Source organism: Glycine soja, chromosome 10 (assembly GCF_004193775.1).
Source record: "Glycine soja cultivar W05 chromosome 10, ASM419377v2, whole genome shotgun sequence".
Classification (NCBI taxonomy): Eukaryota; Viridiplantae; Streptophyta; class Magnoliopsida; order Fabales; family Fabaceae; genus Glycine; species Glycine soja.
The window spans coordinates 48,486,777-48,558,865 of record NC_041011.1 but is presented as its reverse complement, the minus strand read 5'-3'; the positions used below and the strand labels follow the sequence as shown (position 1 = coordinate 48,558,865).

Genomic DNA, 72,089 nt, shown 5'->3' with positions numbered 1-72,089 from the left:
AGACAAAATATATCGGTGGTCTAAAACTATAACTAACGAAAAACACTACCGTATCCCAATTTATTTTTATGAGAAAATGTTGAATATTTCGTTTCAAAATTTTAAGGGTTAATAATAATTTTAAACTAATTTCATCTCGTATCTTTTTAGCATTTTTTCAAGAAAATTAATTGTTAATATATATTTACTTATTTTTTTAAAAAAAATATACCAACAAATTATAATTATCTTAAAATACATTCAAAGTGTAATAAATAGATTTCTGTTAGCAACCATCTTTGAGCTATCATAAAGAAAAAATAAATTTCAATCAAATTTGTTAACTTACACTAACTTATATTTTTAGTAGTTTAAAATTTTGATTTTCTAAAATATATATACCAAACTCAAACTAAAAATCTTACTTAAAAAAGATTGAATTTAATTTTAATTATTGAGACCAATTATTTATTGATATATTAAGATGGACTTACATTAATCTCAATATGTTTACATTAAAACGTGTTATATTGTGTGAAATTGATATGATATTAAGGCACACATATTCTAAATTGTCTCTTTTATCTATAATTACTAAATTATAGTTATTGACAACCATTTTAAAATAAACTTGAAGGTAAAATAATAATAATAATTATAATTACTTTTCAGATTTTATTTTAAGTAGTATACTCATAATATAAAATACTTTTATATTATCATATAATTATAAATAGTCATGTATAATACGTTTATTGAATTTTTATAATAGTTATATTAAAAATTATTTTAATAATTATTTCTGATTTATGGATAGTATAAAATTTTATATCCTACATGACAATTAAATTATATTTTCAATATTGTAAATCAACACTTCAAATTAATGTCTTCCATTCCTTTTAATTGGTTTCACTATTTTTACTTTGCTTTTATATATATTCACATTACATGTGTCTCTTACATTTCTTTTAACAGCTGGGATGATAAATCTGTAAATCAATCGTATTTGGGGGGTGGGGGGATAATTAATAGCAATTTTAAATCTTACATACTAAAAAATATAACTATAAGAAGGTCTTTTTTAACTATAATAGTACGTGCAAAGATAATTTTACAGTAATACCCACAAGAATATTTTATTTAGAAAGGGGAAAAGAAAGAGTTTCTTGCTAATTTCTATGCAGGACGGACATATGTATATAATGCATATATATTGTTGTTTCATAGTAACCAATGACAAGAAACTTTAAATATATTTAATCTTAATTTATTTTGTTAATTATTTTATCATTTAATCATGTACTATCAGATCATATCATATTATAAACAAATTTTATTTGTGCAGAGACCACGGATATGTTAGTTGTTACCCCGTAATTGAGCTCAGGCCCATCTTGCTTAGTTTATTTCCCAAAGTTTTAAAGTTTGGACTTTACATTCGTGGTTATTGCTTCCTGCACTCCTATTATTGTTTCCTTCATTTTTCATTGTATTATGGAAAGTTTATATTCTGGGCTGCAATTTACATTTAGGAATGGATTTTCCATTATGCAAAAGGAAATGCACGAAACAATAGTGGGAAACATTCATGTATAGGTTCAATACTAAAGCACATTCATGAACAAGAAACCAGATTTTCAGGCACACCAGATCACCTCGTCCAACAAACAGCTAGCTGGTCACTACGGAAATGAACTTAATTAGACAGATATGGGTTGTTGAAGATTATTTGAAGACTTGTGCATCAATTATCATCATCATCAGTTAAATTAGTTAGCCTTTGTTTTCCCTTCAAGATTAACTTAGCAGTAGATTGCCTCAGTTGAGTTTGAACATTATTTCTTATAATTTCATAGAGGACAAAATAGTATCATAGCAGGAAACACAAAAACGATACTTTGTGTAATTATGCAGATCGATGGCTTTTTGGATGCACCAACAGTTTCTCTAACAGGTTTTAATTGGCATCAAAGACCTCGATTGTTGCTTAAATAAATTCCATAGTCTCCCTACTATATTATGTAAAATAAATAAATTCACAACTATATATCATATCATAAAAAAAATAGTCACCGTAAATTTGGAACTTCATATGTTCCTAGTGAGGCCTTAGAATTGGTTGGGCCTAACACCTATATAAAAGAAGCATTGTGACTTTTTTTTTTGTTCATACAGACCATAGTGCTTTAAGGGTGTTGCTAGGTGCACCCAGAATTATTGCTAGTGCACCCAACACATTTTTAAAATGGTATAATTGCCTCTGCCTGATTTTCTTTAAAATGGGACTGGTAGTGCTGTTTTATTTGTGTTAAAGGCTTGGTTTTGTGATTGTGGTACGATTTCTGTGGTTGGTGATCGTTTTGCAATTGTTGAGAGAGGTAGCAGTTCCATGAAGGTGAAAGTATTACCGGTGTTGTGTTTTTTCAACGGAGGTACACATTTTTTGGCTTTGTTGGGTAATTGGTGTTGTAGTAGATATGTTATTTTGTACATACGGACGTAGTTCATTCGCATGAGTTCTACAGATGAATTACATCCGTAAGTTTAAATTTATACCTACGAATGTAGTTCATTCGTATGTTTTATACAGATGAAGTACTCCGTATAAAAGCATATGGATGAACTACATCCGTATAAAGCTTACGGATGTACTTCATCCATAAAGGTTTGAATTTATTTTATATTTATTTTTAAATTGCCAAAAATTTATATTTAGTTTAATTATTAATATGTTATAGTTTTTGATTGTTTATTTTTTAGTACCTGTAGTGTTTTTTTTTTATTTTGAATTATTTATTTATTAGAAATTATATATAATGTAAGTAAAAAATTAAATTATTTAGGTGCAAAATTTGTATTTATTTGAAGTATTAATATGTTAAATTAGTTGTTTGGTATAGTTTTTGATAGTTTTTTTTGTAGTCCTTATAGTGAATTTTTTTTTGGAAATTATGAATTATTTATTTATTACATATTAAATATAGTATAAGTAAAAAATGAAATTATTTAGGTGTAAAATTTGTATTTATTTGAAGTATTAATAAGTTAAATTAGTTGTTCCCTAAAGTTTGCTATAATTTTTTTGTAGTCCATATCGTTCAACCCTAAACCCTAAGCCATAAACTGAACCCTAAGCCATAAACTAACTCCTAGCCACTAACACTAACCATTACATATCTATACTTCGTACCACTAAGCCATAAACCCTAAACTAAATCCTAGCCACTCACACTAACCAATACATATCTACGACTTGTAACACTAAACCCTACACTAAACCATAACCTAAATCATAAGCCCTAAACTAAACCCTAACCACTAACCATAACCACTACATATATACACTTTGTAACACTAAACCCTAACATAAACCCTAGCCACTAAAAACAACCACTACATATCAACAATTTGTAACGCTAAACCCTACACTAAACCCTAAGCCCTCAACTACACCCTAGCCACTAACCATAACCACTACATATCTACAATTTGTAACACCAAACCCTAACCTAAACCCAAAGCCATAAACTGAACCCTAGCCACTAACCCTAACCATCACAATTCTACAATTTGATAAACTACCAATAACATACCACCATATATAAGCTCTAAACTAAACCCTAAGGTCAACCCTAGGCACTAAACTAACCCCTAGCCACTAAACACTAACCTATACATATCTACAATTTGTAATAAACTAAAACCTAGCTACTAACCCTAATCACTATTTTTGAAAAAAAAAATTAAACATATCTTACAAAAAAACATACATATTTATTTACTATTAAAGTTTATAATTTATTTCATACCACCATGCAATCATACATTTTTTTTAATAAACATACCTATTTTTAATATAAAAAAATGAAATACAACTAATTTTTTTTAAATAAAAAATACACAATTTGCCAAAAAAAAAAATCTTCATACAAATGAACTTCATGCGTATGAACGTCACAAATTCAATAACACATATGGATGAAGTACATTTGTATGTGTCAAACGCAATCATATTCCTAAGTTTCAATCTATGGATGAAGTTTCTAACCTTAGTCCTCTAACCTAAGTCCTCTACCCTACAACAATAACAATGTTAGAGGCCATTAACGGGGAGGAAAGTGAAACTAACCTCGACGGTGAAGAAGAAGCACAAAAATACAGGTCGAAATGGCCACCAGAACGGAAGAAGAAGATGCACGAAGGAGAGAACACCAACCAACACAAAGAAGAAGAAGAAGCATAAGGCTGTGTTGGGTGCGCCTTTTTTTTATTTAAATTAAAGCTAAGAGTATTTTTGTCCATTCAGTTTAAATGTTAGGTGCACCAACAATTGTGCTGGGTGCACCTAGCAACACACTTGAAATCCTTGCTTCAAGTGTGTTTGTCAAGCCCTAAAATATGTCTCACTGAAAAAAAATAAAAAAGTATGTTACTAATATGCAAGAGACTGAGTTTAATGTTTATGTGAGTGTACAACCATTGCATTTGCATAGTGTAATGAAGGTAACCGTACGTAGGTTAAAAAATAAAAGAAACAAGAGTGAACATAACTAATATATTCAGTCATATCTATACGCTCCACGTTTAACATGTGATAGACTTTCAAGTTTCATCATTGAACAACAGTAAATTGCCAATTGTCTAGTAAAATCAGAACAACATATGAGACAAAAATAAATGAGAGAATATATTTGCAAGCTCACCCAAATGATGTATATATCTTTTGAGACATATTTTTATAATGTCATCATTGCCTTGAGTTACGTGAAAAACCCTTAATCTCATGTTTGAATGAAAGTCCTAAGCAACACATTCAATAGCTCTTTATTTAAGAAGTCTAGAAAAGACCATATATATATCAGGCCATGAGTCATGCTCTCATGCAGTTGGAAGTGAATATATGTTAAGCTTTGTCGTTTCTATCACCAAGACACTTCACTATCTGCCCTCACATAATTTAAAAAATAGAAATGACAAGACCATAGAAGAAATTAGATTTCGCGCATTTGATTAAACCGTTTGTGTTTGTTGGACATCCTGGCACGTAATTATGGAATGAGATTTGAAGTAAAAGAGATATCTTGCATTAAACAATTATATTTTAGTGAGGAAAAGAACACGAGGTATTATTACCGTTTACCAACTCGATCTGATCATGGATTTTTGTCGTTTCATGACCCTAATAGTTCTGAAAGGGCCATCTTAGTTATAGCTAGAGTGAGCTAATCTTGTATGTATTCAAGAGTCGTTAAACTATATTATCATTTTTCAGCAAAACTGTATACTTATTTTCAGTTTATCAAATTAAGAAATAATTACCAATTAATCAATACGGGGAGGGAGGTGGGGCTCACTCCCATTCGTATACTCACTAGTGTATTTAACTAGCTGCAAATGAAAAATTATTGAGCTTTTTTTGTCTTTTGTTGCAATGAAAATTATCAGATAAGACAAAAACGTATGTTTCAATCAACAGCTGCAGCTACGAGAGTGCGGTATCTCTTGAATTATAGCTAGCAGATAGACTTGATCAAGATAATTTCTTTGAGATTCGATGAGATTGGTGTTATTAATATATTATCATTGCCTGATAAAGAACGGGTAAAATATTTTATTAGCGTCTTTGGTTTTATTTGGAATTCCAAAAATTAATACAAGTATTAAATTATGTTTCCAAGTTATTTTATTTAGTTTTTACTTTTTTTATTAGTTAAAAAAATATTTGACTGTTTGATAAATAATTTTTTGCTTTTTTTGAAACTACTAAAAAAATTTGTATATAAAAAAAGTGATTGAAATTTGTAGTCGGTTTAATTTTTTTAATTTCTCAAAATAAGGTTTTAAATTTAAATTTTATGAATAAAAATTATAATTACAAATGAAGTCTTTGTTAAAGATAGTCACTAATATTCCAATAAATATTTATTAAAAACCTATCAAATTAGTTAAAGAAGTCTATTTATTCACAATAAAATATATATATATATATATATATATATATATAATAGATATTTAAGATGTATAATTTGAAAGTGATTTTATGTTGTATATATGTCCATGAATATACAATTAATAAAACCCTATCAAATGTTTTAAATTCTTAAAAACGTATCAACTAATTTTTATATTTTTAATAAAAAAATATTATTATCATCTTGTTATCATATATTAATGACAACCATTGAATGTTTAAATCAATTAATACAATTGTTATAACTTTTCCTGTTATCTTGAGTATGCAGTTACCTACATTAAATATATAATAATACAAATGGAGAACTTTAAAAAAATAGTTCTATTTAGTTTGAAGAATATTAATTTTCTCCTATAAAGTATATTTGTGATCTACATAAAAAATACCACTGGCCACACCTTAAAATACCCCTTAAAGGGAGAATTTTTTTAATTTATTAACAATATTTTAAGGAATATATTTAATCTCTCTTAATTTATATATGCATAATTCATGGGATAGAAAATTCATTTTTCTTAATCACAATATCTTCTTCCAATTATTAAGAACAATTATCTATTCTTTCTTAAAAATAATAAGGACTTACTAATTATTCTCTTAATTTTAAAATAATGTTCGCTTTATGGTATTGTATAAGAATTGAAAAAATATTTTTTTTAAATAATATAAAATTAAGTTATTCTTTTCTTGGAAATATGTTCCATTAATACTTTATCTCATAAAAAAAAGCTAATTTTCTAATTATCAAGACAAGATTGTTCATGGTTATTAAGCATTTAGTTTAGAGTGAGAAGAGTAAAATTAGAAAAAGTAATAAATATATTTTGATGTTGTAAAATTACAAATAATTTAAAACAAAATAAATTTATGAAGACCATACTCTTGATTATTTAAAATAAAAACTAAATGACTTTATATTTTTAATAAATAATTTTGTTTTATTTTCTTGAGCATTGTTAATAATAACGTTTGGAAAATAATAAAATATGAACTGTAGATAGCCATTGTTGAGTGGAAGCAAAATGGAGGCAAAAGCACAAGATAATACGCGTTACCATTTACGTGCCACTTCTATGGTTACCAATTTTATTCAGATCGGAAGCATAAGCTGTACTGCTACTGCGTGCCCCACTCTTTTCCCAAATAGTGTTAAAACCAAAACATGGAATACTTGCTCATGTTATCTCAGGTTCTTTTGGTGTATATATATTTACGATACACGAATTAACAACATGGCTACTTTTACCTGTTTTGAACTAATTTATTTATAAAAATGTGAAAGGAGAAAGATGTCGAAGCTAGCGGAGTATCAATTGAAACCAGTTATTTTATTTTCTGCTTTTCTACGACACACAACATGCTTTGTTTATATCTAGTGCTTTCTCTTTTGTTTGGATTCATGATAAAGATTGGAAAAGGAGTGAAATGAAATGAGATGAGATGATAAGATGGTCACTCATATGAAAAGTAGCCATGACTGTTGGACTGGGAAATAAAATGGTTTCCACAATTTATTGGTTAAGAAATTATATTAAAAGTTACATAAAAAATTGTATTAAAATGATGAAAAAACATAATACTTTTAATAAAAATTTAATTTGAATTTTTTTTAGACTAATTAGCATTTACTTGAAAAATGGGGCTGGAGAGTAAAACAAATTAATACAATGAAAGATGCTAGGAAACAAAAAATAGTATACAAAGGAGAGGGTGTCTGTAAGAAAATACTGAGAAATGTCGTTTTACGCAAGAGCTTAGTGTAATGTTTGGTCTTTTACTTTTTTTTTTAGTTTCTGGTATAGTTATTATTTTTACATTAATGATACGTAATACCCTTATATATTGTCCTTACTCCGTACTAGTGGTGGTGGCTGGCGGCTCTGCCTTTCCTGTAACAAAAAAACAGTAATGCACCGCCAAAAGAAAATAACAGTAGTGAGAGAAAAGAGAAAAATCAGAGCCACTTTTTTATATTATTTTCAGATTATTAGGGAAGGTATTAAAATCAACTAACATAATTGATAAATAATTTTAATTTTTAACATGTGATGATAAGTTTAATTTAATATAAAAATATCTTATGACAGAAGAATATTTTGGCTCGAAAAAAAAATTGTTAGTGAAGAGATTATTATTTACTTATTAGTTATTATATGTATTCACTTTTTTTTTCTTTTCTATTTTATCCGATTTAAATTTAATTATTTTACTTTTAAATTTCTCTGATGAAATTCAACCTAACATGTGTGCAGCCCGAACACCCACGATTTATTTTGCTCACGTAATGCAGAAGTGGTAACAGAAATATGATGAGGCTTACATTATGTTTGTTTCTAAGGAAAGATTAGGAAGAAGCGAAACACCAAGTGAGATAACCTAAGTAACTGATTGGAAGTCAACTCTAACACCTAATTATATACTATCTATCATCTTTCTTTTACATTTTCATTTTTTTATCTTTAAAGGAAAATGATTAAAACATCATGAGAATTGAGAAGAAAGTTGCAGCATCTAAGGGACGACTTTAGTGAAAATGGCTTTGCATGATCTAAATTACACAAGCCTCCAATTTCTTACGCAAATGATGATTTAACACTTTCAACGAATGTATGTACACTTTAATTATGAGGAAAAACATATAAGAAAAAATAATAATTAAATATGATAATTAATAATGTAAAAAAAATATAAAAAAGGCAAAAAAGGGTGTTAGAAGATTATAAAAATTAAGATTAAAATTTTAAGTGTATGATTAAAAATTAGGAAAAAAAAATGGGAAGCGAAGACAGACAATAGCCGATAAGGGTTATATTTTAATTCAGAAAAAAAGGCTCGCTTATATTTATTTGATATAAGAAGAAAAAATAGAGAGCTAATTTATTTAAAACAAGTAATAATAATTTTTTTTTTGCTGAATACAAGTAATAATAATAATAAACTGAACTTATAATTTTACCTCATTTATTAAAATTTAATATAATTAAATTAATATATTTTTCAACTTAAAAAATTTCAATTTGGGAGAACTTATAAAATCTAAACATTCAACACGAGAAAGCAGTTGCGCAGTTCTATTCAAGGGATCTTAGATCCGAATAGTATAGTCGCAGCTTAATTAGTGTTACTGAAGAGTTACGAGGAAATATTCCACCAATATTTATATAGCAGTTGATACAATAAAGATATCAATATATATATCTAGCAAAATAATTGGCAGAGGTTTTTTTTTTTTTAACACTTGGCAGAGGGTTTGACGTCTCGTTGTCACCCATTTTGGGAGAAAATAATAGAAATAAGTTGGATGCAGGGAGTAGAAAGATTATAGGTTGTGAAAAAAAAAATATTATAGGTGGGGTTAATTATGTGATAAAAAAAACTGATCATTAGATTAAATCAAATTGAATTAAATTGAAATTGTTATTTTTTCAACCAGAATTTATCTACAATGTTAATTTGTTAATTAGAATGTATTCAACGTGTTTAATAAATTTTTATACATTATTATCCAATTAAAAATCATTATATATAATACATTTATTAATTTTTATAAATCATTACTATAAAATCAATTGACAGTATTTAATTGGATATATATAAAATTTCTATAAATAAAATATTTATAAAAAATAAAAAATAATATGTTTAAAAATTTAACCTTTTGTATTATATATTTATATATGTTATTTAAATTATTTTAAAAATTAATTTAAAAGAAGTTTGAGTTACGTCGGGTATAATCTAGATAGATAATGTGTAATTCAATAATGGTTGAATTATAATCTTTATTAATCTATTTAATCCAAAAAAATTTAACATTCCACACTTTTTAATTTGGATCAAGTTAAATTGATCGTATTATAAGTTAAATCAGAATGATTATCAACTCAACCCTAAAACATTTACCAAACAATGTACTATTTTAATGATGATATTTTATATTATTTTCATTACATTTTTATATCCCTTATTTTTTATTAATAAAATAAGAAGAAAAAGTATATTTTATTTATACACATTCTCTTTATTTTTACTTTCATAAAAAAGGGTGTCAAAATCATTCGTTATGTGCAAATACCAAAGTTCATTTTTATTAATAACAAACTTATTTGTACACTACTTTCCATTTCGCTTAATTTAATCAATTTGAATTAATTTATTCCTAATTCGATCTGACAACTAGTGAGGACTATTATTGTCGTTATAGGCCACAAGTTCATTCATTTTAAAAGGTTAGATTTCCCCGAAGAAAAGTTGCTTCAATTATCATATCAATATGCACATTACATGAACAACTCTTCTTCTATATCATCAAATTAATGAAGATTGCAGAATGACCCGAAGAATTTTGTTTATTGATTCCTTTTGAACTATTTTATGTTCCCTGTTTGGTTCATCATCACTCAATGCTAGTGTACCATTGCCCTACTCAAAACATGAAGAAACTCCTATTCAGTGTCACACCTCTTCTCTTTTTTCCTTTATCTGCCTTTGCCAAATAATATTCCACGTGTCACTTTTTTTTTTTTTCTGTTTTGTTTTGGGTAGATCAAGGGCCCTTGATGTGCTTCTTGAAATTTCAGTTACTTTTCCGGAGCCAGTTGGCAAATGCCTCAAGGGTTTTCATGTCAGCTCTGTAATGCTTTTGAGTGAACTCCAGCAGCATGGGCCATGTAAAATCTGGGTATAGCCTTGGGCTCAAATTGTCCACTAATTCACATGGTGGACTTACCACCTTGTCACTTCTTGGACACAAAAAGAAAGCAAGAGATTTTCTTGTTGTCTGGCTATTCACCACTGCCCTATGCAAGCAACTCTTGTATCTCCCATTCGAAAGAGCCTAATCAATACGAAAAAAATAAAACATGTTTTACATCAACACATGGAATCATCATTATGAATCCAAATTCAAGCTCACTGTTTGGTTTGGTTTGGTAAGAAAAACAAATGAATGAAAGTCAAGAGTAATTAACATAGTAACATACCATGAAGGTATCACCAACATTGACAACAAAAGCATTGAGATCCGGCTTAATGGAATGCCACTCATTGTCAACACAAACTTGCAAGCCTCCCACTTGGTCCTGGTGAAGAATGGTCAAAGATGTTGGATCACAATGAGGTCCAGTGCCTAAAGTGAGGTCAGGCTTTTGACACGGAGGGTAGTAATTCAGCCTCATTATTGAACTATTCTCTTCAAAGAACTCCCTAAAGCAGGCTCTACCAACTCCAAGGCTCATTCCTAGAAGCTCCATTATACCTAAAGAAAGATTGCTCATGGCATCACAGTAGTCCTGGTAAACCTTCCTGTATTAATATGCAAAAAAAAACATGAGTCAAACCAAATGAAACATAACCCGTCAGGTCAGCCTACTAATGGGGTTTGAATAGTTTGCATGAGATCCTAAATTCAAAATTTTAGTGTTGTTATTGTAAAAAAAAAAAAAAAAAAAAACATAACCAACTTGGACGGTCTATTGACGAGATTTTGAGTATTTGCATGAAGTTTTAAGTTAAAATCACATTGTCATTATTGTAAAAAACATGACCAGGTAGGTCGATCTGTTGATGAGATTTTGAGTAATTTGCATGAGGTCATAAGTTCAAACCTCATTGTCGTTACTGTAAAATCTAAAAGAAAAAATGAAGCATGGGTTAATGATGTATGAACAAAAAATGAAAAAAAAGAAGAAGAAAAAGGTGAGACATATTTTGATTACCCAAATTGCTCAAACTCTTTGCCCATTTTACTGCACAAGTAATCTTTGACAAGGGCTGGTGATGAGTTTTTGTCAGCTGAGTACTGAAAGGAAAGTGTCTCTTTCCAAGGGAGCTTAGAGGAGAACCTTCCAGTGAAGCTACTAGCATAGCCACAGTGCTCCCCTGGCTTCCTCTGAGCCCTCTGTTTCTGAGACAGGGGAAGCCCAAAGAAGTGCTCCATGTAAAGATGAGCATCACATATCAACCGTTGATCAATCCCATGATTCACAACCAGAAAAAAACCATGCTTTTGGCATGCTTCACCAGCAAGCCTCGAGGCTTCCGTTGCAGCAACTGGGTCACCAGAGAGGAACCCTCCCAAGTCAATGAATGGGACAAACAACTCGGGTTCGTCCAAGCATGCTTTTTCTTCATCGGGCCAGATGAATTGTGAGGGTATGTGAAGTTGGTGTCTGAGGACTGAGGCATCAAACACCAGTGGCTGCTGCTGTTCTTGTTCTTTGGTTGTTTCTTGGGTTGGTGGTTGAGGCATCATGGGTATGCTTGTTATGCAGTCTATTGCCATTGCATTAATTATATATTAATAATAATACAAGGTTGTTTGTTGGTTAAGAGAGTGGAGAGAAGAGGCAGAGAATGAAGTTGTTGTTGTTGTTGTTGTAACGAGGAAGAGAGGGAGAGTGAAATAATAATAAGAATAGGTTGGTAGAAGAGATGAAAGAAAAGCCAAGGCCGCTTGTTGGGGAAATCGTGGAACAAATATCGGAATCTTATATAAGCTCAGAGTCTCACTCCAGGACACACTTACACGCGCGCATACTTCTTGTGCCACGCCACTTTGATGCACTCACCAACGACTTTCTCTAATTCAAAATTACTTTAGATTATAACTTTATTAGATCGCCCCTTAAAAACACATCTAATATTTATTTAAAATTACAATATTATACTAATAATTTATATACATTATAAATAAATTTATCCAATTATTCGTAGATCAATTTAATTTTTGAATTTATAATCAATAATGATTTAATGTTATTTTTTGTCCATTGAATTTTATTATAATTTTTTTAATATATTAAATTTAAAAAGTTTAACTCCTTTAGTTTTTTAAATTTTGAAATGATTAGTTTAAAATAAGAATAATTAAAAATCGTTATTATTTTAAAATAATATAAACCAAAAATAAGTTCAGCTAAGTAACCCTTTTGGGTTTTGGCCGTGGAGAACCAAACCAACGGAATCTGCATTCGATTTTGCACATACATTCTTTCTAGACTCTAGTCTATTTAACTTCTACAATGATTTTGCTGTGGTGAGTATAAGGGGTTAGGGTGGCTGTTGTGTTTAGGGGAGGAGAGACGGGTTAGGAATTAGGATGTTTTTAATTTTTTAATAAAATAAAAATAATGACGTTTTTTTAAGTAGTTATTATATTAAATTAATTATTTTAAAATTTAAAACATAAAAAAGTTAAATATTTTAAGGAAAAACTGAAAAAGTACTAAAATCATATAATTTAAAAAATAAATAATAAAAATACAAAATTTTAAATTTAATATATCAAAATAAAACTAAAATACAACTGAATCAAAAGTGACATTAAGTCATCTATAATTTATTTGTAATATTAAATTTAAGAATTCATAAATATTAAAATAATTTATTGATCATTAAAAACCATATTTCATTAAACTGTTTTTTATAATTTAAATTATATTTAAAAAATTATAAATCTAATTTATTCTTAAAAAAAATAAGCAACGCTATTTTGCACGAAATTGGACTTGCAGGAAACACACGAATAGACACGTGTATGGCCAACTGTTTTTAAAACAAATTCTTAAAATAATATATGTAATTTGAGAAAAATCATCGTTTGTTCGGTATTTACGAAAATCAATTTCGTACAGAACAACATTTCTAAAAAAATATAATATTTTTAGTATATTTTTAGATATTAATTTTGTTATAGTTAAATTTACAAAAAAAAATATTTCAGATATAAATTAAAATTAAAAATATTTATTTTTCTGATAAAAATGTTGGCGCTTTGTTAATATGAAAATTAATGTCATTTGTAAAATACTAATGCAGTTTCCATTTTGAATACTTTGGTCCACACTGACACTACTTTTAACATATTTTTTTAAGCTCTATTAAAAGAATGATGAGAATTGCGCATTAGAAGATTCAAAAAATTGAAAATATATTGTTTTCAATTTGAATATTTATTTCCGTAAAATGTTAATCGTTGCAATTAAAATACTGTCCTAATTATTCATAAATAAATCCAATGTCGAATAGATGTGCGGTAAAAATATTTTGTTATAATGCGCTGGATGTGCGGTTATGCTATAATCCGGTAAAATAGAATATTCATTACTTTGAAAAGCATATTGTAATTAATTAATGCAATATTGAATAATTGAGCGGTATCCACGTAACAAGTATTCATTTTTAATTATTTTCAATCAAGTATAATTTTTTTCAAAACAACTGTGAATATTTAAATCACATATTCAGTATATTTTATAACTTAAGATAACTGTATTTTTTTTATAATTTAAATCATTTTTAAATTTTAAATTTATTTAAAAATATATTTATAAATTTAATTCACTCTAAACAATAAAAATAAAATATTTTTAGAATATTCTTAGATATTAATTTTGCTATAATTAAATTTACAGTAAGAATTTTTTTAATATGTTTTTCAGATATAAATTTATTATTATGAATATATTTATTATTATGAAAATTCATTAATTTCAACAAATAATAATCCAAATTAATTATAAATATTCAAATCAATTAAACATTTACGTCATTGAATATTCATAAATAGTAATTCCAATCAATTATAATTATCCAACTTTAAAATTTGTAAAAATATTATTTCCATTTTAAATATTTATTTTCGTGAAATGTTAATTATTGTAATTAAATTACTGTCATTTAATTCAATGACGACATTTAATTTGCGATGCTTATTATGAAAAATAACTAATTTCATTTGATTCAATGATGATTTTTTATCTTATATTTTTCTGCTTATAATAATTTGATATAATGTATTCATTTCTTTTAATTTTTGTTGAGTTTCAGGTTTACTCACAAAATGGTTTTTTAGGTTTCGCACTTATATTCACAAAGTTTTTGCAATGAGAGTAAGAAATATTATTGAGTGATGATTATTTGATTTATTTTAATATTTTTATTAATGTGATTTTTTATATTTTTTCAAAAACTTAATTATTTAATATGTCGTTTTTGTTGCCTTTTCAACATTTTTTTATGACCTATGCACTCACATTAATAGATGTAACACATGAGATTCTGTGTTCTCTCTTTAAAAAAAAAAAAGCATAGTGAAAAATCAATATGTACTACTTTAACAATTAATCATTTTTGTCACTCTTTTCTTGAGAAGGAAGATTAATATGCACGTGTTCTCTATCAAAAGAAAGTTATAACTCAAAGTATTAGAAAGCTATGAGATCAAGTGAAAGTTTGAATCAAGAGCTTCTTTAAACGAATGTAAATGGATAAATTTTCCGGATGCTTTTATAATGAAAAACAAGAGATATATGTTTTCTACAAATTGATTTTGTGATAATTTCATTAGGATAATATTTAAGATAAAATATATATTTTTGTTATTGAAGTTGTAAAAACTAATTGTTTTATATCATAATATTATTAATAAACTATTAAATTATACGTTTTAATCAATTAGTTCTAATTTTATATTACTTTTTGCGTTGCTTATGTTAACTAATATATAAGTTGACTAAAATGAGTGAATAATGATTAAATTTTTTGGTTTTTTTCATTATTTTTATTATTTATTGGAAAATATACTTATTTTTTTATCACCTTTAAACTAATATATATATATATATATATATATATATATATATATATATATATATATATATATATATATATATATATATATATATATCTTGTTCTAGGTAAAAAATTATGAGTGTTAGCAAATTCATTAGATTATAGGTTAATTTTGTTTGTGATGCATAATTGTTATTATTCCAAGAGAATTTTATATAATATGAGAATGGAATACAAATTCTCTCACTAAATAAATCATTTTCATTTATGTAAATAACATTGTATCAATCATTTGGATTTAAACTTAAACTAAGATATCTTAGTGACACACATTGTAATTCTAATCTAATTATATTTTAAATTTTCCTAAAATTCTTTTACTAGATTTACATGTGTTGGAATTTTATTTGACAATTAAAATTTTTAAAAAAAAAGTATTTTAACATATTTGTTTTATTGAATGAGAAACATGATTGTTTCCGGGCAAGTCTAATAAAAGCTCTGGTTTTTTAAACTAAAAAGGAACGTAAATAAATATGAAAACATCAATTAAAAATATCAATTCATAAATTGAAAATAAAAACTAGTATTTGAAACAAAAGTAAAAAAAATTGTCAATATGTATTATTTACAATAAAATTAAAATTAAATTAAGTACTGCAAAATATAGAAAAAACATTAAATTATCATTTAAGGGGTTAATAAAAATTTATGGCAATTAATGGGTGTGATTCTTAACTGTTTGTTTGTTGATGTATACGTACCTTATTAAAATAAAGTAAGTTGGTGTTTTTAAAAAAATTCAGTAACTATTTGATGATATTTTTATAGGTTTAATTGTATTTTTTATATCCTCAAATTTTTTTTGACAAATTTTACCTTCAACTGATTAATTTAGTATATTTTATTTCAACTTTTAAGAAATTTGTGTATTTTATTCCTATTTTAATAATTGTTTCACGTTACTTATCTTTACACCATTACTTACAGCTACATTAACAACAAAAAAGTGGCTCTTTTTATTGGATATGTGACCTTAATTTCATATAGATAGAAAGAAAAACAATAATATATATATATATATATACACACATGAAAAGACAATTATTTTTGGGGAGGTCCTGCAATCGACCTTTTTAGAGGAAACAACTGTAGGAACTTGATGCAAATTGTGAAAGGCAAAAGCACAAGTAACTACTACAAGTGACTACTCCACTATGGCATGTCATTAACAAAAAATCTAGGAAATTGGATGAATTCAAGATCATCTTGTAAGTGATTCATGAAAACAATGAAAAAAGTTGGGAAAAAAAAGTGTTGGCAATAAAGAACACACATACAAGTACATTATCAACTAGTGTGACAAGTCCTCTCAAAAAGCACCTCTATGTGGAAGCAGTTGGTAACTGGTAACTAAACGATGGAAAGAGAGTGATATACAGACAACTCTGTTGATTTCAGCTATATATTGAGAGAGACTACAGATGAAGGAAGTGCAAACATGGCGAAAGGTTTCCACGTCATGAAAGCACCACTACAACGAGTAAATGACTTGATTAGTAGTATAAATTACTTGGTATAAAAACTTATTTTTTTAATTATGATGTAGTGCTAGTAAATGCATAAGGTTGGGATCCCGAACGGTATTGTCTAAATACTTACTGTGTTAATAGGGAAGGAGAAAGAAGGTGGAGCATTAGTGTTTTTTACTTTTCTCCTCTTCTTATTATTGTATAGCAAGCAATATAGGGTCAGAAAAATCTCAATAGAGATGATCATCCTCGCAAGAATTACCTTATTCGGACTGTGTTTTTTTTTTGTGATGATTATTTGGAGTCTTAATTAAATTCAGAATTTTCTTTTTTGCATAGGAGTGGAGATGAGAAAAAACTAAAATACCCCGAACTAGATTTAGGAATAGTTACGACGAAAACATAGTAAAATTTTATGCACATATAAATGATTTTTAATTATTTTCTTTAATAATTAATATATCAATATTTTTAGTTGTTAATACAAATTAGAGATGTATTTAATTAGGATTTTAAAATATATATTTTTTAAAACTCTTGAGGTATTCAATTAAAATTTTTAAATAATAGAAATAAGTATTATGATATTCAATCAAGACTATTAGGATATTAAAAAATATATAAATTTTAATAATTTTTTTAAAAAATAAATTTTAATAAATTTGATGAGACTTTTTAATATCATACTATGTTGAACTTGTCTCTTGAGCAGTCGGGTTAATTACAAAAAACATATACTATTATAAATGCTTATACAGTCTCGAAATGGGTAAGCTAATTTGCCACTGAATAAGACAGATACAGAGAAAGAAATAAAGTTTAATTTTTATACACTCTCAAAAGAAAAGTGCACTTCACCTTGTAAAAGATATCAAAATATAGATTGGGGACAAGAGAGAACAGAGATAAGAAATTAAATACAAATATGATATGAAAATTTCCGCTGGCTAACTATTATTCCTAGACTACAATGCATTCATCGGAATATAAAAGAATTTGAACAACTTAAGAATCATTACGGAAATCTCACAACCATAAAGCTCATCGAAATCTCAAGTTAGAAAATCACATGCATTATTCTATTCAGGGGATCGAGTAGTTTGCTTTTAATTAAATTTTCTTAGTTAAAATGTTCTAATTGAGTTGGTTAAATAAGAAAATTATTTTTGATTTTCACGAATCGCAGTTGGTGTGGAAAATGGGGGTGGCGAAGGCGATGATGAATCTGACACTTTTGCTTGCAATTATAGAGGAACAGAAGCTGGATTAGTTCTGTCCAAGATAAACAATGCAAGTTGCCCAACAAGCAGAACCGATCATGTTGGGCCTAACTATTACAAGTAGAAAGTGGGTTCCATTTAATTTTGAAGACAACAGTGTTCATATATATATATATATATATATATATATTCTTTCATTTTTCACTAAAAGATGGCTTCCTTCCTTTACTACCATCACACACGTACTATCACTTTGGTGGTGGGTCATATGGTGTTTTTGGATTTTTATATAAGAACTTAGCAATAGTACCATACCATCATATCCCAAATGGAGTTTAGTCTCCGATCTTGAAGTGAAGTAGAGTTGATTTTATGGTAGAAGTGACCACAACAAAAAAATAAAGTCATCGACAATGATGATGTCATTAAACACTCGATACATATATGTGCTCAAGTTGTTGGATTTCGGACTCAAAAGAATTTGACCTAATAGAAATGTATAGATCCGTAAGACTTGAAGGTGTTTGTGCAAGCCACATGGAGGTTTCTAGCTCAATTCCTGTGAGAATCATTCCCTTGGATAGGGAGAATACCATGTCCTTCCATCCCTTGGGACTAGAAAGTTTCCTTCCACAATTTTTAAATTATACCAAAAGTTGTTGGATTCCGAACATCTTATATAATTTTATTATTATTATTTTATTTTAGAATGATTATAATCAAATACTTGTATGACATTATCAATAAAAATAACTTTTATTCCGCACATTAATGTAATTTTTAAGATAATTATTATATAAAAAGAAGTGTGATATGATTAATTTTAATTGGTACAAATGTTAGCCATTATCATGTATTATTTATTCTCTATGAAGGTGCTAAGTTATGGGTATCTTTAACTTACTAGTTTAGTAGCAAAAAACAAACTAACTTGCTATTTTAAGTAGAAACAACCGAAGTACTTGTAACACTTTTTTATTCCGAAAAAAGATTACTTGAGCACTGATATGACAATCTACAGATGAGCATATAACTGGCCCACTCTACTAGTAGTAGTTATGACTCCAAAAGTCCAGTTAATCAACTTCATATATGATGTTCGCAAAGAAACAGTACTATTTGAAGTTTGAGGTTTGAGCATTGCTTAACAAATATTAAGTTCTTAACAAAAAATAAAATTATATTTAATTATTTTATATATAATATTGTATAACTTTAATGTATATTATTTGTATGACAAATTGTAATAAAATAAATAAATTTAAATTTCAGATAAATAAAAATATAAGGCATTATATAAATATTTATTACATATTGATGCTCTTATCCTGAATGAAATAAGAGAAGCATTTTCTGGTAAAAATAAAATAAAATTTCATATATGTCTAATGTTCTATTTAATGTTAATATCTTTATAGAGTTGTTCTCCTAAGTTGAGAGGTATAATTTTAAGTGTTAAAGATAAAATATGAGTTAATTGATTATTAGAAATTGACTGATTCATTTTAATTAAGTTAACCGTTAATAAGAGAATTCACGCTATTAAAAAAATAACACGAGGTTAAGGATTAAATAATAGATATAATTTAAAAATTTAAATTGATTATTCAAAACGAAAACAAAACTTTCCCTATCTCTCGTTCTGTTAGTCACAGTCTTTCTCACTTTTGAGTTCCTCCACCAATGTTCCAAAGCTACTTTAGGCTTTTCAATTATATCAATGGGCAAAATCTTACAATTGTAGAATATTATCATTATTATTATAGATTTCTCTTTGAATTGTATAATATAACACAAATCATGATCGTATCAAATACCTATTGCGTCAATTGCTTGAACATTCTAGTATTTGACATGTTGGATCAATTGCAAATTGAATTGTAAAATATCACAATTGCTTGTCAATTCCGCAGTTTATCAATTTCTTTAAAAAAAAATGGCAGCCTGCATTAACAAACACATGTCATGCAAAATAATAATCAACACAAATGATTTTTTTGATAACGGAAAATGATTTTTTTTATAAACCCATACATTATTATTATTAAAAAACTAGCTAAACACGAAAGTAATTATTTGAAAAAGTTCCAAATTAGTGAAATTACATACTCCCCCCACCCTTTTTCCCACGTGGATGCACGACTCATGTCCTTAACTTTAACTTTTTGGATAAAAAAAAGCTCATCTGTAGTGCCTTCGGAGCAAAATTACTCAGTCAATGCCATTAGTAGTGGTATCTCAATCTATTCATATCTTAATTCATACTTTAAGCAATGAACTGCATATCACGCCAGTGTTTCTTAGTGTTTTTTTTTTTTTTTGGTCTGAAAGACTAAATTTCTCGGATCAACTTGATCCACGGTTAAATTTTTTAATTGCAAAGATCTAGACCATTTTAAATACTCCATTTTACATTAAAAAAAAACCGGATTTTTTTCTTCTTCTAAAAATATGTATGCCATCTGATTACAAATGTACCACATGCAGATGCAGTTCAAATTTGATCTGTAGGGGACCGGCTCAAATTCTTCAGCAATCTGACAAATCACCACAATTTTATTGTGCTTCCCCACTTTCACATGTTCAAATTTATCTCACTTAATCTTTTTGTCCATAAAATATAATATTTTTTATGTTTTTATTTACTTAAAACCATTGCTATTTATTACGGAACACATGGATTAAATCCAATTTAAATATATATAAATGAGACTGTTTTTATAGATTCATCATAAAAAATTATAAACGTACTTCAAAAAAGAGAATTTTGTTGATTCTTTTTTTATCTAATTCTTAGACACCACACTTATCAAATGTCTTGGACACATGTCAAATACTCATCTACTGTGTTGCAACTAAAAAAATATATTTTCTTTTACTTAGACACCTTTCTAACATGGCTAAGAGCCTAAGACACATGCTAAGTAACACCTATTTTTGACTAAATACTTCTCAAACAAAGTTATCATAATTTTTTTTTTTAAAGAAAATGTCAACTTATATTATAATTAATGTGAAGCTCATAACATTTTTTTGGGGAGACTCGTTATCTTAGAAATTATTAGTTGTCTTTGCTTTAAAGAGATATGATTCATCTTCTTGGGATTTTTTTGATAAAAATTACATTGTGGAATAATTCCTTTTGGCATTCTTTTTGTAAAAAAATTGTAAGGCTTAACTTTCTTTCATTAGGAATATATATGATTTTTGTCATATTAATTATATATAGAGGTGATGTTCCGATATCATATATTTTAGACATTATTATATTCTGATTTCTTTTGTTTTATTCAATTTATTCCGGTTTCTATGTTTATATCCGGTATTCATGTCAATGTCAGTGGCAACATTTGTCCCCCAAATTATAAAATTTCCTAAATTCCTAACTGGCTTAAATCTCACATTGGTGACCACAGGACAATGGATATTGGGTGGAGAAGAGGGCCAGAGGAAAGACAGCAGTCAGGTCCATTTGTAGAGGCAACTAACATGATGGTGTAGTTATCAGTGTCATGCAGATAGCAGGTAAGACCAATGAGCATTTCCTGATGAGAAAATCACAAGAAATTGACATACCCAACAAGATTGGATCTTAGCTGCAACAACAACAACAACTACATTTTTCTATAGACACTGTGGTGTGTCACAATTAGGACAAACACAGTTACATCCTCTTATTATCTCCATTATAAGATTGGTGTCACAATTGCTTCTTTCATGTCTGTGCCATTATTTTGTTGGTGGGGCTAGTGGGAGATTCAGCCATCAGATATTGGGGGGCAGAGACAATCCCATTTTGATTTTGGTTTTGGAGTTTAGAAGAAAAAGGCATGCTTGATTGTGATGACATCCAAAGTATGTTTACTTATATACTTGGAAATGTGATCATGACCCAGTTGCTTTTCAACCTCGATAAGGTTCATTAGTAGCAATTTAAAAAGGAAAATCCTACGTACAGATGATAATGCAAACATTTTAGGAACCTTTGACTAAGAACTCATCCAATCCAACATGTGAACATGATACTCACCAAGTATTATTGTACACAAACGCACTTTGGGAGCGCTTATCTTTTTATAAAACATATTTTACCTTACTGAAGTAGCATTTAAGTTAAAAATCAAGGGTTTGCTTATAAGATATATAGTTTTTTTTATTTATAAATTTGATGATAATTATTATAAATATAAATTTATTAAATTATAAACAAGCTTATAGTTTAATCAGTGCTATTGGATTAAGTCATGAAAATACAAATGCTTTGGGAGGTACAGCCGCCTCAAAACTGTAGCAAGCTCTAATGGAATGCAGCAAAGCAAACCATTGGTGAATTTTAGTGCAATTACTTTAGTCATCATGAATGTATATAATTTTATTTTATTTTGTTCGAAATGTCAATAGAGCAAGATAGGGCTGACTCAAGATAGACCACTAAGGCCTATGCTTAGGATCCTATATTCGTGACAATCTAAATGAAAATTTTAATGTAGAAATGAGAAATTACTTGAAATATTAAATTTTATATAAAGGTAAATGTATAATTTATAAAATATTATCAACTATTTTATACTATAAATTTAGTGAAAAAACTTTTCAAAATTAAAATTAATAAAATCTTTAATTTTATACAAATAAAGTTATATAATAAATAAATATTTTAATATAAAGTTATATTATAATTCAAATTTATAATAAATAAACATCTTTGATTATATTAATCATATTATAAGTTTTAATGAACAATTTGAATTGTGATATAAAGTTATTTTTAACTTATAACTTTTTTTAAAAAAATATTAAAATTCAATTTAAAAATAGTGATACAAGAGGATAAATTGAAACGAATAAAAGATTAAGAAGATTAAATATATAAATAAAGATAAAAGAAGGTAAATTAATATGATTAAGAGAGAAATTTCTTGGTTAGTTATACTAATGGTGTGTAAAATGCACATCTAAATGAGATAAGAGAAATAATATCGAAAATATCTAATTAAGAAAATAGGTCATTCTCCCAGTTATATATTCTAATTTATAATATGAAAAGAGTTAGAAATACTTTTTTAATATATTTTTTAGTATTGACTAAAATTTATTTAAAATCACTAAATATTTTGAGTCTTACTTACATTCTCCTAGTTGTATATTCTAATTTATAATATGAAAAGAGTTAGAAATACTTTTTTAATATATTTTTTAGTATTGACTAAAATTTATTTAAAATCACTAAATATTTTGAGTCTTACTTCTTATTTAGGGAGTCTCTCACGTAATTTTATAAAAAATATATTAGAAAAATATACTAAAAAGTGTGTTGAGAATATTTAAATATAAAATATGCTAGCTACATACTTTTTAACATATTCTTTTTTATATATGCTATTTATTAATGAAATTTTTTTTTATTAAAAATCACTAATTTATGTTATAAGATAAGAGTAGATTATACAACTTTAATTATTAATTTTACATCACAAAAAAAATAGTTTTTAGTTAATTTTTTATAATATAATTTTAACCTAAAGTTTTAAATACCATTGAGCCAGCCTCGAGAAAATGACCATATATGAAACAGATATAACGTCTACATGCTTTATGTTTTGTTACCCTGCTAGAAAGATTCTTTCTTAAAAATTAATGACCATATGAAACAGAAGCATTTCCCAGCCGAAAATAGAAATTAAAGGAGCATCTATATAATCTGAAAATATTTGAAAAATGTAAGTCTCAAAAGCATGTACGTATATATGAATATTTTAATATATGCAAATAATTAAAAAGAAAAAAGCTAAAGAGGGTGGAGAGCAAGAACATGATCCCTGTCTCGTCCCATTCGTAAATGGAGAGAAGAAACTATTTGTCCTTTTTCTCAGATCTTAGCAGATAATCGATAATCGCCCATGCCCATTGCCTGTTCCATCAAGAATATGCCACGGTCCTTATCTAATATGTTTCGAGAATTTTGCTTTGCATGATAATTGATATCATGCAACTTCCAACTTCAAATTCGTATTTGCTTTATCGTTTAAAGGACTTACCCTTGGTAGTTGGTTCAATTCCTTTTAACTTTTAAGCCACCCTCATTAATTCCAAGTCTTCTTTGATATTTTTCTTATTTTATAAAAAGTAAAAGTTTTAAGTTAAAATGTAAAATATTTATAAAATAGGAGGAGCTTTATGAATATTTTAAAACTATAAAAAAAGTTGTGTAAGAAATACAAAATAAAAGGAGGTTAAACTAATTTACATTTTCTTACTTATTTTTCTTTCCTATGTCCCAAAATCATGATCAAAACTTTAATGTATGACAATCTTAAGGTCTTATTACATGTTTGGACAGTCGTTTTAAAAAGAAATTATCAATTATGATTAAAAACGTAAAAGCTATAATTATTATAGCTATTTAAAGCCTGTTTGGATAAAAGACTTTTGCCAATTTTTGAGAATTTTCTTACTGAAAAAATCTTACATTTTCGGCAGAGAAACTTTTAAAAAAGACTTATACCTTATATCCAAACATGTTTTTAGTGCATTTTTAGTTTCACATCTTCAATGTGCATATACAAAATTTTTCATGAAACGAAGTTCTACTCAGTTGCTTCTGAATTGAGATGGATTCAATTTGACGTGACTAATTCAAATAAGCACCTATTTATGACTAATGCGAAGAACCACATCCCCATGATAGGACCAAACATGTTATTAGTCACCCCAACTATCTAGCCTATACCGGGTTACTATATGTCGAAAATCTTTTTATTACAGCCCGAATCTGTATTCAGTTAACTCAACATGTTTTACTCTGATTGGCTTGACTGTAAACTCTAAACAGTTTGACTGTAAAAGGTAAATGTAAACTGGATACATAGAATTTCTTAATATAGTTACTACCTTTGGCTTTGAAGGTATGCTGATATGAAGCTCTTATGCGTACACTCAGTTCCCACATAAGCTCTCATAGGCTAATTTTATGTTATGGAACGCTGACCAGATCATCAAATCAAGGATGACCAATGGGATTGCTATGTTCACGTGAGAACCTTGTCTCATCACATGGCACCACCTCATCATGTCTTTCAAAGGCATAACCACTATATAATATGTGCTCAATGTAATGTAACCAATCCTATAGGCTTAAACCAAAGACAACTTACTAGAATGATGATAGGTTGTTGTCGTTCATTGTCTTTATTAATGAGACAAAACTTAGATACAGTTACACAAGCATTTTTTATGTTGTTTTTTTTTATAATATAATTAGAATTGAAGTTTTATTTTCGTAAATTATTTTCCATTAAATATCAACATAGATTTATCAAAACAAAACTTCAATTCTAATTGAAAACCAACACCAAAAACTCCTATAAAACTTAATCTAAATTTTGTCCTTATTTGTATACCAACAAAATTCAAAAGGCTCCTCCAACAAGTGGTCTTACGGAATCAGCTTTGCATTTGACTTTCGCTAGAAAGTAACGTACTTCAGAGCTCACCATAGTTAATCTGTTCATAAGCATGTTGTCCAAAAATGCATAGTTTTATTTTTCCTTTTGCTGGGATCAACTATGTGAAAATCAGTGAATTGTCATTGTCACAAACCACTGAGAATACGAAGCAAATTCATCACACCGAGAAAACAGTAATGGACATCAATATCGCTATGGACAACCTTCAAATCTAAAGGGACCTTGTCTCTGCTTTCATCTCAAGTGCTAAAAAATAGATTCTTGACAATAACATTCATACTTTTGGCATCCTAGAGACATCAGGAATCAAAGAGGACTACTAATCATAACAGAGAAAGAAGTTTTGGAACATACGTGAAATTGGTATTCTGCTTGATGAGAAGTAACTCCAGTTTCTAAACTTAGAAAAAATTGGACAAAACTTTGAAAGGCCTAGCTCCTTAGAGCAGCAAACTATTCTTTTTTATTATTATTTTGTTGCACGTCGGTGCTTCATACTTTGCACATAAATATATAAGTAGCATATTTTACAGGGGACCTATCGCTCCAAAATTCTTGAACAACCAAAAGTGACCGAACTCGAGCGAGCTCAGATATGGATAGGCATGCAATAAACAACCTGCGTATGCACTCAACTTAGAGCACACCTTGGAACATATAACAACTTGATCAAGTGGTTGTGGAATTGTCCATTATGTGATGACTGTAGGCTTCTCCCTCCCTGTGAAGTCTTTGAGCTTTGACACGGATATTGCCAAATCTGCACAATAGTAAGAGCAATCAATCGCGCATAGAAAATAAGCAAAGTCATTTTATGTTATTACATTCTATCTTGGTAAATGAAAATAACCTATTAATGGTTTTAAGGCAATTTGAGCATCAACATCATGTTTAGAGACATCTGGTTCAAACTGTTCAATGTACACTCTAACCGTAGCCCCTGCAGAACCAGTTCCCTGTAAAAAAGAAAAAGAAAAAAGATAGCAATGAATTTAATTTTACGCCTAGATTTCCAAGATGGATTCAACTTCTTTGAAAGCGACAAGGTGGACAAACAAACAAATGCCACATACTGATAAACGATATATAATCCTTGAACCGTCTGTAAAAACAAACCGAACACCTTGTTTTGATACCACACTTCCATCTACCTGCACATATAAATTGGATCAGAACCAAGCAATTGCAATGAAAATGTGAATTATGATTGCTGGATCTTGAATTAAAAAATACAAAATGGAGATGATAAAATTGTACACGATGTAAAAACTCACAGGATCGGTGTATGTAAAATCATCTGCAAACTGGAGAACATAACTTCCTGTAGATGAATACTTTCCACACTTCAAAAATACTCAGGAGAGGATCAAAAAGATTGAAAGAAAGTGTCTGTAATAACTTACCATACTGATCACCAGGCTTGCTCTTAGACAAAATATCTCGTAGGTATTCTATCATCTTATTGGCACCTTCAGATTCACATTCCTATATAACGACTTGATTTGTTAAAATAAAGAAACATTACACTTAACCTAGTATCTCAGAATAGGTTACAAAACTAAACTTCAATTGCAGCAATGATACCTACCTCGTAGTCATATCTAGAGAAGAAATTCCTTCCATAAGTTGCCCAGTGCTCCATCACAACGTCAGATACGGAGATCAATTTCTCCCCGGGATTCTTGTCTTTGTTGCGATGTGCAATAATAGAAAGCCAAGCTAAGACAGCCCTGTAATTGGAAACCACTCAAATCAAACAGACAATTAAACAACACAGAACTAAGATAAGTTTCTTCAATGCTTGTGGTGCTGCTTCTCAATAAAAATATAACGTGTGTTACTTTTTATGTGATCTTCCTTATTGAGGTTGTCCCAGTGGAGGCATAAAATGTAATGCATGTTTTATATGGCAACAACATTACAAACGTCTAAGGAGATTTATTCAAGTTCTCTCCTTGGCAATAATATGGGCAGAATGCTGACGTTGCTGATCTCAAATTTTAACGTCTTTGAGAATTCTAATAATTTCAAGATACATCAAAGTGGCTAGCTTAGAAAATATAATTGAAAAAATTAATTTAAATTTAAAAAACATATAGAAATCTACCAGATGCCATCTTTCTCACGAATGTGATCAGAACCTGTTCCAAAACTCTCTTCCCCGCAAACGGACAAATTCCCAGCATCCATAAGATTCCCAAAAAATTTCCAACCAGTGGGGACCTGAATCCAGGGCCCATCTCTTGTTATTTGAGAACTATGTCTAAAAATATGTGAAGCCTATTTCATTTATATTAATATTTTAAGAAGAAAGAATTGTAAAAAAAATAAAGCATGCCTCAAAGAAAGGGAGGTTCAATTTTTTAGCAACACGGTCCAGAGCACCGCTTGTTGGCATTGATCGAGCAAGACCCTGCAATTAAAATACAGAATAATGGCACTTCACTTCTATTTTACAATGATGAATACCTAAATGTGTGCACAAATTTCAACCTTAACACCGTTCTTGAAGTATGGAATCGCTTCTCTTGCATTGGCTGCAATAACTGCTACAGAGTCTGAAGGAGTTACAAAGAAACTTCTTCCTAAAATCATATTTCTATCACCATCCCCTGAACAAAGATTGAAATACATGAACATCATCAAATAAACAAACACAGACTAACAAAACATTGTTACACTGGCATACATCAACCACATCTTCTGCAATAAAATGCTTAAAAATGACGGTGTAATATTACATGGATGCAGAGTTTCAAGATAGAATGCAATATCAACATGTTATATCATGTCAACACTTGAACTACAAATACAACATAACTGTTCAATTTTAATTGTTGGTTACATTCAACAAAAATTGGAAAGAGAGATAAAAAAAAATGAAATAAATGTAGACTGATATTTTCATTAAGACATTGCTTATTTACACATTCATTCCATTTATATTTCCCAAACAAAGACTAGAATTAGGTAGTAAATTTCAGTACTGGTTTATCACAATCTGTCAGAAACATAATTGAAAACATTTTTAAAGCTTTTAATTCTTAGAAAATATTAGGAATTAAAATAGATAATATTACTTTTTCAGGTTATTTTGATTTTCTTTAGAGCACTATTTCAGTCTGTCATACATAAACTAAATCATAGGACCTACCTGAACTCTTTGACTTATTTCATTGTGTAGTAAGTTGTTTGTATTTTTTTTTTTTATCGTGATGAATGCTACAAGATCTAACTTTAACAAACAACTTTCCAATTCTGTTAAATAAGCTGATCAGATATCAACTTTGTCTTTGACTTCTTACTTCATTGTGTAGTAAGTTGTTTATATATATATATATATATATATATATATATATATATATATATATATTAGGCTTAATTGCAAATTTAATCCCCCTATTTGTCAATTTGGCTCTCCTATAATTTAATTCACCAATTGAATCCCCTATTTTTTTGCAATGTTACAAGTTTCTGATGAACAATGCAGCAAATTGTCATCTTCTAGGTTGTGTTGTGCAATCAAACCCTTGGTGGTGATGCAACGAACCATAGGCAAGCCTAGGTAAACCTTCAATTTCTTCTTCTCAATCTATGTTTTCTTCAGTTTTCAATCCTTACCAGATTTGATAGACAGAATTAAGCATACTTTTTTTTTTAAATCCCATCGTTTCATGAATTTTCCTATGAATCCATCTAACCTAAAATTACAAATTCACATGTCCTGTTCACAACAGCCAAGTGACCCTTAAAAACCTGTCAACAAAAACACCTAAAGTAAACCTATTAAAGCCTAAATAAAGAGAGATTATTTTTCCAAAATAAACTGAACCAAACACGTATAAATCCTAAGCATTCCACTGTCCTATGTTATGTTGCTTGCCCCACATTGACAAAAATACTGATCGAGATGATTTTCTTAAAAAATATAAAACGTATCATGAATATATGTGTGTGTGTGTATATATATATATATATACACACACACATATATTCATGATGAATCAAAACAGAAGCATCTTAAAACAGAAGAGCTGAACACAAAATGAAATAATTGAATTACTACTTCAGAACAGGGAAAAAGAATGACATCAAATTTTTTTTTTAAAAAAATTAATGACATTAAGACATTGAGTCACTTTCTCTATCTTGCTAATCAACAATCAATCTAATAAAATCAAGGTAAGTACCAAAAACATACAGCTGGATCATACCTATGTCAGTAAACTAAGCTTTAATAGCTATACATATAAAAGGACAACCTAGCGTTTCCAAGATGTGGACCCATGACCTCTGGGTCACAAGGCAGGAACAATACTGTTGTGCCAAGGAGCACTATATATATGTGTGTGTAAAAAAAATAGCTAAAATATTAACAAAAAGCTGGCTACTGCATTGGTCTCACATACCATCACTGGCAGCTCCAAAATCAGGTCCATTTTCAGCATACAGAATGTTGACAAGATCCTTCGCATATCTGTTCAGTAAACATTACTATCAAAAATAATTTTCTTATGGAAGAAAACAAAATGTTAACAATAAAGTACTAAACTCACGTTAGATTAGGATCAGGATGGCCATGTCCAAAATCTTCCAAAGGGATTCCATTTGAAATTGAATCCTATATTACATAATTAACATCCAACAATATCAGTAACTTCACACAAATTTGTATCCAGTCCCTAAAGTAGCTGTTGGAAATCAATTAATCAAGGCATCCCATTCATTGGAAGGAAGATTTCAGTCAACTATTATACTTTTATTTCATTCCTGTTATTTTCTATGTAATGTATTTCTTCTCATGAAATAATAAGAGATGAGGTAATTTTTTCAGTTTGCTTATAAGAGTTTAAAGGAGGAGGACCATACCAGACTAGCACCGAGTTTATCAACGAAGATGGGTTTAGCATAAGCACCAGTAACTGCATGCATGGCATCAAATATAAACCTGACATAATAAAAAAAATACAGTAAATTTAGAGACTGTGGGATTCTCATAGAACCTTAAATGTTATAACTAGCCATGACCCTTGAGTTGGGATAGCCCTACTCTCTGTTAAGAAAAATAACATGCATAATTGGAAAAACTAAATATTTTGTCACGGGGATCTCAAATTATAATTGTAAAGAGAGTAGGAGAAAAACCTTTTTGGTTCATGTCACTGTGAAGAGACTATATAGTACTAGAGTAGGGCTGTGGTACAAAGTAAACCATGTACAAAAAGCTATTATTTGTACAGTGACTTTGCCCTCTAAGACCAAAATAAACAAGTACACTAAAAGGAACAAAATCCAAAGCAACATCCAAAATATAACTCAATATTTGAAATATTTAGAAAACAACATGACTACCTAAAATCTGGACGTGAAAGAAGACCTCTGATTAGCTGAAAATCAAATACTGTCTGCAGGGAATATAATAAACGAATAAATAAATTAAATAAAAATCGCAACACTGAGATCCAGTTCACATGAAATATCATATTAGATTATTAGATTATAATGGTGGATAACCAAAAGATTATAACGACGCAAACATTATTTTCACCTCCAATAGCTCCAGATAGTCAGAAACTGGGTCTATTACTTCCACACTGAAGCTTCCAAAATTTGTAACCCCAACTTTTGATAAATCAACATCAGGAATGTCAGCTATCTTTATCTCAGAGATCTGTGTCAACATAAAACATTTAACCACAATATCTAAAACACTTTATTACTGATAAGAAAGGACTACTCCTCTGGGAGATTGTATTCCTAATAATGTCCTTCCAAATCATTTTTTCACACGTAGGTTTAAAATGCATTTTTACTCTTAAAAAAAGTACAAAAGGGTAGTCCATTTCAGTGGCTCGTTAGAGCAATTTTGCATATGAACAAAAGTCTCAACATTGTAACATACTAACATTTGACATAAAGAAAAGAAATATATAAAAACCTGGAGGAAAATGTAATATAACAGGAAAAATCGTGCATATCACTTATTATATACTTTCTAATGAGAGGACCCCATAAAAATAATACAGCACAGAAGAAATGTAACAGTAAAGTGTTTGAAAGAAATTGAATAAATCATGGTTATTATATACTCTGCATTCTTCATATATCCTACCTAATTTAATCAGATGATCAGTCTAAAATTACCTGAATGAATCTGCTTGTTTTAGTTCTTCCTCTCTTTTTTTCCCTTTTGTGATAAATTTTTTTATTAAGAGAGAAGAAAAGTATAGAGTTGGAGGGATGATATTCAGGTTCAGTTTTAACATAAAGATGAAATGAACATTGACATCAAGTAAAACTTCACACCAGACAAACCCAAGTCTGAACGGCTCTCAGGCAACTTTATCAGAGTTCCAGATAAACTTCAGAAAGAAATTTTATCTAATTACATGCTGGCAACGCTTTGCATTGGAAGTTATAGTTTGCTTGACTTATCTAATCAGGAGCAATTTATATATGGAGATATGCACAATACAGATGATCTACAATGTGTCACTGGTTAACTATGTTGTGTAATATCATGCTGTAATGAAGGCTTTTAGGACTTAACAGAGATTTTGCAAAAATGTACAGCAAGATTGTCAAACTCTTTTTCCCAAGCTCTAGCCACAAGGTGTAAAAGACAAATCATCATCGATTGATATTTGGTACGTAACAGCTTAAAAGAAATTAATTCTTTCATGAGAAGACAACACTAAATTTGTAATGATATTATATGGTAAGGTCAAGATTACACTAAATTATTCATCCTACAAAAAGACAACCTAGGTACAAGTCAAGCATTTTAAAGAACATAATGTAAGATTGGAATAGTAAGTCTTACTTGAATAATAATGGAACACTTACCGACAGGGTATTTCCATAAATCTTGTCAGTGATGGATTCTGGTGCAGGTTGTCCACTGCTGTAATTAAACTGGAGTCAACAACAAACACATTTATTAGAAACACGGACTGACAGATTTCCACATAAAGTCTTAAAAATTGACCACAAACATGTTACAGAAAAAAGTATGCTTCAATAAAGCTGCATTCTTGCGTATGAAGTAGAAAAAAAAAATCATCAATCCCTTAGGGTAATACCCATAGACAAACCCATGATAAAAAGAAGAAAAAAAAAAAGGAAGAAAACCAAGGTGACCTCTGAATCGTAGGCTTTTCACAGTATCGACCAATGTCCTCACCAAAGTTTAAAAAACAGTAACTTCAGGAGCACCAACTATCAGCATTGGTCATTGCTCAATCGATCAATGACTATTTAATGGATGAGAATAACTAGAAAAAGATAAAGTCACCTTAATACCCCAATCATATTCAGGTCCGCCAGGATTATGGCTTGCACTCATAATAAATCCACCATTTGCCTGTTAAAATTTGAGGAAATCAGAAGAAAGGAGCAAGTGAGCTGGAAAGGTTATGTTATCCCTATATGTCAAAATACTCCAGGAGAAAAACTCTAACTGGCATGCCTTTCTCTTTCTTATAACAGCAGAAACGGCTGGTGTTGACAAAATACCTTCCCTGCATTGGAAAGAAAAAATAGGCTCAATTTCTATTAAGAAGACTGCAATGTTCATACCTCCACAGAAGTAATTGTGAATTGAACAATAACTCATACACTAGCACAACAAAGATGTTTTATCCTAATGATGTCATTCACTAGTAGAGCTTACATATTATCTCCCATTGGTTACAGCAAATTTAATTGGAAAAATCAACAAATTAAGATAATTACTTTCCAACCAGAATTTTTCCAACACCATTTCCAGCAGCAATTTTGATTATTATCTGCAATGCACAAAAAATGGCAGCAAAAATCAGAAACAAAATGATTCTCTAAATACAAGATTTAAATCTGATTGCTATTGTGACACATTCAAAAAGGTTGACCTGTGCAGCTTCCTGATTAAAGTATCGACCATCACCTCCCAACACCAACAAACCATTCTTGTAGTCCTCCGGTGGCAATGAATTAAACAGAGCCTACAGATGCACAGAATTTTCACTTACATGAAAAGCAAAATGCATAAATCAGGCAATCATACGTTGCATGGAATTCTACAGACCTGGATCCAATTTGCAAGGTAATTGTCTTGCATAAACACTTTCACCTACAAAACAAAATATGCATATAATTAATTTAATTATAAGGAAAATCCTACTCTCACACTCCCAACATGGTGCTACACCTGTCAATACTTCCTTATAACTGTTTTCCTTGACTGATAGCTTTCCATGTGTCCAGTCAGTAATTAACTTTCAAACAATGATGAAAAGAAAAAATATGAATACACAGCTATCAAACCGGTATAGCAATTTACTAAAGAGCTTAGCATGAGTTACTAATTATGTATAAATGGAGTGAAGAGAAACGGCAATACAGCATCCTAATTATATAATTAACAAAAAAAAGGACACACACCCAACATTACAACTTCATTTCATTTTCAAGCATAAATATATCATCAATCATAACCTCACCTCAATCCATATCAACACTTAACAATATCCGTACACTGCAGGCTTTCTGATCAAGCATAAACAAATTGCGAATAAAGACAATCAAAGAAGGGTCTAATTGATCACTTTGGTCCATTTCAAACACGAAACTCAAACAAAAGTTACTATAAACAGAAAATGAGCAATGAGATGCTTCAATTTCATTGCTTTCCAATAATTGGTGTTCCATTGCTAGACAAACAACAATGAAACGAAAACCCCACATGCCAGCTACCTTCTTTCGAAGCCCACTGGTTCCAGTCTTTTGTCCATCAATGGGCTTGGTTGGAATCGATTTAATCTTGCAACAAAAGAAAAAAAAATGTTAAATTTTAGAACTATGTTACAGAAGGAAAAATGGGTGAAGAGAGAAAGAGAAAACCTTAATGCCTTCAGGTTCGGCAATGGTTGCGGAAGGGGTTGAGGATGATGACGTGGCTCTGATGGTAGAACCATAGCGAATTCTGAAGGGAAGCTTCTGAGGCTTCAAAGAAGAAGGAGATGGAAGGAAGGAGGAAGGTTGGATTGAAAGTGGGAGAATGGAGTTTTGGGGTTTATAGGCAGAGAGAATGAAGCTGTCAAGTTTACAAGAGAAAGCCATTGATGATGAGAAATGAAATGCTGTATTCTATCTATCACTCTTTGTAATACACTGATGCTGTGTGTGTGATGATTTATATCAATGAGTTATGAGTCTCTCTTAATTGTGTTTGTGATAGGAGCAGTTGTGGGAACACACAGATGCCACATGTACGAAGGGACACTTATCTTGAGATTCAACAACATGTGAATGTGAACTGTGAAGTGCTTTTTTGGCCCTTCCCATGATTTTTGCTTAGAAATATTAAGGTTACTGAACATCGTAGGTTCAGTTGCAGAAAGAACGGTTAGGAATTATTTATTTCGAATCTTTTCTTGATTCTCGCCAGGTGGAAAAAATAAATTCACCGATCTCCATGCTTGTCACTTTCTTTCTATTATTTTGCCGAATTTAATGATTTTTTTTTACTTTAAAATGATTTACTACTAACTAACATTTTAATTTGACTATATTTATATAAAAGAAATTGAAAGGAAACTAAACTTATGATTATAAATTACAGTTCACAATTTAAATATCAAGACTTTTACTCTCACTATTTTCTTAATCAGACATTTGAAATGTGTTCTTTGTTTTACTTTTGGGGTGGACATATTATCATTGCAACAGTGATTAACCAAAATAATAATATTTTTTCAATCATTTTGAACTAAACTCCTTTTGTATATATTTTTATTTTCTTATTTTTTTAAAAATTATCTTTATCTTTAAATTAAATTTTAATATTTTTCTAAAAAAATTATTAATAATTAAAAATAATCTTATATTATAATTTAAATTTTTTTAACGTACTCTAGTGTTAGAAGGCTCCTCATTGTGCGATATAATATAAATTCAGAATATAATTGATATATTCAAATATATTTATTATAATTTTAATTATAACATACTGTGAATATTAAAAATATTTATCTATTAAAAAAAATTTATTTATATAAAAAAGAAACATGATAATGTAATGTGCAAATTAAAATACTGGTTAAAATAAATTGTGAAGACGTAACTATATTTAGAATATAAAAATAATCATTTGATTAAGAATAAATTCGACTTTCTGATTATTATTATTTTAAGATCATTCAGGGTAGTCTGAACTTCTTCCATGACAAAAATATATTTAAAAGGTCTTTATTTAAGATTATGTTGTGAAAATTACTTTAATTTGTTTGAAATTAAAAAAATGAATCAAATTTTAAATTATTTTAGCCTTGTGTGACAGTTATATATTTCTTTTCGATACAATGTGACAGTTATATATTGTTGTACCCTATCAGTATCACTCTTGAATTAATGAGAATTACTCAAAAAGTCAAAACAATTGTTTCCAAAATTCATTGTTTCACAGACGTTACCGTTTTGGTTAATATCAAGATTGAACGATTCGTCATACTTGAGTATTTAAGCTTAACGACCAAATGCTTGCTCTCGCATGAACTAATGCATATCAGAAGCTTAAATTTATGACACTTAAAAACAGAGACTGATATAGTAGTAACATTTGAATATCACACAAAGGTCTCCTTAGTAGTTAGTACAGAAAATCACTATAAAATATTCGATATTTTATAGGCTTTCTTAATTATTAATTGACGAATAACCAAAGATCTTACGACACTAACCAATAAATAGTATGAAGATAGTTTGCAACGAAATTGAATTGTTAAATTTGAGACATCTAATAAAGCTAGCAAGATCCACTGTGTCCGCAGTTCACAAATCACAAAGCACCATAGAAGTACAAGACAACCACCAAACCATGTTAACCGTTTTCCCAAAATCGGATATTTACTGTTTAGCATTTTATTTGAACGCTTGATAACATTGACATCGGTCATTATATATCAGATCACCTTTAATGTTTTCAAAAATAGATTAAATAAATATAACAACATAAATTCAATACTTCTTTTTTTTTTCCAGCACTCCAAATATCTAACATTTATAGTTTGCTTTTTTCCTAATCGATTTGAGGCATGGTATGGGCTTCTGGGTACTTTGGAGAATGGGCTACATAGAAGGATATATAGGGCTAAGCAGTTTGGGCTTTAACTAGTTCATTGGGTCAAAGAAAACAAAAAAGAATAGATCTTTTTTATCAATAAAAAAAGTTAATTAAATTTTTAGTACTTTAACCTTTTCATATAATAATTTTTAGTCCTTTAAATTTTTTTAACAATCTTTAATTCTCCATTAATATTTTTTCAAGGTTTTTAATCTTTCTAATTTTTTTTACCTATTTTTAGTCCCTCATTTATTTTTATTGTTCAAAATTAGTCTCAAATATAAAATAAATAAAGGACTAAAAATTGATAAAATAAAAATTTATTTTAAGCAATAAAAATAAATGAGGAACTTAAAATAGACAAAAAAAATTAAACGGGATAAAAAATCTTGACAAAATTAATGAAGGATCAAAAGTTGTAAAATAATTGAGGGACTAAAAACTGAAATATAAAAAAGTAGAGGGGTTAAAAAATAATTAACCAAAAAAATAGATCTTGAGAGAAGACTGGCCAAAAAAGATGAAATCGTTGAAACTTGAAAGATACCGAAACGCCTGCCTTTATATGTCTCATTCTCTACTTTTCTAATTAAAATTTAAGTCCCAACAAAAAATAAAGAAAAAAGATATAACTACTGAGAAGAGAAAAAGAAAAGTTGATTGAGAAAAGTTTAGGAGACTTGGATATGAGTCCACCAACAAAGCATTTTTAACGTATGAATATGATTCTTACTAACTGAAATGAATATTATGTCACTTTTAAATTGAAATAACAAGGGGGAAACATGCAAATGGAAATGTGATGTCAATTATTCATGCACAAGAAAATAACTTATCAGTAATAAAATTTAATGATGAAAATGTAAGTTTTGTTACGAATATATATTTGCGTCAGTAAAATTTTCGTAAGGGATTTTTTAAAAATTACATATAAATGTTTTGGCCACTAAAGTTAATGATTTTTTAGACAGTTTATATCAAATGTATTATTTGTCACTACCAAGATGGGGAAAATAGAATTTTTAATAAGGAATAAAAAGTTAGAGTGATGATTTTATTTTTAAGCTCTTAGTAATCGATAGTTAAATTTAGCTATGGTTAAGAGTTAAGTAAACTTAAAGAAATAAAGTTCTCTAGCTTTCTTTTTTCTTATTCATAAGGCTTGAAAATATGTTATTTAAAAGAGATCATACTTTTTGCAATAAACTTTAGTTAAGTGACAAACTGACAATTATTATTTTCTTATCAATTATTATTAGTATTTATGTTTAATTTTTTTACTTGTGTAACAAATGTATTTTTATTATTATAATTTGCTTTTAGTAAACATCATGCATTTTATACAACATTATATATACAATCTAAGCCACAGAGCTAGGGCAAGAAAAGGGATGGTTCAATGTGTGGATGGACTGTGATTTACTGTGGGTGGTTAAAGCTTTCACTAATGTTGATTTTGTTTCTTAAAATTTTAGAAATAGATGGATCAATTGGATAGCTTAAAAAAAATAGTTGACTAAAAAAATGTCATTTAGCGACAAACTAAATCAACCGATATTTTGGATAATCGGAGCTATTTAGATTCTGACTGAATTAGCAACAACAAAGTAATATCCCCAAAAATCCAATTCTAAAACCTTTGGAGACTGAAATCCTTTTTGGTCGATATCTGTTCGGTCGCTATTATAAATTAGTTGTCACTGGCATTTTGTCACTTTTCTTGTCTATGACAAAAACAGCAATCAAAATCTCTGTCTCTAATACAGCGCTAATTCTCATTTAAATTATTTATGCTGTCGATTGCGGTGTTGGTAGCTACACAATAATTAAAAATGTATTATTTAAGGAAAAATAGAGTGGTTGTCATTTTGGTTGCTAAATTTCCTGAATTATCTGAAATAAAAAAATTACACTTGGTCTCTATTTGAGTCGCTATTTCAGAGTTGCAAAGTAATGCATTTTTTTATTTTAATTTTCTTTTATATTTATAAAATCTAATCATTAATAAATTTATTTAAAAGCTAAATAACACAATAAATAATAAAGTAAAAGTACAATATTTGTTAAAATTATTTATTAGAAAAGACAATAGTTGTGTAAATAGACTTGCCTTTCATATTACTACAGTCAGGACTCTGCTACTGTGATTCAATCCCAAGTATTATTTCAACAGAGTTCAATAACAATAAAATTGAGCTCCCTACTATTGGTTCAAATGTGCTATTTTATAGGTTTGGTCAATGTCCCCCATACTTTTTAATTTGTACATGTTGATCCTATTGTCTTTTGTTAATAATATTTGTTTGGGGTGCTTCAAATGATGGATAGTGCCCGAGATGCTAACTGTTTGGAATCCTTTAGTTATTGTGATGACTTTGTTTCATATTTTTTGCCTTTTTTTATGATCGTCATCTTTTTGCCTTAAAAAATGTGTATTTATTAATTTAATATACTTTAGAAAAATAATTTAGTTTACTAGTTTCCTTAAAACTTAAAAGAATAATTATTTCCCAATATAATCTTAAATAATAAACAGTTATTTTTATTTGCTATTAAATAATTTTGATCCTTCAATTCATTTAATTTTTTTATTTAAATTTAGTCCCTTAAATATATGACATGCACGTTCCATTTTAGTCTACCAATATATTTTTTGTTAGACTAAGTTAATTCTTTTTATCAATTTTAGTAAATTAATTTGGTCCACTTGATAATACAACTTGATAATACATGATAAAGACTATTAGATATGTCACATCATATAAACATTTAACATGAGTTAAAATTGCTTGAAAGAAAGCCAGTTAAAATTAATGTTGATAGCCGAAAAAAATTAATAAAGGAATCATTTTGACACGAGACACTTAAAAAAAAGTATAGTAAATTTTTTTATTTTTTAAACTTAAAAAGGCGAAATTGAAATAAAAAATATCGACCAAAGACTGAAATTAAATTTCAACCATTTTTTATTAAAATACTGGAGTATTATCCGAATAAACAGTAACTTTCCCGTGGCCTGGCACAGACAATAAAAGTGGGAGTCCAAATCAAAATTATTTAAATTTCACTTTAAGTTATTAATAGTAATTAACACTAAGATTTAATGTCCAACTTTGTTTTACGTGCATAAAGATCAAACTTTAATTTCAATCGAAAAATAATGTTGAAAGTTTAAACGCAGTAGCACCGTTAAATTTTGGCCTGGCATGAAGGTGTGTTCCATCTCTGCAACACCTCTGGGCCGTGACTCCATGCAACGTGTCGACACTCAAAAGGATCCTCGTCTTTTTCCCACGACAGAAACGAATGGTTAACTAGGTTAGAAACTAGAACAGCCACTGGGATTCTGAAACGTGGCTATGCTAACTGTGAGTGGACCTAGAAATTAATAACCTATTATAGTTCTAATGTAATAGCAGTATTATTATAAATTTTCATAAAGGAGAAAGTTGAAAACTTGACTTGATTGAATTGACCCCGTGTCTGTGAAATGGGAATCCACACAACGGACGTAGACTAACCGCAATGAGAAATGGGAAGGATGGCTTGAAAATTTTCGATGGCTATGATGATTGAAAACGAAGCTTATGGTAAAAATCCTATGTACGCTGTTCGACACGTGTATCGGTGTTTTCTTTTCATAATTTTACCTTCACAGGCAGTATAATTGCTTGATGTTGTCTTCACAACAACCACATAGACTCTACTTGGATTTGGCGCAGTAAAAACAATCATATAATTGATATAGTTGGTAAAATATGCAGTGCTGGCTCAATTTCTATTTAAACGGTTCAAATTCAACCACATTTTTAAAAAAATTAAAAAAATTGCAACTCTCTCTCTTTTATATATAAATATATATAATTATGCTTAAGTTATGTATTTTAATTTATAATATAATAAAATTTTAAAACTGTATTTATTAGTAAATTTTTAAACTCTGACTACTTATTTACAATATATACATGGAGCTCTATTTTACTATTCTTGAGTATCAAATATATAGCAAGACATAGCAAGACAAGATATGAGGGAGAAAAGAAAAGGGTGGTGAATGTGAAAATAGAGGGAGCATGTGGGATGGTTGTGGTCACTATTATATATGTTGTCTCTTACGCTTTGCATGTGACTTTCTTTCTTTCTTTATATCCTTTATATATTAAGTATATGCTGCAATATATTTAATTAAAGAGAGAAGTAACATCAAGGTGCAGAGAGAGGAATTGAAGCATGGGAAGAGGGAAGGTGGTTCTGGAGAGAATACAGAACAAGATCAATCGCCAAGTAACCTTCTCAAAGCGCAGAAATGGTTTGCTCAAGAAAGCTTTCGAGCTATCTGTTCTATGCGATGCTGAAATCGCTCTCGTCATCTTCTCCAGCCGTGGCAAGCTTTTTCAGTATAGTAGCACTGAGTATTTTTCTTCGATCTCTCATCTTTTTTATCATTATAATCCTAGGTTTTTGATTTTTCAACATATATTGCTGGTTGGTTTGGGTTGTTTTTTTAGTATTACACACACACACACATATATATATATATAGGCAATAAATCTCTGAAATCTGCGTGGTTCCGATTGTTTTCTTCTATTAATTGGGATGTAGCTAGGGTTTTCCAATTCTTCATCCACCCCCTTTCCCCTCTTTTTGCCACTTTTTATTTATTTATTTGTCATTAAAACAGAAAAGATAATATCCTCTCATTATTCATATACGAACATTATGTATCTTATATGAATTAAATAGAGGTGGCCGGGGGTATTGTAATTTGGTGAAGGGTAATTTTTCGTACGTCTAAAAGAAAGCAATACTCAGTTTTTCTTTCTTTTCTTTTTTCCATCTCAATTTTCATGCATGCTGTTATGCCACGGTATTTGTCATCCGATCAATTACTCTTGCCATATTAAGAATTAAAAAATAGATGCTATTTTCAGCAGAACAAAAGTATTATGCTAATTAGTCACTTGTAGAAAATATCAACTTTCTATGAGACCCCATGTTTAACTTTCATGAAAAGAATGTTAATTGGGAGCTCTAGAAATAGTATTTTCCTATTAAAAGAAACATTTTTTTTACTCATATAATAACTTGGTAGCTGTGCAGATCTGTTTGTCGCTTACTTCGTTTCAATTCTAAAAAAAAAGAACACAGTACCGTTTCCCTTTTTTTAAGACATAATATTTTACTCATAAATCTAATTACTAGTATACAAGCTTTACCAAAAAAATACTATATTCAAGTGCATGTCACTGTCCAATATGATTTAATTTGTTTGTTTATTAGAATGAAACTATGATTACCCAGCTTGTTAGAATTATATTATTTATTTAAGAATAAGTATTTTCTTATAAATTAAAACTAAATAACTAATATTATTTGAATAGTTAACCTTAAAAAATATTCTTTAGAGGGTGGTAATTCTTTGTTTGAATTAGGTGTTTTGCATGCTTTTAGTAGGTTTAGATTGTTTCGTTTATAGAGAAAATTAACAGTAAAATCACTATTTCAGTATTATGGCTAATTTTTTTCTCCTCAAGTCCCAAATCACTAGGATAAGTATAGGTCATTCATGTAGGGGTAAAGGCTCTTTTGTTAGGGGGTAGAGTAGTCACTACCTGTAGGTACAAGACACACACAGCTTCCTTCTTCTTTTTACTCTTTTTTAACTAAGGGTTATTTTGTAATTAAGTTTTCATATTAGTATTGTCATATTCTCTTCTAGCTCACTTTCATCCTTTTTTTCCCTTCATATTTCTATCTTTATTTTTTATATTTATCATATCACATAGGCGGAGGAAGATAGAAAAAAACCAAAATATGATTTGTTCTTTCTATTTTCCTGCACCTATATATACACCAAAAAATGGGATGTATATATATTGGTTTTTTTCTTGTATCCGGCCCGTTCATAATCATAATATAATGATTCAACAATATTAATTCATGTTTTGTTTCAAGATAGTTAAAACAGGATAGGAAAGCAACTGAAAAACTCTTCATTGATTATTTATACATATAATAATTTTATTATTAGGTCTCCCTGCAAATCTACATATAAAACTGTACGTAAACTGGGACAGATTGGTTCAAATATTTCTTTTAGTCACGCACTACTAAAATATTTCTTTTCAGCATTAACAGAATCATTGAGAAGTATCGTCAATGCTGCTTCAACATGTCTCAGACTGGCGATGTAGCTGAACATCAATCGGAGCAGGTTTGCACTACCTTTAATTAATTCTCCATTAATATCTATTGTCTTCTGAAAAAATAGAGAAAAAAGAAAACTAGAAATCTTGAAGCTAATTTCCAGTTACTCATGATATAACTATGCATATTGATTCTACTTAAATTTATTTACAAAATTTTGTTTCTAGCAATTTTCTCTTTAATGACGTTGCACATTGCAGTGCTTATACCAGGAGCTTTTGGTATTAAGAGTCAAGCATGAGTCACTCCAGCGGACTCAAAGGTAAAGATTCTGATGAGATAGAGCATAGTCCTGGTTACATATAGAGAGAGGACACACTAATTTATTTAGTTTCTCTTTGTTGTTTGAAGGAATCTTCTGGGAGAAGAACTAGAGCCACTTAGCATGAAAGAATTGCATAGTTTAGAGAAACAACTGGATAGAACGCTTGCACAAGCTCGGAAGCACCTGGTATACTAATTGACACTTATTTTTAGTATATCTAATTAATGAACATGCATATAAAATCTAATTGAAACATATGAAATACAAAAGAGACAAGTGCTCTTCATAAGCAACTAGACTATTTAAGAATTCAGCTTAATTAATTAAGTTTACATTTTCCTTCAACTCACTTTGATCCAAATGGTGCTATATATATAAATTAAATTAGTTGGCCACTACTTTCCAATTTCTTTACATTTTTTTGGTACCCATCAGTGCCTATATCCTTTTTTTCTTTTCTTTTGTATTCAACCTATTTTGTATTCCCCATTTCTAACCATATGCATGCTGCTAAATTCGCTCAAAAGAGAATCAAAGAAGGTTAAACTTAAAATCTTATGTAAGTGAGACACAATAATGTATTTTTAATTTTAATCGTTTGATCACAAAACACTATATAGATTATCTAACAGCCATGATCCTGCCTTTTAATTAATTGCAGACACAGAAGCTGGTATCACGAATTGACGAATTACATGGAAAGGTATGCAATAAATTATATTACATCAAATGTTATTAATTTCTGTACTGTGAGCCTGTGAGGCATCTTCTCATGTTTACCGATCAGAAAAGAAATTACGGGAATATGATAGAAAGAAAAATAAAAGTAGGAAGAGGAATGAGTGAATAATTAATTTATCCCTGGTTTCATCAAAGTCAAAGGAATAAAATCTTCCCTTCCTTTTTTGGTTTAATTTTGTGGGAAAAAAGAATGAATATATATATATATATATATATATATATGTAAGATGGGATAAGAGAAATAGGACAATTAGACAGTACACAAATAAGTTATAGAATTTAATTTTAGTACAGTGTGATATTTTTTATATTATTAATTAAATAAAAATAATCTTAAATATAATTTTAAGTATTTATTACAAAATTTTAATAATCTTATTATACATAACAATATATAATTAGAGATGGTAGCGTAAAAAAATTATATTATCAATATATTTTAATTAGATTAAAAATATTATACAACTTCTGTTTATCTGCATGATGCATATCAAAACAGAAATAACTGCAATTTAATTTTTCTTCTTTGATGCGACACACTTATTAATTACATCATTAATTCTCATTATCTACGTATTGGCAGGTGCATAGCCTGGAGCAGGCTAACAAGCATTTGGAATCTCAGGTTTTTTATTAAATAATTAATCATGCCAATATATATAGTAGGGGAATACTATAAAATTGGAATAGTTTATGTGATATGGCCTTTTCTTATTGTGCATTTTCAACCTTTTATGCTCTAGGAAAGAGGTAAATATACCCAGATTTGTGAAGGTTCTCCTAATGGCCATATTTTGCAAGATAAACAAGTCAATCAGTTTGAATATGGAACAGCAGGGTGTGTACTTCATTTCTCTTTAGTCTTGTTACCTTTTAAATACGTAAATTATGATCATTCGTCATGCATGCACATATAATACATACGGAAATTGTGCAAGCATGCATTTGTACGTACAATTTTGTAGCAATGAAGTAGGAGTTTAGGATTTCATACAAATTACTCAAATTTCTTACTACTTGACTGACCTAATAGATTTTATAATGCAGTAATTTATCAATTAGTACATGCACATCCAGGTGATCATAGATACAAGTTGATCTTTATAATTAAGAATGATATATAAATTTTATTAATATTATACTGAACTCACAATTTATTTATTAAAGTTTATATAATTTTAGTACTATATATATATATATATCATTTTGGATTCCTCCATTATGAAATGAAAAGACTAGCAATACAGCCTAACTATGCTTGATTTAAAAATATAGATATATTTTTTTGTCGCAGTTCGTTTCGGCTTCAGCAAGAGCAAACTACTGCTTCCAAAGGAAAAGAAATAGAGACGATCGAGGACTGGTTGAGGCCAAAGCAGTCATAATATTAATATATTGCAACTTTGAATGTTCATAGAGTTAAAATATATTGTTCGTGGTCGTGTGTGTATCCATCAAATATATAGTTCCAAGCCTCAAAATTCTAGCTATATAGTACGTTAAGCATCCATTGATGTAGCTTTGATTAATTTAGTGTATGTTTGATACAAGATATTTAATTTAGAGAATTAATAGTTTTATTTTTATCGATTTCCTAAAAAGCTTTTAAAAAAAATATCGTGTAATTTAAATTGAGTTAATCATGTTATTTATATCTCAATGCATGTCATCTTAATATCTGAAACTAAAAAAAAAAATTCATTTAAGTCCTTAAAATTAACTCAATTTTTTATTTTGGTCTCCAAACTTATATTTTTTTAGAAGAATCTCCAAATTTATGTTAATTATTATTTAAGTCCTTTGACTAGGGACCAAAATGAGAAAAATAAACTAATTTGAGGGATGGAAATGAAATCCTAAAAATAATTAAAAACTTATTTAAATTTAGTTTCTTAAATAACTAAACCGATTGGCATTTTTATTTTTTATGAAAAAAAATAATTTTCATCTTTAAAAAATATATTTTAAACTTCAAAACTGTCAGGTATGAATGATATCTATAAATTCTCTAGTTCGAATTGTAAAGTCTAGGAGTACATCAGATCTTTCTATCTCTATATATACTGGTTTTACGATTTTTCTACAATTGCAGCTGACCAAAAAAAATGAAAAATCCTACAATTGCAAGAGTACAAGGGAAAACATTTCTATTCCCTAGTTTAGTAGCCTCAACTTGATCGGTGCAGATGGTGCCACCCAAATTAGCTGTTTCTTCCCTATCGATAATGACAAACATAAATTAATGTTTTATGCACCCATGCAATCTGATCATCACAATTATTAACCATTTTCTGCTAAGTTTCTTTTATGCTTTCATTAGTTTTCATTGGATTCAAATCGAACAAGGGCTTAAAGTACAAAGAGAGGAAGGCTCGGTAAAAAGTAGCTAGGTATTAATGCTAAATTTTATTCTTGGGAATATAGGGTTTCCACACGAGAAATTATACGGTAGTCTGAATCAATGATGACATGAGACGTGGTAAGGTAAAATAGTTCTATCCCCGCCTAGTGTTAATGCGGTTATATAAGAAAATTAGAATCTTATAATTCTGAATTAACAGCATATCTTTCATTTACCATACTATCAAATTTAAAACTTTCAAATCCCTAACAATTCTCCAAACCAAGCATTTTGCTCGTTTCTCTTTGTCCAATTGAATCTTCCTCCCAATGAGATTGTCAGTCGAAATAACTGACAGCAAGAGGTACACTATGTACAACACAAAGTCACAATCACAAAAGATAAGTGGGTAAATTGATTAATTATTTCAGATTTTAAATTTGTAGAAGATATGATATGGTTATATGAGATTTTAAATTGATTGATACCATATTTTTAATTTTCTTAACATTTACAGACTTATAGCACGACTTCGTTCCTTCACGGTTACAGCACGACTCCATCAACACTTGACGGGCTGAGAGGTAGCTGTTTTGCCTTGCCATGTGTCATGTTGTCATTGGCTGAATCACAGCTGACGTGGAAGTCTTGGCATACCATGTAATTTCTTTTTCCATAGAGACTGGGAGCCTATGACAAACGAAAACTACTAGTGCTAATCATACAAAACCAATTAGAGAGACATATTTATAAATAATCTGATGTTCAAGTCAATATTTTATAGAAAAAAATACAGGGTATAAAATTAGAGAGGGTTTTTTACCTTAATTATATTAGGCTTGTTTTTGGTACTTTATATTAGGCTTACTTATAAGGTTTTTATTGAGATAAAATAGTGCTTTCTTCTTCCCAAGGCGTGAGAGGGAATACTAAGGCGAATCCCTTGATTCGTGGTGTTTCATACTAACAAATTACGTTCATGATCGTGCTTCACATTTGCACAAGGTTTGACTCATGGAAGGAGAATTCTCGAGTCAGGAGAAATGTTGGGCTATGATTTTATAGCTGAGTTTTTAAGATTGGATTAACATGTTTGCTTTATTGGTTTATTTGAGCCTAAGCAACAATAATTAATGCATAACACGATTAAACCATCAAAAGTGTACAAGTTAACATAGAAAGAACATAACTTTAATGTGGTATGTGGTAGTAGATAAATAATTTTTTTATCAGGTTTCCTTAAAAAAAAAAATTTATTATAATCATAGTTATATATGCATGCATTTATATTTTATATATATATATATATATATATAAATATATATATATATAAATGTGTGCACATGTAGTGGGGGTAGGTATAAGGTATTTATACCTTTACCTTTTTTCATCAAATTATGCAACTAATTGCTCATAACCCTTACTTCTATTCATTAAGTGGATAATTATTCTATCCATCATAAATATTTTTTTATGGGTACCCATATAAATATAATCTTCAATGAAAAATCTCCACTAATTAAATTTTCCATACATTATTGACCATAAATCTTCAATCAATAATTTTCCTCACATTATCAATCAAGTTAACCTAATTTATCATAATTTAATTATATTTTCGTGCCAAGGTTATTTTTTCGTCTCCATACCTCATTTATTAACACATTAATAACTTAATAAATGTCTTTGGCAAAAAATTGCACTCCTATGTTTGGTGCGATTTGATTAGAAATCCCCCCCCTCCCCTCCACACAAACTCTATATATAATGAATGTTTCAAAGAAAACTATAATTTTGGGTCATACAATATCAAAATTAATAATTAGTTGGCACATAATCACATTAAAAAATCATATACATTTTCTCTTAATATTGATTATTTAAATATGATCTTAGGGATTATATTTGTAGTTTTTATTTATCTCAATAAGAAAAATTAGTTAATGAAAACAATAATTATAATACAACATTAAAGATTTTAGCGTTGTTAAAAGTCTAATAAATAATTATTTATGTTTAAAGTTATAAACAATAATTCGACATACTCTTTCTAGTATATTTTTTATCATTTATTAAAAATTATTAATTTTTTTAAAAATACAAGTGAGAATCAATAAATAGAAAGTGAATCTCAACAAATTTTGTAACTTGTAATAAATTTTAACGAATAATAAAAATTGTGTTGACAAAATGTGTTAAGGAAATGTATTATTAAGTATGTTAACATTTGTAATTATCTCTAACATGTATACCGTAACTAGAAGCTTATGAGTAGTTGGGTATACAATAGTTTTAAGGTTATATATAATACCCTTTCAAAAAAAAAAAAGGGTTGTATATAATATAATTGATTCTTATACAAAATATGATTCCTCCTTCTACTTCTTTATAAATATTCTTCGGAATTCCTGAAATGCAAGGCAGAGAATGTTAGGCCTTAAAAATTGACTGATTATGTTTAGATAAGGGTAGTTAATTTATCGACTTCTCTTAAGATATAGTTAAATAACATTAAAAAATCTTTTTGGTTTGATTAATATTGTAGTATAGATATTACAATCTTGCTCAAGCCATAGGCAAATAATATAAAAACATTTTCTTAATTTTTTAACAAGTATTTAGATAGAAAAGATGTATTGTTTTAATTAATACAAAATAGAAAATAAAGTTTCATTAATATGACTTTCACTATAATTATAAAAAAATTATATATAAAAATTATGATTTAGATGATGATTACATTACAGTGTAATTTATTTTATTATCAATACATATACTATTTATTCATTAATATTTTCTTAAAAAAACATCTTATTTTAAAAAGAAAATAAAGTTTGTCGTCGTGGTGTTCCATATGGTCAGATACCACACCACACCATAGCATATAACATTTCTTTTAAACAGAACAATACAAATCTCCATGCTTTTATAAATCAAACTCCAAACGATTTCTCTCTTCATTCAGTTCATTGCGTTCCCTCTCTTCTCTTACCCGTATAGACTACTATTAACTTCCACCAAAACACATTTCCTTTTTCTTCTGGCTCTGCATTTACCATACTCTGTTTCTTGGTTTCAATTCAATCACACACCTCTTTGCCCTCATGGCCCACTTTACCTCCTCAGGTTTCCTCCCTCTCTCTCTCTCTCTTTCGCTGCCCGCATTTTCTTTTCTGGGGTGTTCCATTTTACGTTGTACATTACTTGTTCGGTTGAGGGGTTTGTTTATTATGTGCGTTGAAACTGTGTTTATTGAGCTAAAGATTGCATCTTTGAGATTTTTGTGGTGTTGGGTTCTTGCTTTTATTGGATTTCTTTTGCTGAATCAGATTGGAGATTATTTTTGTTTTGTCTTTATGTTAATCGCTCTTGTCGTCATAAGTCATATTAGGCATCTCTGCAGTGTGCTATACGGTGGTTGATGTGAAGATCTGATTGCTTGGGTGATTATTTAGTTTTTATTTATAAGTCTTTTTTTTCTTCTTTTTTTGTGTCTAGGATCTGTGTCTGATTTAAACCGAGCATATTTGTTGACACTGAATTGGGGAGCAGAACTCATTGAAAAATTGAGGCCATTTTCTTGGCTAATTCGGTTCAAGGTCATGGAAGAGCTTTTTAACCTCAACTAGTTTCAAATTTGTAACTAAACGAATTTTTATTTTATTTTTTACATATATTTATACTAGGTAATACCAAAATATAAATTCAAGTAATTACAAATATTAAATCAAAGCACTGCTATTATTATTCTTAACAAATTTACCATGCACTGAGCTAACTCTTAGGCTATTGAATTGAATGTGTGAAACAAGATGCCTTGGCTCATTGCCAATTCTTTGAAGGTTATTATCGGTATATATTCAAGTAATATTTACCTATACTTTTATCTTTATGGATCTTGTACAGAGAGCTCACAGCAGAAGATGGAATATCAATTTAGCCAATTTGGATGTCATGATACACATGTGAAATGATTCTTCTATCCACATACAAATACACTAATAGAAGCCATCCTATGTCCAATTTTATTTATTTATTTTTACTTAGTTCATGCTGGTAACCTAGCTACTCCATTGGTGCAGGTAAATCAGACAATCTCACCAAAGAAGACTGTATTGGAAAAAGTGCGCTGGTTGTTTGCTTTGGTGAAATTTTAATAGACTTTGTGCCAACAGTGTGTGGAGTGTCACTAGCTGAAGCACCTGCTTTCAAGAAAGCTCCTGGTGGTGCTCCTGCCAATGTGGCTGTTGGAATCTCTAGGCTTGGGGGTTCATCTGCCTTTGTAGGCAAGGTGTATTTCTCTATCCATGTCAAGTGTTATATGTTATGTGAAATTAATCTCAATAAGATAATTATAACTTAATTCCTTGTTATCCGAAGTTTAGGTTGGAGCAGATGAATTTGGGTATATGTTGGTTGATATTTTAAAGAAGAACAATGTTGAGACATCTGGCATGAAGTTTGACCCTAATGCAAGAACTGCGTTAGCTTTTGTTACACTTAGAGCTGATGGTGAGCGCGAGTTCTTGTTTTTCCGAAATCCTAGTGCTGATATGCTACTTCAAGAGTCAGAACTTGATGAAAATCTCATAAAGAAGGTGTTTTGAATTTCTGTCTGTATTTATAAAAATTTAACCTAAGAGCTTTGGTTTAAGTCCAGATACTCATGATATTGATTGCAGGCTAAAATTTTCCATTATGGTTCCATCAGCTTGATTGATGAGCCATGCAAGTCTGCTCATCTTGCTGCTATGAGATTTGCTAAAGAATCTGGTTGCATTCTTTCATATGATCCAAATTTGAGATTGGCACTATGGCCATCAGCTGAGGCTGCTAGGGATGGCATAATGAGTATATGGGATCAAGCTGATATCATAAAGGTATATTATATGTGGCTTTTATATGATCTACTTTATAAATTCCAATTCACATTTAATTTTGTTGTTTTTCCTCTTGTTTTATTTTGAAAATGAGCATTCAATCATTTTCCCCTTAGTAAACCTGATGTGGTATTTTTTTATGTTTATGCAGATAAGTGAGGAAGAGATTACATTTTTGACTGGTGGTGATGATCCTTATGATGATAATGTTGTATTAAATAAGCTTTTTCACCCTAATCTCAAGCTTTTAATAGTTACTGAAGGGTCAGAAGGTTGTAGATATTACACCAAGGTATTGAAGTAATTTGACTGTGATGCCAATTGTCTAATTGGTGGTGTTGTCCCTCATTTCATCATTTTCTTTGTTGTCTGTGCCAGCATGTTCTTGTATAAACATTTGTTACTCTAATGAGTGAGCTGAATTGATGGTTATAAGTTATAACTTGTTGAATGCAAATCTGATACTAGGTTTTCTTTGATGTTCAATCATTTCACATTTTTTTCTTTTGTCTCTTCTGAATGCTCAGTTTTAAGCTAATGGTGGTTGCCTAATTTCTGTGCAGGAATTTAAGGGCAGGGTTGCTGGTGTTGAAGTTAAACCCGTAGACACAACTGGTGCTGGTGATGCATTTGTTAGTGGGATTATCTATAGCTTAGCTTCCGATCAAAGCCTTTTCCAGGTAATTCAGAAATTTTTACACAGTCTATTTGTTGATTAAATTCTCCTGTCCTGACACTGCATTATGGATCAATCATGACGTTGAGTTGTTCATCATGTTCCAGTGTATTACAGTTCATAGAAAGTTCTGATATAGTACGTACTCTTTGCTGTGTGTTCATTCCTTTGCTTATTCCTCTCCAAATTTTCACTTATTATCCTGAATTCAGACGTTGATGAATGAATAATGTTTAGAAAAGAGAAAGTTGGAGAGACTTTTATCACTGGTATCGGAAATCAGTAAATGCAAATAGATTTACTAAATCAGTAAATGTAAATTGAGGAGATAACAGCTAAATATATGCTTCTAATCTTTATTTTTTTTTTGTCTTTATTAATCTTGTTTTCCAGTCTCTTTCTTGGTATTCAATTATAATTATTGGATTGAATTCTCTATATTTTCCAAGAAACTAGAACAGTTGGTTTCAGTCAATAGTTTGATATGTTGTCTTCATCGCTTATGAGAGTTTATGCATTTATTTTGCGTGATAGAATGAGGAGCATCTCCGAAAAGCTCTATATTTTGCCAATGTATGCGGTGCGATCACGGTAACAGAAAGAGGGGCAATTCCTGCATTACCTACAAAAGAAGCTGTTCTTCAATTCGCTGCAACATAACATCAGCACTCACAGTTAGTTCTTTGGTCATCAAATGTAATATTTGTTTTTAAACTATAGCTTGGGTCTTGCTGAGATTCATGTATCTTCTTTATCTTTGGGGCTGTATTTTCCTTATATATAATCAATTCAATTTGCATTGCTCTCTCATGCAATGTCTTGTAGCATTGAGCACACAATTTTACGTTTTGGTTGAAATGTTGAAGATCTAAGAGCTTTAATGAATCCAATATTAAATTTTATAGTGCAGAAGCAGAATATGGCTCTGATACCATATTAAATTTTATAGTGCAACAAAGGCATCCGAAAGGTCCCCTTAAAAATCGGTTCATAAGGGGGTGGTCTACCCAGCTATATAAGCACTTATCATGTTCATGAATTACCCGATGTGAGATTATTCTTAACATCCAAGGTATTGTAAATTGTTAATAGAATGAAAAAAATGTTAATAACTTGTTTTAACGAGGATCACACTTCTTCCAAAAAAAATAAAAATGAGCATCACACTGCTTGAATGATGTGAAGTTCATTATGTTTTCTAAGTTATAGTTGCTTTCGACAGAAAGATTTTCAGCTAACATGTGTTCTGTGATGGTTTGATTAACTCTATAGTGCTTAAAAATCAGACTAAACTAACCCGTTTAACTAAAAATTTGGTGAATATGGTACGTCAACAATATGAATAATTCAAAAAATGGATGAAAAATAAGTCATGAATTAGTTCAAAACAAGTAATAAATAGTGGCAGATAATAGGTTTGAACTGTTTTATTTAATTAGGTCAAAAATATTTTTTGAGATAAATAAAAGTGTGCATGTAAAATTGTTACTATTTAAAGATAGATAACGCGATTTTTATATTAATTGTTTAATATATTATATGATAATTGAATATATATATATATATATATATATATATATATATAATTATATGATAATTTAATTATCATTAAAGTTAATAAACTTATTTTGGTGAGACATTAAAGCAATAAACTATAATTAAGTGCCTTAACAAAATTATCAATAACTGGTCTAATTTTTAAAACGTTGAGAACTCTGCGAGCTGGTGCGGTCGGCAGGTGCAATTGCATTGGCGTCAACTAGGTAGTAATTAACTAAACTAATTTCCGTTTTTGCCAAGGAGTCTCGTTGAACTGTAATTAAAATTAATTGTTTAGATTAGAAAATTTAAAGTGAACAAATTTTGATCATAATGTTAGTATCATTATTTATAAAAGAATTGTTTTATCGAGATAAAAGCTTGAAATCACTACCAAATTTTAATAAAAAAAAAAATCAATGTGGCCATTTTTTTAAAAAGGAAATAATATAAACTTTCTGCGTGAATTTGTGACTGGCTAACGTGTGAAGCACGTGGAAACGAGTAAAAAAAGATTGAATCATCCATCCACGATAACTGCTAACTGTAACAGCGTCACTCTCACTCAGACCATTTTCCGCATTGGGTTCTTCAAACCGCTTTTTTTCTCGAACCGGGCGGCGGCGGCGCTTGCGGCGGCACTCGATTGAGTTGTAGAATGCGAGTGATCGGATTCCGAAATGGCTTCGAACCCTTCGCTTCTCCCTGAGATCGGACCCGATGGTCTCGCTAAAGAAGCTCCCGTCATCGGCTACACCGAGAAGGTTCGTTCTCTCCGTTGCCGTTTTCGTTTCGCTTTGTCGTTACTGGATTGATTTTTTATTTTTATTTTCATTGTTTTTTTTCTTCTTCTCGTTTCAGATCATCGAAGCAGAACAGCTTCAATTGCAGAAGTAACTTCTCTCTCTATTTCTCTTCATTCGGATCTGGCAATGACTTTGTTCTCTGCTTTGAGCCAGCATTGTTTGGATTTAGTTTATTTTATTCCCACGTCGAAATCGAATTTGATGATTTAGGATTTTCTGTGTTCTATTTTTATGTGCTTATGGAGAGTTTTGGGAGAAATTGGAGATTTTACAATAAATTTACACAATTCTCCGTGCAATATCAAGTAACCAATTGCTGTGGAAGATGTAGAGTTGATTTTGATATCTACTAAGCTAGAACCTAGGAAAAGACTGGAATGTTCTTAAATTGGGATGGTAGAGTGGGTGGTTTTAGGTCAATGGTTGTAACTTGTGACTTGTGAGAGATTCAGTTGGGTTGATGAAGGAATAAAGCAATATCATTATTTTGTGAAATGCCACATTCATAAATCTTGAAGAAGTGGTAATATGTTGCTAGCAGAAGGAATTAAAGGCGAATAGGCAGTGTTAAAATGAATGGAATTCATTGCAATGTTTCGCAGATGGTAATGCTTAATCCATTTTGATGATGTGCTATATGGTTTGTGGTGGCAGGACTGATGCATATAATACTTTTTTTCTTTTAAAAAAAATGTGATTGCATTGTACTGATTACTGAACTTGTAATTTAGTATATTGTGTTTAAAGCCAATAAATAGGTTGAGATCGAGAAAGAGAAATCATAGTTAATTTCTCTATTATAGAACTAACATCTAGTTTGGATATACCATACATTTGGGATTTTAGCGATTAAGCTTGTGAAATGTGAATAATAGGAAAAAAAGAAAATTTGCTGTCTTGTAGTGTTGATAAATATAAGATCTTGGGTGGTTTTGAATGTCCTCTGATCCCTTTTCTCCACTATTGCATGGTGTGATGACTGGGAAACTTTAAAGATTGAATGAGGCCTTTATTTATTGCCGATTGCCACTGAATACTTTATGTAGACAAATAAGTAACTGGACTCGATCATCTAGACCTCATGCTATTATTATTTTCAGATACATTCAAGAAAACTATTCTAAAATTCGTGATGTGGAGCGTGAGCTTGCAAATCTTTCACTGGAGATGAAACTAACAGCTGGGCCGAAAAAAGCAGGTTTCTACATGTTATTGTCGCCCTTTCTGGCATAAAATTGAAAAGGTTGTTCTTCCCTGATTTTTATAGTGAAATGACTTTGCTTTAATTTTTATACATGATGCATACTTTAAGCTCTTGAACATTTGAGGAAGAAAATAGAGGAATCAACAGAAAGAATCCGGGTGGCCAAGCTAAAGGAAGAACAGGCACAGAAGGTCTGTTACTCTGTCACTCTGTCACTTTAATATTCTATATAGTGTACTGAATAGGCTTCTAGGGTTAAAAGTTAAAACAGTGCATTGGAGATATATTAGTTTCTTACTCAGTAATGATCTTGGAGATAACATTATTTAAGCACTTTACCCAGCAAGTGCAAGTAAATTTTTGAGAGAAAAAAAAAAACTAATTTGATCGTAGCAAATAAAAGAAATTTATACTTAGTTTTTCATAAATGGTTTTCGCTCTTTCTGTTTCTGTATCTGTTGAAAACAGAAGAGTTTATTTTATAAGATCTCTGAAGTCTGAACCATTATTTGTGTTAACAACATAAGAATTGACTGTTATTCTTTTTACTTTTTCTTTTGCTCTTAGTTTTGTTTTATGATTAAATTAACAAGTTGAATGCACTAAAGTAAATACTGTTTAGAAGGTTAGTGATATGGATATGTATGAGTGTAGATAATTTTAATCAGTTGATCTACTATATCAATTGGTATGCTTAGTACCTTCTCATATATACTCTTTCTATCCCTAATTATAAGATTCTTTTAAAAAAAATTTTTGTTCCTTTTTATAAGACACTTTTCTAATTTCTAGATGCATTAATTATTTTTTTTCTATATATCTTTACTTAATTATTCTCTTTCCAAACATTAATGAAAAACAAGTAAGTGGATAGAGAGAAAGAAGAAAGGGATAATTTTGGAATCAAAATACAAATAATTGACAAATTTAATGCGATAACTATTTTTCTTAAGAGGTGTGAATTAGTTGAAAGACTCTTATAATTAGGGATGGAGGAAGTAGTTGACATCTTAATTGTTTGTGCTGTAGGTGTGGGAATCAGCATCCAAAGTAGTAAGAGATGAGGAAGCATTAAAGCAAAAGTTATGTGAAGACTTGAGTAATCTGGTAAATAGTGTTAAATGAAGACATAATATGCTCTACTGTTTAGCTAGTTGTTTGACACTGACGATTTTATATAGGTTCAAGAAAGCAGTAACTCTCAGTTTGCTAGGCTGGAGGAATTAAAAAGAAGATTGGAAGCTTTGAATCCAACTCGCCCATCAACTAATCTTTATCATGTATGTTTTTCTCACTGTATTCATCATTATTAGATCTATCTAGTTAGTGGTAGCTTCTAAGGTACGCCCCTAATTTTCAGGTGAATATACTGCTTAGTGACCTTATTAATGAATCAACTGTTTTCTAGAACTTCTAACTATATGTCCTGAGCTTCATCTAGAATAACTTGGAATTGAAATTTTTGGGATTGGGATATGCGTTGTAGGAGAAATGGGAACCTGCTTGCACTTTCTGACTTCTCTTCTGAAAATATTGCCTTTTTCACGGTTTCATTATTTTGTTGATGCTACATTTAGACAGTCTCGTGCACAATATATGCTTTTGCATATGCATCTTCTGATCTTTATGCTGCACCAGTAAATGTAAAAATCGTGCGCTTGAATTATATTAGGATGGGAGATCAGGAGCTTCTTCTCAGAGTAGTACACCCCAACCTGGTTCCTCTGTTCCCAATGCCAAGGAATCAAATGAGGGATCAACCGAGAGTGTTCCCAACCAAAGTAATGGTCAGAAAGTTGCAGTAACAAATGGGCCTAATCAGCAGCCTCATAATGAAGGCGAAGGCAGAAGTAAAAAGAAAGTCAACTTCCAACCAAAAGGAAAGGGAATTGGTGCTGTGGCCAAGGGTAGATCTTCAACTCCTGGCTGGACTGGGGCTGGCTTCGATGTAGATGGCAGAACCTGAGAATACTATAGTAAGATATTATTGCATTAAATTCATTTTAGGTGAGAAGTCCATAATTTCTGTGCAAGGTATATATGTCCTTCGGTCCTATGTTCTTGTAAGTTGTAACCCATTAACTTGGAAGTGTAATCTTCTTTCCCCAAAGGAGTATTTCTGTGACAGTTGGTTGAGGCAGACTAGTTTTTTGAAAATATCACCTGATCTTTAATTTGAAATGAAGAAAGTCACGTTAGATTTATTATTAAATGCACCATCTGAACTTTCAATTTTAATCCGATGATTGTAATTAAATATTTTCTTTTTCTCACACTAGTCAAGATTTTTGACCTGATCGATAACCGCATATATGGGATGTATATACTACATGCTAAATTGTAATTTTAGTCTTCTTAATTTTTTAAATTCATGATTTTGTTCTCCTTGATTTTTAATTGTAACATTTGATTCTCTTAGTTTTATAAATTGATAATTTTGCTTCACTTGATAAATTATTAACTAATAATTGTGATTATAAAATATATTAAATTAATTATGAATTAAATGAAATTATTAATCATTAAAAAACTTAAATAAAAGATTATTAACCCTAACCTGAAGTTGTGTGCGGCACGGGAGGTAAAAGAGGTATTTACATATAAGAGTAGAATTACATTGTTATAGAGAATTAGGATTATTAATAATTTTTTTTTTATTTTTTCTAGGGACCAAAACTAAGGATTTGAAAAATTAGGAAGTTCAAAATTATAATTTAGCCTATACAAAATAGTGAAAAAATATTTTTATGAAAATGAAGTAAATAAATTTAGGACATACAATCATTGACTCATTTTAAATTAGCAACATTGAAAGTCACCTACTTTTTAAAAAACTCATGACTTGTATTGATAGAAATCTTGGGCTGAGAGATGTAAATGGGTCAGTGGAGATCAATTGTTGGGCCCAGGTCCAAGTAAGCCACACATAGGTTTCTGTCATGTATCATGCCTATTTATAATAAAATTTAAGGATTAACATTTATTCTTCTCACTCTAAAAAAATGTTTCTTTTTAAAAAAAAAATATATAGACTATTAAATATTATTTAAATAGTTACGGAACTATTAATTATCCTTGAATTTCAAATTTATAATATATTCATCACATATTAATCATAGTGATTCTGAATATAAAAAAATATTAATCATAGTGATTCACCCCCTGAACTTGATGGCTGTGTATTTCCTATGCAAACTGAGCTTAGTCACAGTATATTTTAATTAAATTTTTTTTTTTAAATCCAATCAAACAATTTTCAATTTTCTTCTAGTTTTGTAGGTTTTTTTTTAGAAAAAAAAAAAAATCGGATTGTACTATACACTTTACCGACTTAGAAAATAAAGTATGAAATCTAAACAGATAGTAACAACTAACAATGGACAGAAGATTATGGTTACAATTCATTTAAGTAAATCCACCTCTAATTTTTGTTATAAAAAAAAATATCGATCCTGCCAACTTCCAAATGCAGCTGCTCCCTTAGAATATCGTGTATATTTGGACACTCTTAACTCAGGTATTTTGGAATTTTCATGTTAAGTGTCAAAAAGACGCAGATGTCACTGATAGTGGTTTCTGGCCAGACGTGGAACCATTTTTCCGAAATGCAGATCCAAACATACAGATAGTTTGTGCATCACCATGAGTGACAAATGTGGTAGACAAGCCAAGAGTAATACCTGGTTTTTTGTTGTCTTTACTCTGCTCTTGTCCCTCTTAAGTGCACACTTCGATGTTGTCGTAAGTTTGAGGGAGAGATGTTTCATGAATAGCATGGATTCCATGCTTCGTCTTTGATCTCTATATTTTCACATAACCCATGATTCTAACTTGGATTTTAAAGGTTTACATTAAAAGTCAACATAGGTTACTGTAGTAAAACTAAACTCTAATTAAAGAACAATACCAAAAATACTCAAGAAACCTCTTATAAGTTTTATTCTTTTTTTAAAAAAAAAATCTGAGATCGATTAATTTAAATAATTTGGAATTATACTTACATTCGTTATTATCCATGTTTAAGATCAAAGTACTTTACAGTATTATCTAAAAGTGTACACCTTTCGTTTTGAACGAATCAAATTTAAAATAGAGAATGTACTTTTCGTAGAATTCTAATGCGTTCTGATAAAACGAAAATCTTATTTTATAATTACGTCGTCAAAAGTCCTAAATAGCATAAGACGGTATTTATAATTTAAAAATAAAAAAAAATTCAAGAAAAAATTAATCAAATATAAACTAATCTATTTAGATAAACTTTGAGACTTTTATGAGAGGCTACATATAAGTTTTATACAAAATTCCTTGCAATTCAAAATAAGAAATGTTCATATAATGATAACTAGTAAGACTATATAATTTAATAAAAATAAAATGATTATAAAATAAAAAATTGAAATTTTCAACCTTCAATAACGTAACAAATCATTGAACAATACCCTATCACGAATTTCGTATGTAACCCCATAATGTGTATAATTGGTTTTTCATTTGAAAGATCTCAAATATTCACGAGACAAAAAAATTGTCATTTCAGCTTTTGTGCAAAACCGTGGTTTGAGAATTTTCAACTAAAAAGCAAATACTTCATAGACACCATTATTAACTCATCCATTATTATCCTGCATTGTTCTTGGGCGCGGCAAGAGTGTTTATGCCAGATCCAAATTTTTTGTTTGCTGGCTGCTGGCAGGGTTTAAAACAAAATTCATACCTACCGATATTTGTCTCAGTCTGACCTAACTTTGGAAATATCAGATTTGAACATGATTAGGATTAGGTTTTTCTCAACATGTAAATGAAACGGTAGGGATTAGTTTACTTAGTGATGTAAATATCTGTCTTGACTCTTGAACTTATTCTAATAATAATTAAATTATATAGTATCAATCAATTTATAAATTTTAACTTAATTATATACTTATATTAGTAGTATAATTTGATTTTTTTTATTAAATTTACTATCATTCACTTTTATGCATTATTTGATTCAAAAAATATTTGATATATAATTTGTGTAAATTACAAATATAAAATTACAAGATGAAGGGGTGGGGTACATGGGTAGGTTTCTCCAATTCCCAGTGGGCAGGATATTGAGCATCAATTTTCTTATCCCGACATGGATAAGGACATGCTCATGGATGAGTTTGGGAAGGTGGGATCGAGTGTTTGCTTGTCATATCTCTCCAATAGAGCAATATTCGGTCGAGTAATTTTTTTTATCAGTTATTTGTTAGTTTTATTAAAATGTTAGTGAAAGATATTTAAATCTATGATATTTTTTTCCCTTTAATCATTAAACCAATCTTATAAGTTATAACTCCTTTTGATCAAGTATATAAGTTGATAAATAAATATAATTAACTAATTAACCATACTTTTGAACGAGCAGCACAATTACACAATCTTTGGAACATAATGATTCTTAAGTAAGTGCACTGCATTTTTTTTATGTTGCATGCTAGAAAACAATTTTCAAGAAAATAAACATTTTATTTCTTTTGTTTTCTTAGAAAACTAATGAAGATTTGTTTACATAAATTAATGTTTACCTAAACTAACACAAGTCTTAAAGAGCATCAAGTGAAACTTTTCCCGCCATCTAGCTTTCTTAGTTAAAAAAGATCCAACGTCCAAACCATCAAATAATAACATATCTGAGAAGCTAGCTAGTCTCAAAGGAAACGTGGATAAAATAAAATAATCCCAACTGATTCAAGGTTCAAACCATCTAGCTAGTTATAACAGACGTGAATATTCATTCTATTACATGCCCTATATATATATGGAAAAGAATGAGTATTCTCGCATATACAGTAAATTAAACATATATATACTATTGAAAAAAGATGAGTGGCATTAGTAGCATTTGTGACGAAGCTGAAATTACCAACTAAGCATCATTTTTATGATGAGATATCTACTCATCTACAATGAAAAAGAATAAAGAGATGGAAATAGCTCTGCAGTTCTGGCAAGTACCAAGTAGTGGTGGGGCATGGCTTTTTAACTTTATAGCATCTACATTTCCACTGTGTTTAGGTTCTCAGAAAAAAAAAAAATAACTCCGTATTTCTACTCTGCTTCGTGCTATTAAGATCGTCTGGCTCCAAGTACTGTGTTAGGACTCAGTGTCAGGCTGCACCTGCTGCAACCATGACCATCATTATCATACTCTAATTGTAACAACAGAGTCCTGCTACAAAGAGTTATTTGAAGATGGTACCTCTATTTGTAGTAAACTACTAACTGAGTAGAAAATTAACAACTTATTATTTCACATATTAACTTCTATTTTTCTACTGACTGAGTCCGCAACATTTGATCAATTTATACCGCTTTCAAGATATCCTTCTCAATTTTTTTCTTCTTTCAAAATTGATACTATAATCTTATAGTTTTAACTAACTTTTCAGTAAAAAAAAAAAAAACTCATTTTAGTTTTTAACATTTTTTACTAGTGTCTTTTAATATAACTTTTTAACTTAACAGGTTTTCACGGGATCGAAAATAATCTCAAGTTGTTTTTCTTAGACCTTATTATTATTTTGAACTGTTGTCGACAATTTTTTTAACAGCCGAAAAGAATTTTATTGGCAAAATTGCATTTTTGATATCCCAGTTTATCTTCAATTTTAGATTTGGTCTTCCAGTAATTTAATTCACGAATTTGATCCTCCTATTTTGTAAAATTGTGCAATGTTGGTTCCCCATACCACAATTGGACGTTGACCGTTAACAAGTGATGTTGACTATCACGTGTCACATTACTGTCACGTATCGTGTTCTAATGGGTTAATAAAAACAACAATATATTTCATCTTTCATAGAGTTGACATCCAATCAAAACATGAATGTTCAATTGTGACCAGAGGATCAATATTACACAATTTTTTAAAAATAAAAGGACCAAATTCATGAATTAAATTAATGAGAAATTAAATCCGAAACTAAAAATAAATTGAAAGATCAAATTTATAATTTTATCAATTTTATTAAATAGCTCGGCTGAAACCACAAGTGATTAGACTGGTCACAAAAACAAAGCTACAAAAGTCATATAGCAACTAGCAACACAAGAGTTGATGTCTACAATAGAGTAAAAAGTTGAAAGACACTATAGGCGAAGAAATTAAGTCTTAAAATAATACTTCCACAGTAATACTAACTTCATTAAACAGGTTAAAGAGAGTAATATTAATATTAGATTAAAAAATTAAAATGACATTTATTAGGAATATTGAAAAAAAAATTAATGTTACATTAAAAAGTCAAATATATATTACACTTATTTTGTGATGGGAGAATAATGAAACATAGAAGAAGACTAGCAATATACACTCTTTTTCATATATTTTCTTCATGATTGGTTAAATTTATTAAAAATTATTAATTTTGGTAGGTTTTGTTTTATAATTATTGTTTTTCTTTTCTGATTTACATTAAATAAAAAACAAAACATATTAAAATTAGTAATTTTCAATATATTTCAACGAATAAAAAATATCTAAAAGACAATATCAGAAAGAATGTCATTGCCATTCCTTAGGTCCATAAAGTACAACTTGAGATTAGGAAATTAAGTCAGTATTATATTAGGACTAACACGAGCCATTTACCGTATAAATAGGTTAGTAAATAGTATTTTATTAGGAAATTAAAGTCAGACTTACACTTTATAAAATTTAATTTAACCTAATTTTATTTCTACCATATGTTTGAATTATTTAATTTTAACGGTGTATTTAATAATTTTAGTTTAATTTTTACATTATTGTCAGTGGGAGGGAGTGATGGAAGAAGTCTCATGCTTCTATGGTTGTGGTATTTGTACGAACTAATTAATTAAGGATGGATTATTTTAAAGATTGGCAATTAGTTCATTGGTCATTGTAATTTGAATTTTTGTGATCCAAAACAATATTGGAACTGATCTAATTAACTCATCAACATTAATGATTGTTGGAGAATGTAATATCATATGAGTATTATAAATTCATACTCTAAAACTTTATGTTCTACTACGGGTAAAGCTACTTTGGCAATAGCAGAACAATATGTGATGTTCTGAAGTAAGGTTGCTTAAACTTTATAGATAGCTTCATGAACAATTCGTACACATTTATAAGTTGCATTACCTTACTGAAACAGAATAAAATCAGATTTGCCATATGTTGTGTTGCAATTTGTGTTTTCGAAAAACTTGGAAAGATTCCCTTTTCCCCTCATAAGCCCTTTTCCTTTTAATTTTTTTGTCTGGGAGCCAGTGTGTTAAAAAATTCAGCACTGATAGAGTGATAATTGAAATGCATTTGCCCTTAACAAAAAGTTTGGCTAATGCACTTTTCTTTCTTTTTTTGTGTTACATTGTTGTCAGCTTTCCCTATCTGAGTCTTTTCTCCCAATCAATGACTCATTATTATTGAATTCACAATCATCATCATCTCAGCAAAGTTTCAGTTCATGTTGAGAAAACAATTGATAATATTGCAGTACCCTACCATACACCAAACAAAGCAAAATTGCAATCACCAACTTAGATCACAAACCCTTGAAGGACACGCAGAAAGAAACAGATCTATTAGCGAACCATGTGTTACTCTAAACAGGTAAACATTAAATTGGACACCGGTCAGCCATCTCCAGTCTCAGTCTCTTCACTTGTGTCCACCATTTACGATCAGACAATATGGTTAATTCCACATGTCACCTATTAATTAAGTATTTAATGTATTCTTGTTTGAATTTCCCGCTTATTTTGTTTGGGCTAATAGTAATAGTTTAGGTTTCAGCTGCCATATTATACGTTAGTACTTCACAATTTTTTTCGTTAAACTTAATTAGGATATTCCTTAGTTAAGAGTTAGATATATACTAATTTTTTATTAGTGGAAAAGTTGCATGTTATTGTAAATATCTAATACTTATCTTTAATGTCTATCAATAAAAATATATATTATCAGTAATCTCTTAATAAGAGATTGATATTTCTTATTAATATATAAATATTCTTTCATATATCAGAATCGAATTATTCCTTATATATTTTTGTCAACCATTGTGCATCATATCCATTAAGAATATTATTGTAAGTATTAAGTGAGACCCATTATATTAAAAGAAAAAAAAAACTTGCCCAAAAAAAAAACTCCATGTCTTTTGTCTAAATTATGACTCGAAAAGTATCTATTTTCTTAAGTTTTGGTTTGATAAAAAACTAAAAAAGTAGGATCCTTTGCTTATATGATAATTAACTCCAGCTCTTGGACGGAAGTTCTTTAACATTGGAAAGAAAAAGTTCATTGTTTTGGGTTTCTTTTTCAGCATTTAACTTTTTTCTATTCATATATATTTAACTTTTTGTTTACAAAAAAGAAAAGGATAAATGCTTGCATTGAAGTTCACGAACGTTTTCATGCAAAATCTCCTTTTAATTTTATTTTTTTTATAAATAATTGTAAGCTTGCCCTCTAGATTACAATCTCTAACTTCCATGAAGCAAGAACAAAAGAGAATATGATTCTCTGAGCATATTCCACCTTTTTATCCTTGTTCAAAAAGCGATGCATCCTTTTTATAATCTTCCCCTTTTTTTTTCATTGTAGGTACGATAACAGTATCTGCCCACTAAACTATTGTTCCATCCACTTTATATCTATGTTTTTTTTAAATAAAAAAAAAACCGGTGCCTGTGTACAAATCGATCTTTACAAAATAAAAAAAATGTTTTTAAATAAAGGAAAAATGATAATTTATTTGGAACATGATGGTAAGAAAGAATAGATTTTTGTGTATATACACTATGAAGTTAAATCTAATACTTTATCCAAAGTATTCAAATTCTTCAATTTTAATGAATATATAATATTTGAATTTTGTTCTGGATTACATTATTTTTCATCGAAAATAATTTTGTTCATTAGGTTACAAAAGATCATTATGAATAATAAAATATTATCTAAATATTTAATATAACTATATATATATATATGACTCAAATATCTTAATTTTTATTGCAACCCAATGTAATGAAGATAACAAAATTATATATATATATATATATATATATATATATATATATATATATATATATATATATATATATATATATATATATATATATATATATATATATATATATATATATATATATTAGAGTTCCTTTAATAGAGGTTTTTTAGTTAAATTATTGAACTCAACAACTCTTGTCTATCAAATCTTAACAAAAAATTTTACATCTTATATAACCTCATGAGTCCCATAAAAAATAATTTAAAAATCCAAAATAGGTTCTTACACTATAAAAATTGACATGAAATGAAAATATTTTTTTTTTGTTTTATCCACTTCCTGTACAAATCTTTAAAAACATGAAACAAAATAAAAATAAAGTGATCGATAATTTTATAATCAAAAAGTGAAAACAGAAAACAAAATTCTAAGTAAACGCCCCCTCAAATTTTAACAGATTGAGGTAAAGTTTTAATCAGTAAAAATATCAACTTACCCTTATAATCTCATTTAATACTATTACATAATTTTTTTAAATAAATTTCTAAGTAATTAAGATTAAGAATAAAAATATTAACAAAAGTAATTTATCATTTTAATGTTGTAATTTAAAAAAATAAAATTATTTTTTTATAAAATATATTGTTTTAATTTTTAAAATTTATCGAGTGTAATTATACTTTTTAAATTATTTTTAAATTTTAATTCTTTAAAAATCAAGCTTTCAATTAACAAATCAACTAATATTATGTTTGCAACATTAAGGAAATATTTTGTAGAAATTATAACAAAATTATACTGTAGAGAGCATGGAAATTTTTGTGATGTTAAAGTTAAACAGAAAATTATTAAAAATCAGACCAACATACTTGTAATTTTAAAATTCATGAAAAATATTTTTGCAATACTTATCTAATCCTATAATGTGATTGAATCATTTTTCAAAAAAAAATATTATTTAATTTAAAAAAAAATGTTGAAATAAATTATTTTTAAATGTTATTTTCCTATAGTTTTTTACATGTTATTTATATAGATTATTTTGATTAAAACTAGTTATGCTAAATAATTTGAATAAGAAATAAAATTAAAATTTATAATTTCATTATTCTTAAATTTAATTATTATATTTTTAAAATTAAATATATATTTAATAAATTATATGTGATGATCAATTTTGATATTATTTCTTATTTGATTATCGTGAATTTTTTTTTTTTTGCAAATATGTGGATCATGACAATTCAATAAGCTCTAACTTTTCTAAATTATAAAAAAAAATTATTTTTTTTAATAATGAAATGTGAGGCAAAGTATATAACAATAGTAGGGGGACAGATCCAACTAGATTGATACCTGATAACTTTATAATTATTATTGCACTCAATGATGCATAGAAGTAAATAAACACACTTGTTAAGTCAAACAAAACATTTTCATGAGTTTTTCTTATTTAAAAACACTAAATTTAATTTAAATAATAATAAAAACTATATGATAAATAAAAATATTAAAAAAATTAAATAATAAAGTTGTGCATATATAAATGGATCTTATTGAATTTATTTCTCTATAAGGATTTTTTGTGAGTAAAACAAATAAGAGCAATATTATTAAAATCAAACATGAAAAATCTTTGATTTTTAAAAAATGTGTATAAATACTCACAATAATATTTATATGATCAACCAAATAAATTTTAATTATTCTTACAAATCATAATTCCCAAAATTCATGTTTCTTATAAATCATGATCATTGGATATGATTTTTTTTTCTTTTACCATAGCTTTTAGGAAAAATAGAAAAATGATAAATGTTATAATATGAAAAGGAAAAAATAGATAAAAAATAAAAAAAAATAATAAGGTAATTGATATATAAAAAATATCTATATATCATTATTTTTTAGAAGAATATTTATGTCATTATTCCATTTAAAAAGATATTCGTTAAAAATGAAAAGATTATTTAAATTAATAGACTGCTCACTTTAGTCGAGACTCGAGAGTCATTTTTCATGAATTTAGGTGTGAAAAGTTGGGGAAGCAGAAATATAGCAACTAATTAACAACACCATCAAGGAAGTTTAAGTTTAACTTGGTTAAATAAGATGTGTTAACATATTCAATTCCTTCTTGTAAAAAAAATAGCAACTAAACACTATTAACAAAAAAAGTAAAGCAAAATGAAAATCCACTACCTTGGTTAAATTTCCTCAAGATATAAACTAAATATTAACAAGAAAGAAGGAATTTTACAAGAGAGAGAGGGCATGGAAAACCTCTGCAAGAAAATAATGAGTTTTACAAAACCACGTGCCTCCCCTCCCGTTTCACGGCTTGGATGAGGGATCCATGGCATCACGTGAACCATTTTCCCATGTGACACCCACTTAACACTTTCCCTTCGTATCCACGCCACCAACCATAACGGTAAACGTTTCATGCACCAACGTCTCAAACATGCTCCTCTCAATCTCCTTCACCAACCCTTCCCCTTCCTCATCTTTCTTCATCTCTTCCATCTCAATCAACGCATCAATATCCTCCAAAACCTCGCACTTCGCACGTGGGAAACTCCGAACCCTCTCCCACACTGTCTCCAACAACGCCCCTTTGTAACGCCTCGGCCGAACAAGAATCTCCGACAGCAACTCATCGACCAAATCGAACAGTAATCTACGGTTGCAGCGCGGACCCAGATGTTGTTTCCGCTTAAAGATGCAATCTTTGTTGTCGCTGGGGAAGGAAACAAAGGAATTGGATGTTGTGTAGTGCTCGAGACGGTGAAATACGGAAGGGTCCAAGGGGTGTGTCGGAGAGAACCACTGAAACTGGAGGTGGGGTAGGTTGCTGTTGTGGGGCCCAGTGGTGGTAGTACTACGGGTTAGGATGGTTGTGATGTACTGATATTCTGGTCCTTCGTCGTCGTCGTCTGCGCCGGTGGTGGTGGCGGAGGTGCCGTGAGATTTGTCGTCATCGCTGCTGGTGGTTCCTCCTCGGGGTGAGTGTGGTCGTGGCGCTTCTTGTTTGTACGAAAGGCCCGAACTACTAAATAACTGTGCGCTGCGTTTTGCATCTCGAGCATCATCATCACCATCACGTACCTGTGACTGTTTTTTTTTTTACCGTAACACACACGCAAAAAATAAAACCAAGTGGTCAGAATCAGACAGAAACAGGGAAGAAATGAGATCAACATTTTTTTATATCTTATATACAAGTATCTACTTTTATATAGATAAAATTCTTAATAAATTAATATTTTTCATTATATAAATCGTATTTTAAATTTATAATGAACGTTTAAAAAAATGTGATACATTTTTTTTAATTATCAATACTTTCATTTAAAAATACCATTGAAATAAAATTTAGAGATAAACATTAAAAATTATCAATCCTTTAAATGTATGAGGATTTTCGATGAATAAAAATAAGTGAAAAAAAACTTAAATTAAAAGATATTTCTTAAAGAGACAAAGAGAAAAATAGAAAAAAAAATAATATACTAGATTTTATCATTTTTTTTAAAAAAAATAATATACTAGATTTTATCATTTTTTTTAAAAAAATTTACTTTATTTTTCCTCCTCTCATCATCTTAAATTATTTTCATTTATCCTTTCCCCTAATGTCTCATTTACCAAACACGGGATCAATGTTTTCATAGATTAATCTTTGATTCTCGGTTAAGAGATATTTGGTTCAACCAAAATATGATAAACATTAAGAAAAAAAATTAAATATAGAAATAAAGATAAAAAAAAGAATTTGAGGTGATTGAAAATAATCAATAGAGAGAATGAGCTCCGAATAATCATATGTGGATGTTTGAAAATAAAAGTCATGAACATTTAAAAAAAGTTATCTGTATTTATTTTATAATCTTACTTATTAAAATATTATATGTTTTGTGTATATTAAAAGTTGCTACTTGATACGATGTTAAATGAGACATTCAACTAACAAAACTCAATAATTAACGTGTTCTTTCAAGTCAGAATTGATTGTGGAAGAAGAAAGACTTGTATTGTGAAACTTAATTAAAGGGTACCTGTTTTTGAGGAGAAGGTCTTGTCTTGACAGGGAGAAGATTTGGAACCGTGTTGAGGTTATTAAGAAGATTGCTTGAAAGTGGATGAGTTCTCTTGCTTTTGGTTTTGATGTCATTGGCTTTAGTGGCTGATGGAGGACGAGTAATAAATGACTCTTCTTGCTTGTTTCTGATTGATGTCTGTGGAGGCTTGTTGACCCGGGAACTCAACTTTCCACTGCTAGTGTTCTTGCCTTTTGTGGCTGATTTTTGGTTCTGCCAATCATTCTCAGGCAATGCTTGAGGCTTTGGCTTTGTTAAAACTCTTGAAAGCTGTGTTTCAATGTTGACTACTGGAGGAGGTGATGGTGGCTTTAGTATTGAGTGTGGGTTTTGATTTTTTGAAGTAGTTGGTGATGGTGGTTTTAGTATTGAGTGTGTGTTTTGGTTTTTTGGAGTAGTTGGTGATGGTGGCGTTGTGCTTGGTTTGTGTTTGGTATCAATGAATCTGCTGAGCCTTGGGGAGTAAGATGAGTTTGAGTGTTTTCCAGGGCTGGATTCATTCACTGAAGTTTTAGGAGTTTTCTTGAATTTGAATTGGCCTACAGATTCTTCTCTTCCGTGTTCTCTGTTCTTGACAGTGTTGGTGATGTCTAATCCAACCTTTCTGCTCACACTTTCTTTCACTTGTTTGACAATTTGCCTAGCATAATGGCTTGGACTCCTGCAACTGTTCTCATAATATTTCCTCTTTGAAAATGAAAACCGAGGAGACTCAAAATCCTCAAAGGGGACTGTGTTGTTCTCCTTGTTGATTTGGAGAGAGAGTCTATGCTCGACATCTGATCTTCTTCCAGAGGACATTCTAGGAGTCTCAGGCAAGGTGTTACTGCCTGTGCTGTTTCTATGTTTGATTATTTTGATGTGTTGCCGTGGTTTGTGAAGGTTCGGAGTGGAAAGGGATGGGGAAGAAGAGGAATGTGCATCAGGAAGAAGATCAAGACCCATCAATCTTGCAACCAAAGTTGGTGTCTTGGTCCCTGGAGAGGCACTGATTTCTGAAGAAAGATCACTAAAACTTTCTGTTCTTGATCTTGTGCCGCTCCCTCTTGTTTTGATTCGAATGTTCTTCTGCGTTTCAAGAAACATTCAAAATCATCATTATTATCATCAGTACTCACTTTATAGAATAAACAAACCCAAATAGAAGTATGTGAAACTCATAAAAATTGGTGAAAAATTGGAGGAGGTACTGTGAAAGAAAGGGTGCATGTTAATTAACTTACTGGTATTTTAAAATTTTCTTCTTTTGAAATCGATGACACTGTAGTACCAGTTTCCGACTCCAAGCTACTCCTTGGTGCTTCTGCTCCTGAATTATACAAAACCATAAATTATTCAAGAGTTGTTGAAAAGTGGTTATTTTGGACAATAAAAAGGAGTATAGAGAGAATTGATAATGTACCTTTGAGGACAGTGTGGTCTTCTGGGGTGGGAGACTTGATAGAGGATTGTTGCTGGTTAATGGAAAAGTGAAAAGGATGAAAATCAAAGGCCTGAAACATTGCACACATGCAACCGGAAGGGATTTCTGTTTCAGCACCTCCACCTCTCTTGGAGGACCTTCCACTCCAATGCCACTCCTTGCCCATAATTGGTAAATTTATGCCCTTTGCTGAAAGGTTTCGAAAGAAGGAAGGTGTTGTGTAAAGTAAAGGGGCTTGTCAAAGTGATAAAATCATAATGAAAATGACATATATAATAAGTAGCTAGCCAGCGGTCTCAGACGCAACACACACTGTTTGTTTGTGCAGTGTTTGAGGTCTTGGCAAGATAATCTAAAAAAAGGCTTGTGGGAAGAAGCGAAAAAACCGGATCCTTGAAGCATAAAACGGTCACATTTGATGAAAAGAATTAAAGTACACTTGAATCTGTGGTGATGTAATGCAACTATTTTCTTTTTTAATCTTTTTTAAAAATTTCTCCTTTTCCTTTTACATCTGTGAAGTTTTTAACCTTTTGAGAAGAATATTACACACTCTCTCTCTATGTTCTTATCTTAATCGCACTCACTCCCAAGCCTGCTGGTAGAGAACTAAAACCAAAGAGAACCAACTCTGCTGCTTATTGGGAACTGAGATGGGTAAAGGAATTAAGAATTGAGGAAGATGACGATGTGACCACGCACCTCTCTTTCTAGTTCCTCACCGTGTGTCTTTCTGTCTGTTACTCTCTTTTCATTTGTGGCAGTAGATATATGTACATGATTCTAACCAGTTATAAGGGCAATCTTTATATAGTTTTGAATTAGGATAAGTATTTATTTTTGTCTTTAAAATTATAAAATGGTGATAAATTGGTGGCTGAGAATGGAAAATTTAAGTTTAATTTTTGAATTTGTAAAAATATAATAGATTAATTGATTAAATTTGTGAGATAATTTTATTATTAAATTGTAATGTTCATCTATCAATTTGATGATAAAATATAAATTTTTGGAATCTTATAATTCATATTATTTTAGAATT

At 29.4% G+C, this 72,089-nt stretch overlaps 6 protein-coding genes across 9 annotated transcripts; 3 read left to right on the top strand and 3 right to left on the bottom strand.

Moving 5' to 3' along the window:
- Positions 1-10,191: 10,191 nt before the first annotated feature.
- On the bottom strand, positions 10,192-12,394 carry LOC114370461 (gibberellin 20 oxidase 2-like). Its single transcript, XM_028327820.1, has 3 exons — positions 11,674-12,394; positions 10,939-11,260; positions 10,192-10,793 (listed from the first exon to the last, which is right to left on the bottom strand). The coding sequence occupies exons 1-3, from the start codon at positions 12,237-12,239 to the stop codon at positions 10,533-10,535; spliced, it is 1,149 nt and encodes a 382-aa protein (XP_028183621.1). The 5' UTR covers positions 12,240-12,394; the 3' UTR covers positions 10,192-10,532.
- A 13,561-nt stretch (positions 12,395-25,955) lies between these two features.
- On the bottom strand, positions 25,956-35,012 carry LOC114372035 (phosphoglucomutase, chloroplastic). Its single transcript, XM_028329420.1, has 22 exons — positions 34,628-35,012; positions 34,481-34,546; positions 33,813-33,857; positions 33,637-33,729; positions 33,482-33,534; positions 33,216-33,267; positions 33,042-33,110; positions 32,594-32,662; positions 31,296-31,418; positions 31,100-31,152; positions 30,617-30,695; positions 30,304-30,368; positions 30,157-30,224; positions 28,241-28,359; positions 28,086-28,160; positions 27,855-27,970; positions 27,336-27,477; positions 27,151-27,232; positions 27,022-27,068; positions 26,821-26,898; positions 26,598-26,703; positions 25,956-26,507 (listed from the first exon to the last, which is right to left on the bottom strand). Exons 1-22 carry the CDS (start codon positions 34,844-34,846, stop codon positions 26,440-26,442), a joined length of 1,887 nt encoding a protein of 628 aa, XP_028185221.1. The 5' UTR covers positions 34,847-35,012; the 3' UTR covers positions 25,956-26,439.
- A 5,837-nt stretch (positions 35,013-40,849) lies between these two features.
- Positions 40,850-45,653, top strand: LOC114369881 (MADS-box transcription factor 17-like). 4 transcript variants are annotated; one of them, XM_028327152.1, is made up of 8 exons: positions 40,850-41,260; positions 42,987-43,062; positions 43,268-43,317; positions 43,407-43,506; positions 43,982-44,023; positions 44,645-44,686; positions 44,805-44,899; positions 45,356-45,653. In XM_028327152.1, the coding sequence occupies exons 1-8, from the start codon at positions 41,079-41,081 to the stop codon at positions 45,444-45,446; spliced, it is 678 nt and encodes a 225-aa protein (XP_028182953.1). In that variant the 5' UTR covers positions 40,850-41,078; the 3' UTR covers positions 45,447-45,653. The 4 variants fall into 4 exon arrangements, with proteins under 4 accessions (XP_028182953.1, XP_028182952.1, XP_028182951.1 ...); XM_028327151.1 differs by having other exon boundaries at positions 40,858-41,260; positions 42,978-43,062; XM_028327150.1 differs by having other exon boundaries at positions 40,859-41,260; positions 43,256-43,317.
- A 3,664-nt stretch (positions 45,654-49,317) lies between these two features.
- Positions 49,318-52,860, top strand: LOC114369880 (probable fructokinase-7). Its single transcript, XM_028327148.1, has 7 exons — positions 49,318-49,528; positions 50,485-50,693; positions 50,788-51,000; positions 51,085-51,282; positions 51,434-51,574; positions 51,846-51,962; positions 52,493-52,860. Exons 1-7 carry the CDS (start codon positions 49,507-49,509, stop codon positions 52,616-52,618), a joined length of 1,026 nt encoding a protein of 341 aa, XP_028182949.1. The 5' UTR covers positions 49,318-49,506; the 3' UTR covers positions 52,619-52,860.
- Positions 52,861-54,022: 1,162 nt separating this feature from the next.
- On the top strand, positions 54,023-57,777 carry LOC114369546. The gene is made up of 7 exons (XM_028326773.1): positions 54,023-54,261; positions 54,359-54,390; positions 55,404-55,501; positions 55,616-55,698; positions 56,537-56,614; positions 56,689-56,787; positions 57,180-57,777. Exons 1-7 carry the CDS (start codon positions 54,178-54,180, stop codon positions 57,471-57,473), a joined length of 768 nt encoding a protein of 255 aa, XP_028182574.1. The 5' UTR covers positions 54,023-54,177; the 3' UTR covers positions 57,474-57,777.
- Positions 57,778-67,702: 9,925 nt separating this feature from the next.
- On the bottom strand, positions 67,703-71,803 carry LOC114370337 (proteoglycan 4-like). The gene is made up of 4 exons (XM_028327650.1): positions 71,027-71,803; positions 70,848-70,933; positions 69,583-70,692; positions 67,703-68,638 (listed from the first exon to the last, which is right to left on the bottom strand). Exons 1-4 carry the CDS (start codon positions 71,211-71,213, stop codon positions 67,919-67,921), a joined length of 2,103 nt encoding a protein of 700 aa, XP_028183451.1. The 5' UTR covers positions 71,214-71,803; the 3' UTR covers positions 67,703-67,918.
- Between the last annotated feature and the right edge of the window lie 286 nt (positions 71,804-72,089).

Bases quoted from the DNA above. Each gene is read 5' to 3' on its own strand.
- LOC114370461 (XM_028327820.1), bottom strand. From the start codon at position 12,239: ATGGCAATAGACTGCATAACAAGCATACCCATGATGCCTCAACCACCA. The intron at 11,261-11,673 runs GTAATCAAAATA...ATATTAATACAG, and splicing joins AAAGAGTTTGAGCAATTTGG to GAAGGTTTACCAGGACTACT. The intron at 10,794-10,938 runs GTATGTTACTAT...CGTATTGATTAG, and splicing joins ATGTTGGTGATACCTTCATG to GCTCTTTCGAATGGGAGATA.
- LOC114372035 (XM_028329420.1), bottom strand. From the start codon at position 34,846: ATGGCTTTCTCTTGTAAACTTGACAGCTTCATTCTCTCTGCCTATAAA. The intron at 27,233-27,335 runs GTAGGTATCATT...GTCGTTATATAG, and splicing joins TCTCTAGATATGACTACGAG to GAATGTGAATCTGAAGGTGC. The intron at 27,069-27,150 runs GTAAGTTATTAC...ATTCATCTACAG, and splicing joins CAAGCCTGGTGATCAGTATG to GAAGTTATGTTCTCCAGTTT.
- LOC114369881 (XM_028327149.1), top strand. From the start codon at position 41,079: ATGGGAAGAGGGAAGGTGGTTCTGGAGAGAATACAGAACAAGATCAAT. The intron at 43,063-43,255 runs GTTTGCACTACC...TGCACATTGCAG, and splicing joins CTGAACATCAATCGGAGCAG to TGCTTATACCAGGAGCTTTT. The intron at 44,687-44,804 runs GTTTTTTATTAA...TTTATGCTCTAG, and splicing joins ACAAGCATTTGGAATCTCAG to GAAAGAGGTAAATATACCCA.
- LOC114369880 (XM_028327148.1), top strand. From the start codon at position 49,507: ATGGCCCACTTTACCTCCTCAG. The intron at 51,283-51,433 runs GTATATTATATG...ATGTTTATGCAG, and splicing joins ATCAAGCTGATATCATAAAG to ATAAGTGAGGAAGAGATTAC. The intron at 51,575-51,845 runs GTATTGAAGTAA...ATTTCTGTGCAG, and splicing joins GTTGTAGATATTACACCAAG to GAATTTAAGGGCAGGGTTGC.
- LOC114369546 (XM_028326773.1), top strand. From the start codon at position 54,178: ATGGCTTCGAACCCTTCGCTTCTCCCTGAGATCGGACCCGATGGTCTC. The intron at 54,262-54,358 runs GTTCGTTCTCTC...TTCTCGTTTCAG, and splicing joins TCATCGGCTACACCGAGAAG to ATCATCGAAGCAGAACAGCT. The intron at 55,502-55,615 runs GTTTCTACATGT...GCATACTTTAAG, and splicing joins AGCTGGGCCGAAAAAAGCAG to CTCTTGAACATTTGAGGAAG.
- LOC114370337 (XM_028327650.1), bottom strand. From the start codon at position 71,213: ATGGGCAAGGAGTGGCATTGGAGTGGAAGGTCCTCCAAGAGAGGTGGA. The intron at 70,934-71,026 runs GTACATTATCAA...TGTATAATTCAG, and splicing joins AGACCACACTGTCCTCAAAG to GAGCAGAAGCACCAAGGAGT. The intron at 70,693-70,847 runs GTAAGTTAATTA...CTTGAAACGCAG, and splicing joins AAGAAAATTTTAAAATACCA to AAGAACATTCGAATCAAAAC.